The 57,305-nt window shown below is 50.7% G+C and overlaps 1 protein-coding gene and 2 long non-coding RNA genes across 3 annotated transcripts; 1 reads left to right on the forward strand and 2 right to left on the reverse strand.

Moving 5' to 3' along the window:
- The first annotated feature begins 14,984 nt into the window (after positions 1 to 14,984).
- Positions 14,985 to 16,316, forward strand: LOC129204999 (uncharacterized). The gene is made up of 2 exons (XR_008576560.1): positions 14,985 to 15,097; positions 15,847 to 16,316. It is a non-coding gene; the product is annotated as an uncharacterized LOC129204999 (long non-coding RNA).
- Positions 16,317 to 33,397: 17,081 nt separating this feature from the next.
- On the reverse strand, positions 33,398 to 35,642 carry LOC129204908 (uncharacterized). Its single transcript, XR_008576531.1, has 3 exons — positions 35,570 to 35,642; positions 35,230 to 35,295; positions 33,398 to 34,016 (listed from the first exon to the last, which is right to left on the reverse strand). It is a non-coding gene; the product is annotated as an uncharacterized LOC129204908 (long non-coding RNA).
- Positions 35,643 to 42,803: 7,161 nt separating this feature from the next.
- Positions 42,804 to 45,101, reverse strand: IRF2BP2 (interferon regulatory factor 2 binding protein 2). The gene is made up of 2 exons (XM_054822172.1): positions 43,931 to 45,101; positions 42,804 to 43,659 (listed from the first exon to the last, which is right to left on the reverse strand). Exons 1-2 carry the CDS (start codon positions 44,958 to 44,960, stop codon positions 42,944 to 42,946), a joined length of 1,746 nt encoding a protein of 581 aa, XP_054678147.1. The 5' UTR covers positions 44,961 to 45,101; the 3' UTR covers positions 42,804 to 42,943.
- Between the last annotated feature and the right edge of the window lie 12,204 nt (positions 45,102 to 57,305).

A 57,305-nucleotide genomic window follows, 5' to 3' on the forward strand; every position in this document is an offset into this window, starting at 1 on the left:
GTGCAACGAACACACATCGCTGTCTGGCTCTGGCCCCCGTGAGCAGCAGGCTCTGGGGAAGCCGGGGTGCAGACCAGGCGGCTGAGCAATGTTTATCTCCGTGTGGGATGCAGGTGTCATGGGGCTCAGGGGAAAGCCAGTTCTCCCGGCATCCTGAGACAGCGAAGGGCAAGGTTACTCATCCCGAGGGCTGCCTGCCGCCGGCCTCAGCCTGGCAGTGGGTGCCCCACGTTGTCCCACTGAGCTGAGTCACTGGTCGCCTGTCTGCCGAGGGTAAAGCTGGCCATGCCGGTCGGAGAGCAGCCGGGTGGCAACCACAAGGACAAACAGGCACGGGGCTTAGGCAGGAGCGTCGGTCCCCTTCATAAATGTTCATATATGGGTGCATGCAAAAGCTCAACCTGAAGGGCTTGGTATTTTCCTCACTGCTAACGCAGGTTGCCAAATCAGGGTGCTCGGGAAGCCCTCTCCTGCCCTGCAGCGCTGGCCTAGCTGCAGGCAGGGACCTCCTGCCTCTGCTTGGACCCCAGCAAGCCCTTCCCTCCCCCGCGCTGCCTGCCTGCCCATTTCAGGCATACGGACACCTTCTGCAGCCCAAGGAAACAGCTCTCCCTGCGGCGCTGCGCAGGAGGCAAATTCCACCGCTGGGGTCAAATTCCTCAAGCAAGGAATCTGGAAGTGCTTCAGTACTCGATAAAGACGGCAAAATAACAGCGCTCGTGCTCCTCTCGTCAGAACTGAGTTTTCACCGGCAGAGCTGCTTTCTGATCCTGAGGTCTCGGTCAGTGGATTGCGTGAAATGCGCACGACAGCGATAAATTATCGTGAACGCTTAGTAATGCTCCCTACACCAAAATTAAGTTACTCACAAAGTGATTTCTTAGAATGACTTCTTTGCTTGCTCTTCCCAAACTATTAAATTACAAGCCTGTGATTAATTACTACAGCAACTGCACAGCAAACTTAAAACTGTCACCTAAGAACAAAAGGTCCTTGAGATAGGGGATTTTTTTACTTTCAGCTGAAAGGGCACATGCTCAAATTTGGTCAAATGTACCTTACTCGCATTTTAATTCTTCAAGTTGAAAATAGCAGCTGGCTGCATGGGGAAGCAGAAAGGTGAAAATGTCATTGGATAAAACCTCTGACTATTTCTCACAACTGGCACTAACAAATGGTTTCCGGAAGCTAGAGGTCACTGCGCACACAGTCCTACAGCTTTCAGGCATTAACCTGAAGTTATTGCATGTAACTGGAATTCCTAAAGCAAGGTCAGATAGTTTATCCCAAATGTTAGCAAATTCCAACAACTAATCTAACACAGACGCTTTCATTCCCTCCAGTGGGATGCTTCGGAGGCAAAGGAGGAGTGGTTTTGAATGGGGCTGCTGCTTCCTCAATGCATACAAACAGCAATCACGCTGCAGATGGAATTTTTGCTTCACCCAGATCTGACTGTAACTGCTGTGACCCTCCCTCAAAAGGTATTAAGCCTGATCTACATAGGTATATCATTTTTTAATGTGTAGGGCAGCGGGAGACTCTAGCTACTCTGTCACCTAAGTGTTTTTGGAAGAGGAAAAAGAGCTATTCAGCATTAAAGATTCAGGAATGTCTGTTGACATATTAAGGAAACAACCTCGGGGGACAGCTGACACAGCTCCAAGAAGCATTACCAAGGGAACAGTGACGCAAATGTCTTCCATTTTTACAGGCTGGCAGCTCGCCAGGTTCCCTCGCCTGATGGCTGATGTAATGCTAATCCCTATCTGGGTTAGTGCTCAGATATCAACCACAGCAGCTCACTCTGCTGCAATCAATATAGCACACTTTTTATAGAAGAGCGTATAAAAAAAATTCTGCTCTAATCTACTAGGAATATGTACAGTAGAGTAATAGCAGGGGAAATCTAATGGCTAGCCTGGAGCTCACCCAGCATGTGCTTTTGCAAGCGTGCACGTGTGTGCGCAGGCTTGTACACAAACCCATCTACACCTCGAATAATGGCAAGTCCAGGCGAGGGCCACACATTGAGAAAGGGCTGGCTGTTCATCACGTACAAGAAGAGCCTTCCAACTCCTTTATTAAGTGATGTACCAGCAGAAGAAAGCAAGCAAAATGGGACTGGAAAATAAAATGAGCTATCAGTTATAGCATGGAATAAAGTGGGGTTTATGTAATAATTAAGACATTTTGTACTTCTGTGAGTACCGGAGGGCTCTGTGGGGAGGAACCAAGCCTCACAGCAGCTCTACAGGGTAGACAGCACCGAGGCAGATGAAGGACTCAGAGCGAGTCACTAGCAGTCAAAACCCGTCAGCCCCACAGCCAGCGTGTCAGTTCCTTCGTAGCGGACACCAACACCAGCACCTTAAGACAAGAAACAAGCAGGAGAAGAATCCAGGAATCCTGAATTACAATGTAATTATCTGAGTAGTAATTTGGCTTGCTCATAAGAGAGGAACTTTGAATTCCTGAGTAACCTCCAGTGACTATAGTCCTGGCTTTACACCTTCTACCACGGAAAGCCCTTCCAGTGTTTAACTGCACGCTAAAGCCCCTCAGGAGCACTGGCTTGCTATGAACTGAGAGTGCAGCTTCCTGGATCACCACCCTACCTCCTGTAAGCGATAACCCCCCCCACCAGTTTATTTCCCAGGATACTGGTGTCATAACTGCTCAAGTTTCTAAGTGTGTTCTTGCCCCAGATAAAATTTTGAGATAAACTTTGTGGGTAACAAAGCAGATGAATTCCAGCCTGTATCCAGCACCTAGCATGATGAGGACCTATGCAGGTCCATACATTGTTTCCTTCTATTCCTCCTTTATCAGATAAAATTTAAGGGGAATTTTAGGAAAATGGTACTTTAAAATACAAGCTGATATTCCAGTAATATTAGTCCTTGGGTTAACTCCTGGCAGATGTGAGAAGAATATTAACCGCGTCAGTCAGGGTTTCCAGAGGGGGTCAGCTTCGCAGAACAGCCTGAGAGCTGGGTAAATTTTGGGAAAATCCAGTTACGCGGCCTGTGGAGATTAAAAAGGCAACAGTCTCAGCCACATCTTTTCCCAGGCCATGCTCGAGGCAATCTTTCCACAGCAGCCGGTGTTGATTGGACTGGGTAACTGCCCCTGGCACCAAAAATGAAGGGAATCAGCGTCCGTCCCCGTGAGCCCATACCTACTCAAGCAGCCAGATGGCATAAAGCTCCCCTGAGATGCTCACCAGCCCCCAGCTGCAACCTCACACATCTGTCAGGCGTTTCCTTGCATTTCTGCCTCCCTTTCGCCAGGAGCTGCCATGGCACGATGCTGTTTCTGGCCAGCCCTCCCTCCTCTGCTCTTCACTGCCTGCCAGCTGGGTCCTGGCCAGAGCAGCAGTAGCTGTGGCAGGGCTGCCTGTGGGAGCCATGGGGGGGCTGTGGTCTGCGGGGAGGGCTGGCGGAAGAGCTCAAGGAACTAAAGAGGGAAGGCAAGATTGGGGCAGGAGGTACCAAAAAGGGCAGGGCAGGTGTGGGGAGAGGAAAGCAGGGAGAGGACAGCATTTGGCCTCATAACTTCTGCCTTGATTCATATGAGTTCGGTTCCCAGAAGCCATGGCCCCCTCCATCCACCCGTCCCGCTGTGGCACACGCTGCTGCCTGGCCCAGCATTGGCTCCTCTGCCTTCAGTTTTCAGAAAGAATACACTTTAAGTGAATGCACACTTGGCACGATGGCCTCACAATACAGACCAATTGAGAGCATTAATATAATTATACTACCCCCTCTCTGATTTGTGAAGAGGTAAAGTGTTATATGACCAAAGAGCCTCCCTTCTCCAACACAGGATTTAGCTGGTTTTGCTCACATGAAAGTAATGGAGGAGAAAGTATATTTCCCTTTCAAAATAAGAAAGAGGCAAATAGCTTAAGTGAAGATAGATTTTAGCACACCATATACATGTCGGTGCTCCAGACATGCCCTCCCTTTGCAGCACATACACACGTAACAGGGAGGGAACCGAAGGCACAATCCTCCTCGGCGGCAGTCATAGATGACCTCATGGAATTACAATGCAATCCCAATGTGAAAGGAAAATACAAGTCCTTCCTATGCAATCCATAGGACGTTCGCACAATTTTTAACATGTGTTTATATTTCCTTAATATTTAATGAAATGCTTAATATTAAAAAAAAATGTTCTAAAAATGTTGATGTAATTACAGTTTGTTGTGCTTGAATTCTGAATGGAGAACAGTCCCCATTATTTTTCCCACATGCTCTTACTACGTTATATTAAAAACATATTCTACTGTCAGACGCGTTGTGTGCTTTCTAAACACTTCGCACAGTTGGAAACATTCACGTTTAGCAAAAATCCTACCACCATCAACTGCAATGTGGAGAACGTCCTTTGCAGCAAATGGTCTGCGCTCTGATCACGGGCGGTGATCACCAGGGGTCGTGTACGAAGGGCCCGGCCAAAGGGACCTATTCTGCAGCTGCATGCAGCTCAGCTGGGCTCCTCAGGGCCCAGCACTGCTGAGTGGAGGGCTCTCCTCTGCAGAGGACACAAAACTCGAGTGAGAAGACTCCAGACAAGTTAATACTCTGGTCTAGGTGGAGTTTGTATTCTTGTATTTTAAAACACAAGCGTCAGTGCCCTGCAAGGTTCTTTGCCTTCCCAGCCTCTCTCACACTTACGGTGTGGTCCAGTAATCTCTGATAATCCAATTAATGTGACTCAGGCGTTATCACACAATCTTTCTTACTCTAATCACACTACTTCATTGCCATACTCCTAGAATTAGTCAGAGAACTCCAAAAATATCCTCTTAGTTTTTTGTTTTAAAATGTTCGTGCAAGGCTGAAGTTAGTAATCTCTAGTGATTGATTAGTAAAACTAGGTGGTTTTCAGGGCAAAATCCTTAGACGAAATTCACAGGAGTGAGAAAATGTCAGCTTTTCATTCTCCGAGCAAACATGCTCCTCTGTTTTCGGTGCAAGAGTCATCCTTACCCAGGCCACTTCATGCAGCAGCTGGGGATTTCCACTTTTTTCCTACGCATAAACAAAATAAATCTGGGGTGTGGATCAGTCTCTGTTTCCAAACCCTCTGATTCCCTTCCAAAGCAAAGGCCCCATCAGGTGCAAAATAGACTCCACTTCCCAACTGGAATACTATGTGCGCTACGTGCAGAACCGGAGTCAGTGGGTAGATGGATGGATTCATGCCCGTTCCATATTAATGGAAGGGTCAGAAAGAAAACATTAGCAATCAAGAGCATTTTATAGACCTTCCTTTTACGATGCATCATTCTACACCGCATAAATATACATTGGCAGCTTGCGAGAGATACAAGCCAGTTCTTAGGCTTTAATGCCCGATGGCATCTTGATGTGACAACAGCATGGTTCAACAACATGCAGGAAATACTGTTGATGGAAATAGGCATTTAGCAAAGAAAAACAAGCTTTCCTTTGCCTGAGGAACGCTGAAATGGGACCATTCTTTCCTGAGTTCATGGGAATACATTTCCTTTTATTTGTGACAGCAACTGTGTGGCAATTGATGTTAGTTTTCCTCATGAATTTCATGTTATACTCTCTTTTCAATACATGGTTCCCTGTTCCAGACACACACTGGTCAGGGGGCAAGGCTGAGATCTGCGGATCCTGGCAGCAGCCCTGCAAAAAGCAGGACCTGTGCTCCCACTCAGGGGGTGTGAGCACGGTCTGTGCAGGCTGCCCGCTCCTTCGGCTCACGTCTTTCAGAGTAGGGCTGTATCCATCCCCACATGTTCTGCTGGACGGGCAACCAGGCTCCTCCAAATGTGTCATGTGAGGACCACAGAACACAAAAGCCCTGTTGCTAAAGCTAGTGAAGCATCTGCCTTAGCCCAGAGCACCGGGGTGTGGGTTTCTTTTCACACTCTTGCACAAGCATGAATTAGCTAGAGAGGAACTCGCCTGTTCTGTTACAAGAAGCTTCACACAAAAGTAGAAGAACACTAACCTTGGTCTTAACAGCAGCATCTGCCTCTGAAGGTGTATTTCTTACTGCAAAAACGCCCATCAAGGCAAGCATTTGGCCTTATGCCTTAAAATGAAGGCACGGCTTGCTGGAGAGCTGAGCAGAGACCTGGCCTGGTAAGCATTGCCCAACTTCATGTTTGAGGAAGCCAAAGAGAATGACACTTCTTTATCCTACCATTAGGCATTCGTGCTCCATCCGGCTGCGTGCGACTGCACCACTGAGCCTCTGGCCATCAGAGGAGCCGTGCTCAAATCTGAGTAGCTGAAATCACTCCACCCCTGGGTCATTCCAATATTCAATTATGTCTCTGTACTTAAGTGACACAATAGATATGGGAATTGAAAGCACAAAAACTCCTAACCTCTGATCCTGTCTTTGCAACAGAATTCCTCGGTGGCTTTAGGCAAGGTACTTAACATCTCCGCCTCGGTTTTCCCATTTGCAGAAGGGGGCTAATAATACTCAGCCACCTACTCCACAGGGGAGTCCTGAGTATTCATTACTTAATGTAAAGTGGCTAGAAGATGAAAACCTGCATGTAAGTGCCAAGCATTATTACAGTTACCCAGGTTTAGCTTCAATTTTTGAGACTTGCTTTCCTCTTTGAAATGAGGAAAAGTATTCCTTTTAGTCGACCAAGATTAGTGTTCTGCACTGCATTTCCTACAGAAGTGGGAAGGAGCCTTGGGAGTATGAGAGAAAAGGAGAAAAATGTGTCCCCTTGGATCCCAATCTACCTTTCACATCCTCTCAGGAAACTGTTTTGAAAGTGCCCGACACTTGGTGCAATATGCTGCAGTCACAAGGCAAAAATTTTACTCTTTCAAGAATGTTTTATGAGTCCCAGGAATAAATCATCTCTAGCAGGGATGGTTAAGCATAATGTTGAGAGTCTGTGATTTTCCCCAGAGGTAGAGAAATCATTCCAAGCTTTTCTTCAATTTGGTCATGAAACTATAACAAGAAAATACTGAGGCACATCGCTGGGATATGTACATTAAGACAAACCAAGGGGAGTGTTTTGATTGACCAAATTATTTCCTTTGATCTCAAATGAGTAAAATGTTTAATTTTAAGTGATGGTTCTGGTATGGCAAACTATTTTCATGGCAATGCGGTCAACATTATGCTTGGTCAGCATCTTTAAACAGGCCGGCATAACTGTGTTTGACAATATGACAGTGATGAAGAGCAGGGGAACTGGTCATCCTAACGTGAGTTGTGCTGAGACTACAATCTGCAATAAACGAGTGCAGCAAACAAAAGGACCAATTCAGTATTTGCAAATGCTAAGATTATTGGAAACAAAGGCAATAATTTTGTCACCCCAGGAAAAAAAAAAAAAAAAGGCTTTTTATGATTGTTCTGAAAAAGCCCCCTGCCATGAACTGCTGCCACTCCTAAGAATTCAGAGCATGCAGCTAATGCACATGGCTCTGTTTCCAGCTTCATTAATATGAGATTTTGGCACTGCAGGAGCACCTCCTTGTGCATATTGGATCTGGATCTGGCCTAAGCACACAATTATGTTTCTGTCGAATTAGTCAGAGCACACGATGTGGTATTTATGCCAGTTTTATGCTGACTGGAGGACAGACGTTACCTGATTTGGTACGGTGTCTGCCAGAATTTGTCAAACGTATCTGAATCAACATAGTAAGTTTGTGCTTGTTCAGTGCTTGGCAGCGAATGGCTGTGATGTCTTGGTCCAGCACAGGGCACTTTTTATGCCAGATTTTCTATCCCGTGGAACCGTGGTTTAAGATGTACAGTGCAGTTATATGCCTTGCTTATATTAACTAATCTTCCCTGCCCCTCTACTGTAAAGTGTTGTTTAATTCCCACATGCATAACAGGGATTATATAATTCCAGAGAAAAGGCTCTCCTTTGATGTTTACTCCAGGGCTTCAGGTTTCTTAGCAATGCAGTAATTGCCACGTCCATCTGCCTCCTGAATGTAAAATGTTTATGTCTCACTTCAATGAGTAAATAAAAGGCACCAAGTTAATATGAGCAAAGTATGGAAAGAAAAGGAGTGTCAGATCAGAAGAGAAATCTACTATCCACTCCTGCTTTTCTGACTTCCCGTTGAGTAGGATGTAGAGCCAAGCCACCCTGCACTCTGAGTTGCTCCACTTTCAACAAATATTGGTCAAATCCTGCAGGAGCAGAGCCAGCTTTGGGACTTCGCGACGTGCTGGCAAGAGGATTCTGCTGGGATCCTCCCTTCTTCATCATCCCTCCCAAGCAGAACAGAGTCATTTGCAGCAAAGTGGGTGGGGAGGGTTCAGAAATCTTGGAGCCCCAACAGCTTGCCCAGGCAACATAGAGGCCAGCCACATGTACACTGGGGATGTCAGCATCTCAACTATTTTCTAGAAACAATTCCCTCTGAAGGCAGCAGTCCTTCAGACAAAGCCTTGTGACACATCCGGGTGATTTTTAGGCTGTTTTCTCTTCCTTTTCTTCTAATTATTTAGTCATGGAACCCAGAATAATCAGCCATAAGTGGTCAAAAGAGCTACAGAAACAAAATGCCTCTTGGGACATTGCAACACAATACTGAACTAGTAAAAAGAAACTTCATTGACCTAAGAGCAGTGTGAGTCTCTTTGTTTCACCTGCTTTCTCCCATGTCTCTATCCTATTTTTCCTCCTTCCACCTCTGTTTTTTGCTGTCTTCTCCACATCATTCTCTCCTGTCTTGGTTTGCATTCCCTCTTCTAAAAATACTTTTCTTCTCTTGCTCATTATGTCACTCCTTTTCACGGTGGTTTTACCTACTTCTCTCCTTTTTTCCCTGGTCACTCCGATTCATTTCTGGCCCCCATCCTCCTCAGTTTCTTTGCTCCTGCTGGTCAGTTCTCCCTTGCTCTTCTCTCCACCTCAGTTCTCCCTGTCCAATTTTTTTTTTCCTCTTCTTGAATCTTTGCCTCCCTGAGGAAATTAAGTTCTCTCACCCCGAGTCTTACACCTTCATATTCCACACTCTTGCAGTCCTTCCCTTCCTTACGCTGTGGGTTATTCTCATTCCCTCGCACCTCACTGCCCTGCAAACCCTCTGTATCCGTACCCAGCAAGATGTCTTTCACAAGCTGGAGATGTCACTACAGCCACAGGAGCCACAGGCATGGGAGCGATGTTTACAGAGACAGACTGGGCTGCAAAGAAGCTGTGCCTGTGCACAAGTTAACTCATGGGGAGGCTATTAGTTGGGCTTATCAAAGGGTGGGTCAGCAGACAGGAAAATCCCAAGCTTATCTCTTTCTCCTTTTGGACAGCTATGCTTGTTTTGTCACTGTTACTAATCCTCTCCCACTTTCCCAAAGAGTGTTGTCGGTGCTGCGCAGGCGAAGGGCTGCTGGTTGCCTCTTCCCTTGTCCCTCTTGGAGGTGGGGACGGTTGCTGTGGTCGAAGGCATGCGGCAGCAGAGCCAGATCCCCTCTTCCATTTATGCTGGTATGCAGCTTGGAGACAAATCAGCTCTTTGGATGAGATGTTCTTTCCTGTGGCTGGAAGTTGCATGAGAAGTTCACCGCAGAGGACAGCTGAGCCACCAGGCAGCAGCCAGCCAGCGCCTGGCATGGTGCTTTCACGGGCTTTACCTGGGTAGTTCCCTGCCGTGCTGCGAGCCGATCCACAGGCAGGACAGCCACACACAACCCCAGTGCTGGAGCTATACGGTCACCAGCCGTATAGAAATTGTGCAGAATGTGTTTTTAAGTTCCTATGATGAATCCCCTCTGCTCATGGCCAGCCTCCGCACCGAATGCTCTCTTCACAGAGAAAAAGTCTAGGAACTAGCCCGACTAACTCCTTCCCAAGGGCACCATCAGTAAGTCAACAAAGTTGCAGTATAAATGCATGTGTCCCATTGTTAGGGGTGGGAGAGCCAAAACTGACGGGGGTTTGTCAGGAACACCCACGAAGATCCCTTGACACAGAGCAACCAAGTTTAAAGCCCCAACGGCCAGTGCCTTGCAACAGCAGGAGCCAAGCACGGTCAAGCAACAGATGAACATTTGCTTTTCTGCTTCATATCCTTCCCAGTCCTTTCCTTAAGAAACGTGGAGGATTAATAATTTTGGATGCAGAGCCTGAGTTCACACAAACGCGTTTGAAACCAGCAAACAATACCCCCATTAAACGCACGGAGAAGCTCAGAGACTGGAACAACTCACCTCCAAGAGCTTCACCCAAGCCCCACAGGAAGGCTATGGTGGAGCCAGAAATAGAGCCCAGACCTCCTGACTCCGAGCCCTGGGCCCTAACAAAAACATCAGCTTCCCTCCACCATCCCTCTCTTCATACACTACATTGACCAGACTGGAAAAGGCATTCAAAATAAATAAAACCCGCTTCTTGCGCCAAGTTTTAAAAAACATTTTCTTGTCATGGCTGGTTGTTTTTCTCCCGCTAGACGTTAGGCAGTCTCCACCGAGTGAGACAGCTCTCCTTTCTTCTCCAGGAAACACAGTTGTCTCCCACATGTTGCACTCAATGTAGCTCAAACAAATGTTTTAGGAAATTCCCCCTAATTCGGTGAAATTGTTAGCTTGGCAGTGGCGTGCTGGAAACAGGACTGAAAGATTGCCTTGGACCTTTTTTTTATTTTTCCTTTTTAAAGTGTACAGGAGAGCTCAGGCTTCAGACGAGCTGCTGAGGAAGACAGAAACTCATGTTACATATAAAGGATTTGGCAGGCCCGAACACAGAAATTTCCAGAAGTGTTTGCGTGGCAACAGCTCTGTGCCAATCCACATTTTTCAGCTATTCTGGCCGGATGCCCGGCCGACAAGAAAGTCTTGTATCTCCACGCAGTTCACTGGCTTCCCTGAGGAGTTTCCATACTGCATGGCAACGTTGGATAATCTCATTTGCGCGCCAGAAAAACTCCTGCTACTTACGCTGTTACTAAATACCAGATGTGCTTAATAAAGAGTAAGTGGAGCCAAACCTAGGGTAATCACATAACCTATCATTAACATTTTCTAAAAACAAAAAAATGCCATTGGAACAGCAGATTACTGTTTTGCTTTGTTTGCTTTACGCCCTGTTACGGGAACCCCTGGGGTGCTGGGAAGGGAGCGCGGCAGGAGCAGACAGCTCTGGCACGGCCGATGACATTGTTTACAATCACACCCCTGCACATCTGAAACATGTGTGAGAAAGTAAAGGCTAAGCAGATTTCCTCTGCGCCGGAGAGGGAGGGGAGGATTGCAGCAGGAAGTCTACGCCACCGAGAAAGTGCTGGAGTCGTGTTTCCTCATCACAGGGAGGTGGATGGGCAGGGGGGGATGCAGCAGCCGCGGCGTGAATTTGGTCCTTCACGACGTGCACATCCCCAGGTCCCCAGCCCGGGAGGATGCGGGAGTGGGACTCGTTCCTTGAAATTTAACGATGGCCCAAATCCTCTGAGCCCATTTAAAACATGTTTTTGTGTGAGTCAGGGGGCCAGTCACTGCGCAAAATGTGTGTGCACATTTATTATGGATTTAAATGGATGTTGCACATGTGCATATCTGATGCTGACCAGACCCTTGAGGGAAACAGCAAAGTCACGGTGATGGCGGGTGAATTCTGCTGCGACAGGCTGTTAGGAGAAGGAGGGAGACAAACACACCGTGACGTTTGCAGACCCTGCGCACCCCTCGCAGCGGAGACCTGGTGCAGCTCAGCCCAGAGTCCCGAGAGCTGTGAGCCATCTGGGGCGCAAGGGGGGCATCTCTCCCCGAAACAAGATGTGGGTGAGAAAGCTGGTTTCTCCCACAGCTGTTTCTGTGGTCGACAGGAAGGAATGGAGTTAAAGGACTAGAAAAAGAGGTTTTGTCTTTATTTTAGTGTCCACTGCTACCCAGATGGAAGAGAAGCCCGGCAAACACATGCTGATCGAGTCCTCCCAAAGATGGCCATCCCTCACAGGTCTGCTCGCTCTGGCTTGGCGGAAACCAAGGCAAGGGCATGGGAGCAGGGACAAGTCCAGACCTTGCTTGTTGTGTACATGAAGGCGGGGAGCAGTGAGTCACCCTCATCAACGGTGCCATTGCTCTAGTCCCTCAAGCAAAACTCTGATCCGTGTCAGTGGGAGTCGCAGCTATGCAAAGCTGGGATATCTGATGCCAGGAGTGCCAAGGGCACGGGGTGAGGAGGTCACAGCGAGTGTCAGCCTGCCACAGCCCAGCAGCAGGAAGGCAGCCACCCCCCAGGGCTCACAAGGCTCCCAATGTGACTGAACCCCAGCGTTTTCCAAAGGCTGGCTGCTGCCCGCAAGAAGAGAAAGACCAGGGAAACACAGCGGTCTTGATGCTGCAAGCCCGGTGCTCATGCCCTCCCCGCTCAGCCCCATTTATTGTACCCACCGTGGAAGGTTGGGTCCAGACTCTGCTTCACCTCACAAATTCAGCAGCGTCGGTCTTAAAGGCTGTGCAAAGTGACAGCAAGTAGCACTGCCGCCCGTGTTGTCCCCGGGCCAAACAGACGGTGCAATGCTGCACTCCCGCACGGGAGCCAGCTGCACAGCAGGAGCGATGGAGCAGCTGGTCCTGCCTGAGCCAGGCTTTTGCCTGATGTAAGTATTGCCGGGCTGGCCCCTAGCCACAGGCTTAGGGCAGCAGATGACTCGGCACCAAAACAGCCGTGTGCCCCCCACCTATCCTGCCTGCAATGCAGTCCTGGAGAGCTAGGCTTGCTGCTGCTGCCTCCGCTCAGAGGTTGGGCTGAGGAGGACATGGATAGCCTGTTGCATGTGACGCTCTAGGTCACTTGGGTTCTGCCCCACATCTCCCTGTTCCAGCTCAATCCTTCTCCCTGTCCCACAGCTGGAGTGGCTCTGGCTGCTCAGCCTTCGGCTGGCAAGACTCAGTGTTGCCTGTGCTGCTGAGAAGCCCTGAGGAGGCTATAACCATCCTCCAGTGTGCTGCTCTTGTTGCCACCATAAAGTCCTGGGCACTCCTGGAGGGCTGAGGGAGCGGTGTGTGACCTGGCAGCCGGAGCAGGAAACAAGAAGCCTCCTCCACCCACAGCGCAAGCACGGAGTGACCGGTTTTCCCAAACTAAAAACCTGGGACAGCAGCAAATTAGCCCACAGCTAGCTTGCTCCCTCCCTCGGTGTGCCCACTCCCTGTCAGCCAGAAGATTAGGTATCAGTGGAGCTGCTGGTTTGGGGAAGCCTCACCCCACCAGCTGTGGGCGGTGTGTCAGAAAGCCAGGAGAAAATTAGGTAGTGGCTGCCTAACGCTGCATCACCGTTTCCGCTTCAGGCTTTAAGGATCTTCAGGAAACGGCAGAGAGGAACACCTAATGAGCTGCATAGAGGCGCTCCTTCCTTTCCCTCACTGCTGCCCAGGACTCCAGGCCCCCTGCCCATCCCACCCTGCCAGACACCTCGGGTCAGCTGCCTCCCTCTTGGCCTCCTCCCAGGAGGATGAGGGGATGCTCGGGCAAGACCCGTTGACTGCAAGGGTCCAGGCACCTAGACACCAGATCTGCCCCTTCCTCACAGCACTGCATAGGCCATTCACTTCAGTTTGTAGGTGAACAAACAAAAAGATGTTTTCCTACAGCCGGTTCCAGGAGTCCAGCAACTGTACTGCTCTTTGGAGTTTGGTTTGTTTGTTGTGTTTTGAAGGGAAACCCATCAGATGGGCCTGAAAATGGACACCTAACCCCATCCCCAGTTGGCAGCAGGAAGGAGAGGCTCCTGCCAAGCAATCACAAGGCACTCCACAAACAGCTTGCTTCAGCTCCCTGCAGGGAACGAAGTCCATTGCCATTAGGAGACTTCAGTCCCCAAAGAGAAGATTCTTCCCCTGACTCTGGTTCCCATAGGTCAAACTCATGAAGGACCAAGCCCTGCTGCTCAAGATTTTGGTGAAGGCCTTATTTCTTGGATTTAGAGCCTCTCTTTTCTGAAAGGCAAGTCTTTTTATCCTATATTGTTGACATATTGACTGTCGCTGTGACGTCTTCTTTGCCATGCTTCATGTCCACTGATGTCACTCCAGAGACACAAGGTCCCATGAGCCCAACAGGGCTGGCCCGTGGGACAAGCCTGACCCATTTGGCAGAAAGGCAAATTTAATACAGAGATCACTGCTCTTGAGCCTCATGGTGGATCTGGATGCTTGTGGGGTTTCTCTGTTCTGCTATGGCCATGTGCAGGGGCCAGGCAGAGTTGGATCTGCACTTGGCAAGGCATTGTACAGATCTGAACCACAGGTCAGTCCTTGACCTGAAGAGCTGTCTCTAGAGACACATGGCTATAAAAGGGATTGAACAAGGAAGAAGAGGGGACATAAAAATGAGTTTGCAAATACCACCATGGTGCTATGATCAATGTGAAAAGAGATGAGGTTTGAGGTCTTTGCAGGAAAGAGCTAAGGAAGAGGCAGGAGAAGGGCAAGGGCAGGAAAGAGCAGGGAGGGCAGATGAGATGAGGCTGAAAGGACGGGGAAGAGGAAAGGGAAGGCATCCCTTCCCATCCAGGTCCCACTATACTTTCTTCTGTTCCCCAGCATCCAAGAGATTGGGGAAGGGGCACAAAATGGTTCCTTACATGTGCAGTAAAGATGCAGGGGATGACTCTGCTTCATCACTTCAGTTCTTACACTGGCAAGCCTAAGCTGACTCTGTCTTTTCCCATGTCACGGGACTGTCGTATCTGTTCAAACAACTTCTGCTAGCTTCCATCAATCAGAGCCAAAGTTGGACAAGTGGGCAAGACAATGTCAGGGAACAACTACAACCTAATGCACACAGAAAAGTTCTGCTAGAGCTCTCCAACACATTGACGGGTTTTATCTTATCTGTTGCCAGGAGGGACAAAGAGCTAGAGGGACAGTGAAGGTCAGTCAGGCACTTAGGAGAGCTCAGAACAAGGGAATAACTGATTATGCTGAAGGACATCACATTTGCAATTAAGGCTGAGTTCCAAAAGTATAGGGAAAATAAGCTGTTTCTCTTCCCCAGCCCAGCATAAGGAAGGCTCCCCACTGGCCACACCAACAACCATGTGGAAGTGTCATTCCCCTTCTTGAGTCCACACCGTGTCCTGAATGAGGGAGGATGAGCAATAAGCCTGTAAGTATTTACAAGGAAAAGGCTTAGCACAAAGTGCTTCTGGGCACGGCTCTGTTGCCAGTAAAAAGCATGATGAAAAGCATACTTTCTTTGATGAAGCCTCATTCGAGTGGTTTATGGGTAAAGGTGAATCTAGTATATATCATATTTGTCTGATGGCAAACAGAGCCCACTTGTGAAATCCATCTGACTAGATGTTCTAAGAAAATCTTCATGAAACATCTGCGAGCTTTCAATCATTCCATTGTTGTCAGCTTTTCAGCTGGAAATTGTTCTGGATGCAAGGGAATGATGGGTCACTAATGGCTTATTTCTTATTAAATGCTTTGGGTTTAGGGACTTTGAGGATATGTAGATATTTTTCTCATTTGCAGCTTCACATGAAGCAAAATACTAGATGAAGGTAAATAACCAGAGCAGCTTGCCTTTTGCTTGAGTAGTAAAGACCCAGGTTACTGTTGTGTTAAGAAAATATGTGAAAATATGTGAAAATATGTGAAAATTGCTTTTGAGCCTCTAGAAGAGAATAGCTCTGTCACTGATCCAGGTTAACAGGCCTTAAGATGCAACTGCTGTGGGCCAAAGAGGAAGGTATGTGCTGCGGTTATGGCCTGGAGAGAGACTCAGTACATCTGGCTTAACCTCCCAACTCTGTCATTGACATCCTATCGTTTTATCTCTCTCTCTTGCTTCAGTGCAGCAATTCGAGAACACCAGAACTAATTGGTTGTTTGTGTTTTTGGAGTTAGATACTCTGCTGGATGTCCCTGAAAGCCTCTGGTCAAGAATGGCAAGTGTAAGATACCCCTCCTGCCAGCTTCAGCCCAGAGAGAGCGCTGTCATGCTCCAGGGAACTGGTGAGAAGATGCATCCACTGGACACCCTCTCCATCACTTCTGCTCGCAAGCAAAGCTTTGCAGGTTATCTCCTGGATTTCATTGGAGGGAAGAAAGAAAGTAATCACAGCTTTCCTGATTTAGTCCCCCCTCGGTGGGCTTTCCGCTGCTTAGGGCCACCTGCCGGTCTCCCCACTAGCCCAGCCCACTGTCAATTCAACCTTCTCTCACTTCATTTCCTCAGCTGTTAAATGATGCTGAAGTCACGGTCAGGACTTTAGCCACAATGAAACAGGGGAGTGCTACACTGAAATGAGAACCTCCATGGAAACATCTCCCGAAATAATGAAAAGTGTGAAATAAAACTGGCTTAGGTGTTTGAACGCTGCGTCTGCGTGTTACATAGCTGTGATGTTGGCTTTCAGTCAGTGGTAGGGAGTTCGCCAGTGCAAGCTAGGCTAGGCCAGGTCCAGCCCCCCGCCATGACAACTCCCACCACTCCAGGCGCTGGTTAAAGCACTGCGCCCCTGCTTAAATGCCAGGCACCGTCCTGTCTTTTCCCTTGCATGCACAACCTTTAAGACATCCAGGAACAAGTTAGGAGAACCCACAGCCATTGCTGTCACCCCCGGGCCCATGGCTCAGCCACACATGCCACACTACACTCATGGCGGCTGAGGGCTGATCATAGTGGGGATTTTGGGGGTGAAACATTAAAAAGCTGCTTCACAGGCTCAGCTGGGGTTTGCCGTGGCTGGCTCTGCTCCCCCTGCCACCCGCCCTGCCTGCAGCTAGGGCCGTGCTGCTGCGACTCCCCGGGATGGCCACCAGTGCCGGGAGTGACAACGGGCACAAGTCCTCGCCCGGCCATGTCCCTTCAGAGTCCTGCCGGGGGGTTGAGGAGCCTCATCCTCCTGTCCCATCAGTGGGGCTCCCCCTCCCTTCCCCACGTCTGTGCTGCGGTCTCTCAGCTATAACACTGCTGCACAAAATGGTGTCCGGACACCAGCGAGACGAGCTCCTTGCAGCTTGCCAGAATATTAACAGTGAGGGGCAATTCTGCAAGATTTGGCCCAGGCATACGCAGTCGTCCTTAGTAACCACATGGCTATGGCTGAAGCCCAAATAGAGAGCAGAGCATCTGCCAACGAGCAAGCTGGTGGAGGCACGGCAGGAGACCACCCCAGCCCTCGGTGTTTAACATGCAAAGGATCATGACCTTGGGGGAAAGGAAGAAGTGATTTTCTGGTATTACTGAGAGGAACGGAGGGAGACGGCTATTGGGATCTCCCAGTATGCCACAGAAAATGCATTACATGACGAGGAAGGAATCCAGGTTTCCTAATTCCCAGTCCCACAGCAGCCATCGTACTGGTTCCTGCCCAGTACGGGCCATCAGGATTCATTCAGCATTTTGAAACGGCAGCCAGCTATTTATGGCTGCTGTCTATATTACTCCAAAGAGCAGCATCTTTATTTTACAAACTCAGTCCAAGTTTCCTTGAGTACCCCGCTGACACAGGGTGAATTTCTGAGAGTAATCTTTCCTCCTTTTTCCCAGAACAGTGAACATCTGGGACTACTGAGATATCATCTTGTGGTATCGGCTGACTTTTTTCTTTAACGAGTTTCTGTGTAACAACTTCATGATGTTTTTCCTGGGAGGACAACTGTCTCATCTAAAACCTTGTCTCACATATTCCTTTATAGGAGGATGTTTTATGCTAAAGCTCTTGAAAGAATTTCCTTTCGTGCTCTGTCCCCACCTTTCTCTGTTTAATTCCTCCCAAATGTCTCTCTGATGCTTAACCTGCAGGTCGCCCTATTCACCAAAAACAAAGCAAAACGCTGGTTTGAATAAGCTCAGGATACATGGATGTCATTTCTGAACATTAGCAGGCCACATGATACTACCAACTTTATTTGATCCCATTTGCTGGAGCAGCCTGGATTTCTCAGGAGCAGGTTTTTTTTAATCCTAGTTCATTATTGTTCAAAGCCATCAAGCAAATGGCCGTGGAGCGGAAGCTTGAATGGGCTTGTTTAATAAACAGGCAAAGTCATTCATCTGCAGCATAGCAGCTCTGCAGCAAGGCCACGTCTTCCCCCTCCTGCTTCTTACTGGGTCTACGCCGGTAGCGGTTACGTTAAACCCTGGTAGGGAAATGCTAGGGAGGGTAAATCTTTGGCCTCACGCTAACTGCTTTTGCCTGCTGCAAGAAATCCTTGCTGAAACAAATGGTCTGATTGTTTCTGTGGGTCAGTCACCTATTTTAAATTTATTTCTCACATCTCACTTGGCACTGCTGAGGACGCTGGCCCCACGGCAGGCTGTGTTCTTTATCTGAGCGAGTGACGGCCAAAGCAACAACCCACTCAGGCCCCAAGCTGTAGCCTTGGGATCTGTCGATGATACATTTGCAGCTCCCTACAGGTCTTATCATCGCTGCCATGGAGAGCAGAGATAGGCTGTGAAACCATGGCACCTGCCGGGTTTGGAAAACTAGCCCTAAGCTCTCAGGCTGGGCACGTCCCTGCGAGCTAGGACTTGCACTGAGCATCTTTACCCCCCTGACTCACCCCACGTTTGATTTAAGGATCAGACCCTCAGCTGGCGTGAACTGCTGCATGGAAATTCAGTGGAGCCCTGTCAGGTAGCGCCAGCTGAAGCTCTGGTACCTGAATCCATTTTTTCTACTTAAAACTTGCTATTTTTCCATGACCTTTGGTTTCGCAGCAATGCCAGAAAAGTGCCCCGGCTGCATTTCTGCTAGGAAAGCATCAATGTAAGATTTTGTCGCTGGATGGTCACACCAAAGACGTGTTCGAGACAGGTAACTGTTAGTATCTGTCACGGTGCCATTTCTGCGCCGAGCAAAGCACGTGGGAGCCCTCCCTATCCTCCCTGCTCCCTGCCTGCTAAAACCTGACTGAAACTCATTACATACCAGGAATACCAGCATCCCCACAAAGCCTGTGCTGCGGAGGAGGAGGCTCTCCCTCGCTCCCTTTTTTTCTAGGTCTTTGGCAGAGCCCCAGGACTTCGGGGGGGGGGGGAGCGGAGGGGGGCTTGGGAGGGCAGCGACTTCCCGAGCATACCCACGGCCTCATCTCGATCTGCGGTACTGCCTGCTCATTTCCACTTCACAGATGCTGCTGAGCTCTGCCACCGAGAGACAAATCCCAGAAGGGGAAGGGAGCGTGGTGGGGAGGAAAGAGATGAAAGCAGAAGAAAGCCGCATTTATTAAGCTGTTTTTCTTTCAGTGAAAAGAAGCATTTATCAGTGATTTCATATATCATGTGAGATGTGGCTCCCTGCCAATTTCTAAGGATGCAAACAAGCCACTGACATCATACACTAAATATAGAGCAGCTCCTGCTTTAGGTGAATAAATAATGCAGATGCAAAAGCCCAGGTCTTTAGTTACACATTCATTACCATCCGTCTGTCAGGTTCTCATCATCAGGAGAACAACGTCTGACTCCAGCAAGGAGTGACAGGTGAAGAATGCAAAACAACTGCAGACAATAGGTGATTAAGCAGAATTTCCTTGTTCTCTGTTTTTTTCTTACAGCTACATTTCATTTCGGCAGTAATCCACAGTGCAGCTTTTCCAGTGCAGCTCAGCTGCCTCCCTCCCTCCTTTTCCCTTCAAGCCAAGCTGGAGCGACAAGCCTGGGTGGGGAGAGCCTGAACAATGAACACAGCCAAAATGTGGAAACTTCCCTAGGTGCTTAGCGGGGGAAAAAAACAGAAGAAAGAAAAAGGAAAAAAAAAAAAAAAAGCTCTGATCAGACTGTGCGAGCAATAAAGCAGCAGCATCCCACTATGAAACAGAAGTTTTCCGTGCCCTGTCAGAGAGAGGTTTTAATTAGGGTCTCCCAATGCTAATTGCTCTTGATTCCTCTAGTGCTTTTATTTTAACAACTGCACAAGCAAACCTGTAGCTGGCTCCACAGCATACTATTTTAGCTCTCAGAAAGCACCCCAAGAAGGATTAGGCTTGATAATAAAACCCAATCGATACTTTCCCTCTTCTTCTCCTTCAGATCAAAGGCACTGAGCAGGAGGAAGGATCCGAACCCATCCTTACTGGGGGAGAACGGAGACAGGAGAGCAGGAAACAAGAAGACAATGCGCCATCAAAGCTGCCGCAAGGTGTTGGATCAATGACAACATCTGCATGAGGGTCTGGGCTACAATGGAAGCTGTTACCATGGGAACGGGTGAAAAAGCATCAGGCGGGAGGGAGCAGGCAATGATGAAAGGTGGGAAAGTGGGAGAGAGTATTTTTAGATCGCTTAGGAGAAACACTACACAATGACATCATCCTATCTCATTATTTGCACCCATGCTGTATAACCCATTGTGGCGTCTGCCCCAGGCTGTTAAATGGGAAAATGTTATTATGGATGTGAATTATAAATGCTGTGGTGAAACTTGAGCTCAGGAGTTATTAGACATCACTATTCTGTAATAAAGGAGAGCATTTAATACACTGTGCTGTACAGATTCACTGTACGGTGCAAGAAGCATTGTGTCTAGGATTTTAATATTAACAAAAAGTAATTATGAGTCATCCTTTTATTGTTATTAAGAAGCAGAGTGCGAATAATTTTACACATTTGGTATCTCACACATCAACAAGCCTTTTGCATGGGAGAAACACGGCCTAATTTTCCAGAGTGCTGCGTGCCGACATGCTCTGAGTGAATGTGGTAGTAGTTGTAGGTGCTCAGCACTGCTAAAAATCCAGCCATCTGTGTCACACGTCAAAGAAGCTTCAGTAATCTCAAAAATATAAAGTGTACATTTCACTGCCCGCCAGACCCCTTTTACAGTTAAGGACCCAGTAGATACCCATGGCATCTGCCGAATATAGCCCTGATTGGGGCCAGGGGGAAATTCTGACTCTCAGACGCTGCTCCTGGCTGACAGAGGGAAAAGCCTCCAGCCTGGAGAGGTGAGACAAGCTGGGGCACGTCTGCCTTGTGCCGGGATGCAGGTGCCCAGAGCCCACCGCACCGGAGAGGCTGGAATCACTATTCCTGTCATGCTGCTGGCGGTGAAGTCGGAAGGATAAACCCAGAGGAACACGTTTCTTGTGACTGCGAAACTCTGAGCCTGCTCTCTGCTCTGGAATAACCATTGGTAAATGCTGCGCTCAGCCAGAGCGTGTCCAGAGCCACCGGAGCCTGTCACTGGAGATGTGCAGGGACTGAAATTCCCAACCCATGCTGATACCCATCAACACTGCCAAAATACCGCCGGGTGAGTGACAGGGCTTGCCCGAGCTTTTGCCCTGTGTGAAGCAAAGCACGTGGGTCCTCAGCCATTTGTTTTCGCACTTAGGACTAACCCCTGCGTCAGCGGGCGAGGACAGGAGGTGGGTAACTGGAGCAGTGCCGGGACCCAGTGCCAGGGGAGCCGGCACGGGGCAGGCAGCGGAGCACAGCCGGCTGCGAGGAGTGACCTAGCCTGATGTCATGTCATAGCGCTCCTCCTAGGTGAACTAAATACACCCTCCCTTGCCTGCCCCCCTTTCCTGCTCCCCGACACTGTGCTGCCCGTCCCAAGGGTGTGAGCGGGCACGGGGTGGGCCAGGAGCAGCGTCGGGAGGCTGGGGACGTGCAGCCGCATGCACTGCCTCCCCTGCCCCACCATAAAGGGCACTGGTGTGCAGGCGGCCAACTGGGGAAACAGAGCAAGAAATAGCACACAGACCATGGCGGGTGAGCAGAAATACAAGCGAGCCAGAGAGTTACCAGCTGGCTGTAAGCAGAGGTTGCTTAAAGCAAGGACAGCAGGTAGCCGTACCTCGAGTGCTGTGTTCAGTTTTGTGCCCCTCAGTACAAGAAGGACACTGAGGTGCTGGAGCGTGTCCAGAGAAGGGCAACGAAGCTGGTGAAGGGTGTAGAGCACAAGGCTTATGAGGAGCGGCTGAGGGAACTGGGGTTGTTTAGCCTGGAGAAAAGGAGGCTGAGGGGAGACCTTATCACTCTCTGCAACTACCTGAAAGAAGGGTGTAGCCTGGTGGGCGTTGGTCTCTTCTCCCAAGTAACAAGGGATAGGGCAAGAGGAAGTGGCCCCACGTTGCAACAGGGGAGGTTTAGATTGGATGTTACAACAAATTTCTTCACTGAAAGGGTTGAAGGCATTGGAACAAGCTGCCCAGGGAAGCGGTTGAGTCACCATCCCTGGGATTTAAAACACATGTAGATGTGGTGCTTAGGGACATGGTTTAGTGGTGGACTTGGCAGTGCTAGGTTAACAGTTGGACTTGATGATCTTAAAGGTCTTTTCCAACCTAAATGATTCTATGATTCTATAAACCCCTGATTGTTTTTTTTTTTCACCATGCAATCACAATGTGCTACTCTTCTCTCTGTTCAAGCTCTTCTTCCTCACAGAAGATCTGACCTTTAAAATATATAAGAAATAGTGAAACATGCTGATGTGTGTGTGCTACTTCTGATCCATCTTTGCGGGGAGAAGATGAACATTACCTGACACAGTGTAGCTCAGACTGCCAAGGGTCCCATGGGGCATGTCTACGAAGCAGGACTAGAAAAGGTGAGTGAATTTAGCTGAGTCTGAAATAACAACACCTGAAGACATTTTCTTTCCTAGTCTAAATGCAGCCTTCTAGCTCCAACATCCCTGAGTCTCTTGTACTTAGATCTCCTGACTTAACTAGAACTTCCCTGAAACAGCAGCCTTTTTTATGATATCATTGGCTAACTTGACCTATTCTGCACATCAGTTTCATTCAGGTTAACCTCACCCCCCTTTCCTAGTTAAGCTAATGCCCAGCACAGTACTGACTAACTTCTGCTTTCTTCCTCACAGCTCTTTCTTGGTAATTCTTATATTATATTATTTTTGAGGAAGGACGTTAGGGTTCTACATCTTACAATATTAGTGTTGGATATAGATGAAACAATATTTCATACAGCTTATCATTTAATTTGTATTATATGTTAGCTTTGGCAGTGCAGGCATTGTAGTCATGCCAGTAAGAGAAACTTTGATCTGGCTGAGTGTAAAACTCAGCCAGGCTTGAAGTAGGGTTTCAGAAAATAATTTCAAATATTAAAAATCTGGCCCGTGCTTTTGGAGGTACAGGTGCTGTTGGTGCCCTAAATATCCCATTTTGTAAGAGGCGTGACCTCTCTGCAAAAATCAAGGACCATTTTAGGACAACATACAGCTCGGGACAAGGAGTGACTCTGGACACGTGTGGAATTCACCAGACACATTTTGGGCACTGCCCCAACCTGAATCACAGCAGTCGTGGACATGTACGGCTCGAGGGACCTCCAGAGATCATCCGGCTCCTCTTCCCCTCCCCTTCCCTCTCTTCCTGTGCGATATCCCCGACTGATATTTGTTTAACCTTTTTAAAATATCTTCGGTGACAGGGACAGCCCTCCGCCAGGGCTCACCTCTCCTGCGGGTTACAGCGTGTTTTTCCTTTAGCTCTAACTCAGGTCACTCTCACTGAGAAACAGATCACCTTCTTCTCTGCCTACCTGAAGAGTCGTTAGTCAATGGTAATCCTTACATATTTGACATGTCGCCACATCTGCCCTCATCCTCCACTCTTCCAGCCTGGACAAACCAGTTCTTTCAACCTTTCACTGTAAGCCACATCTTCCAGGCTACCACTGTGCCCCGCTCCCCCACATCGTCCCCGGAGCAGTGGGATGCCATCCTCCACCCAGCTCAGCCCTGAGGAGGGAGGAATGGTGATTTCCCCAGTCCCACATCTGACGTGACCACCGGCACCTCCTGGTCGGCCCCCTCCCCATCCCAGACCATTGGCCACTGCTGAGCCACTCGCCTCACCCTCCCCCGCTCTGCTGCTGCCAGCTTGGCCCTTCCCCACAGCATCGTTATCCGCTTGAGTCCTCCTTCTAAGTGTGTGCTGTGCACTCCCCCGTATTGAATTTCATTTTATTGATCTCAGACCATTTCTTCCATTTGTCAAGACTGCTTTGATTTCTAGCCCTCCAAAGTGCTTGCAAAGTGTGCTTCCCCACCTGGGGGTACCCACAGATTTCAAAGTGTGCTTTCTATCCCATTATCCTCCTCATTAATGATATAAGTAATAGCAGCACGATCCAGCGCAGTCTGCTTGCTTGCTGCTCTCCCTTCCCTGCCTCCAACCTCTCCCAATACCAGGGTGGTGAGCCGCCTTGCCCATGAGATGCGGCAGGGACATGGGCTTGCCACCATTGATAGCAGCCCGCTGAAGACAGGGGGTAAAGCTCATTGTCCCACACTCAGCAGGTTGCCGCCACCGCCGGTGGGCATCAGAGCCTTGTGTCTGATGTCGGCACACCTCTGTCCAAAGTTAAAAAACTGCTCCTGGGGGGAGGCTTTGAGCAACCTGGTCTAGTGGAGGGTGTCTCTGCTCATGGCAGGGAGGTTGGAACTAGATGATCTTCGAGGTGTCTTCCAACCCAAACCATTCTATGATTCTATGATTTTCCTGTGCGTGTGTGTGCATACATGGGGGTGTTGAACCTCAAGCCTGTAGCCAGAAGACAAGCTGGATGTGGTTTGGCTTGGCAAGACCGCTGAAGCTTGGACTACCAGAAACGTTTACTAAGCAAGTTTTTGCAGCTTCATCTCAGGCTTGCCAGGGACCCAGCTGAACAATTAAAGGAAATATCAGTTCAGTCGCAGGTTGCAGCACACTCGTAGCCCTGCCTTCAATGAATAAAATTAATCATTCTCACTGATTCTCTAATCAACCCAATCCTCAGAGGTGTAAATTATGCTGGCAGATGTATAATCAGGGAAGTTTTCCAAATTAACCTAAAAAAACCCCAAGAACCCACTGAGTCTCTCTGCATTGGCTGAGCTGAGCAAAGGTTGTCTAAAACAACTGCAACACAAAACTGGGTGGCAGCAACCATGCCTTGCGAAAGGCGATGGACAAACAACCACCCTGGAAGGGAGGGCTTCCATTCAAGGTGATGACGGGCCGTCCTGGGCCAGCCTTTCCCTGCTGCCCCTGCCCGGATGCTTGGAATGTGCCTCCAAGTACTTGTTTGCATGGAAAGCCCATCAGGATCTTACACCTCAGCAGGTGCAGGAGCACCTCAGGAAAGGTCCCAATCCCTTTGGCCAGCAGACCTGTAGAAACGAAATAAACCTCAGCACATGGCTAGGAATAAAACACAGAGGGTGAGGGTACGACCATCAACTGGTGTCACCCTCTGCTAAATGCACCCCCACCGGCAGCCTCAGTCTGGCGGTTGGATGGAGGAGGACATCAGCTTGACAGCTTCGACGTGGTTTTGTCTTCTCACTGCTTCTGTGGTGGGAAACACCAGTGCTCCTTGGAGAAGTGAAGGTGGCTGCTGCGTGCTAGCACCCAGCAGTCAGCCCGTGTGAAATGGTTATTCATCCACTGACCTGAGTCTGCAAAGGACGTTGGGCCACTTTAATTATTCTTCTCAGAGATGTGGATTGAAGTAATGCTACTGGTGCGTACTGAGTAACGAAAAAGAGGAGATGTCAGAATCGAAGAGTAGTATTTTAAACGCATCATTGGAGTCTTTAGAGGAAAGCAGTGAAGCAAACCAGCAAAACTTGAGTTACAAGTGTATTGCCTGCGCGACCTGGGGCCACAAAAAGAGTTCGGATGGGGCCCAGCCTGCTGCTTTATGTGCCCACTGTTTTATTATGTAAAATAAAAATAAAATGGATTCCAGCAAATAATGGTAAATATTTGATGATGTAATTATGCCTTATTAATGCAATGTTCTTTCTTTTGCAAATTAAATTTTCACAGGAATTCATCACCCATTTCATTTTTATTATTTAGGCCATGAGTATGTCACAGTTGTTTGTTAAGTACTTTCATAACCATTTGATTAATATTAAATGTTTAAAATAAAAACTCCATTTATATTTTAGTTATAATGGCCCTACGAAAATATTATGAATATGAGTCGGTATTTATGGCCCACATTAGTTCTTAGTACTACTTTTGATATTTTTATTGCTGTACGGGACATGCACAGTTCATTACATATGAAAAATAGTTTAATTTTCAGGAGCTTTGTAACGATCCGTAAACCAGAGAGTTTTCCTCGCTGTGCTGCTCGAGCGCTCTCCACCCTCCTGCTCCCACCACTTTTATCCTGAAGAAGGCAGACCTGAGGTTGGGACAAAGCTACTCAACCTGTGTGCCTGGAAAAGGAGATCTCTTAAAAGGCATGAATGCAGGAGTTACCAGCTTTGAAAATCCTGACAATGCAGCTCCTGTCCACCCAAATGGAGAGATCTGGACCACGACTGGGCAGGAACTGGGCAGAGCGTTAACTACCAAGAGCTATCTCACGGCTCTGTAAGGCATGCCTGTTGAATGTGGTAATAAACTGACCCCCGTATGTTTGACAATTACCTGCTACAGAAAAGCTCCCTGTGGCCACGGCAGCGGGCGGCTACAGCCAGCACCCTACTGCTGTGGGTTTCAGGCTCTGAAGATGCCTGGGAGGAGCCGGCTCCCCTGCGGCACCGGGAGCAACATTAGGTTTTCTGCTCCAGTATCTCAGGCAATTTCAAGTGCTTCAGGTTTGTTTGGCTGGTTGGTTTGGTTTTGGTTTTGTTTGGTTTTTTTTCTTTTTAGTACTGCAGAGAAGTGCTTTGGCTTCTATTAAAAAAAAAAAACACAAACCCCTCCTGAGCACTCCCCCTGCTCTCTGCCAAAACCACTGTGAAGCAAGCAATCCCATGCAACGTCTTCAGATGGATCAAAACCACCACAGTCATTACTGTGCGTGTGTAGGATGTCACTTATAAACCAGGTAGCTACGAAGGCCTTACTTTTGCTATGTCAGCTTGGTGCTCTGTCAGCTTTGACACCATCCTTACAGACTTTAAATGTCACTGTATCTCCTACCAGCTGCAGGCAGCGTGCACAGAGCATCTTCCTCCCAGCTCCAGTTATGCTGGATTTCACTGGCATGCTTGCACGTCGCCTGTAGGAAGAAAATTGGATCCCAGGATTTGCTAAACACCCTAATGACAGCAGGAGACACGGGGCTGCAGATGGCAGCACGCGTACCCACCACCACTTCCATTGCTGGAAAATGGCGGGTCCCAGCTCTCTCGGGACGACAGGGCACAGCTAGGCTTTCCTCACCCAGCTCCCTCTTAGCGACTTGGAAGAAGCATGCCTACTTCCAGCTTCGCTGGGCTTTCATGAGACATGGCGGACTTCTGCCACACACCTCGTGCTCATTTAAAGTGGTGCGAAGTGAATACAAAACCTGCCCTGTCTGTCCTGCTGGCTTCCTATCTGCCTTGCCTTGCCACGCCTGACTAGTCGAGGCGAATTGCTGCGATGTCTGGTCCATAAAGCAGCAGTACGGTCCTCACCTGTGAGCAAGCAGCTAATGGTGTTGGACTTTAGCAAGTTAAACAGTCCTTGTAAATATTCTCCGCTCCAAGCCTGCTCCTCCGTTTCTGAAACACTGCCAGGCAGCCGTCCTACCTCTGTGGCAGGTAACGTCCCCTGCCATTTGGAGTTTGCTTGGCAGAGCGAGCAGACACAGCCAGCAACAAAAGGCTTGTATTCTCCTCCGTGGATGCTGAAGTGACATTTCAAACAAGCAGAGAAAATGTTCCTGAAGGTATAGAGATTTAAGTACCAGAGGTAAAAGCCGCTGCCTCCCCCTGCACCGCCAGGACTTGCTCTCAAGAGCCCATCTTGATTCTCATTTCGGTTCCCCAGGCTCCAGCAATGTATGAGACATGGCTTTCCACTGAACTGAAACCTCTCATTTCAGGTGATGTTTAGCAAAATATTTTCTTCCTAAGGGTTGTTCAGGAACTTTTTGGGCTGTGAGAGGACAGGCAGAGTGTGCACAGGCCTGCACATGCTGTTTTCACCCCTTCTCTCTCTCAAACATGTGCACACGCGTGCTGCCTCCACCCGTGAAGACCTCTGGAGAAGCACAGGCTGTGTGTGACCGTGACCTTTTCATTGCAGCCCACTGTGGGCTGCTAGGTCTGAAGAAGCAAATCCAGACCTCAGCGTACAGAGGCGGGGGAGCCAGGACTCCATTTCTAAGTGCTGCTGAAACCCCTGCTGAGGGTGGGGGTCCTCTCTGCTGTCAGAACAGGCTGTGCTTTGTCTCCTTCCAATGCTGCCATCTCAGAAAGCAGGAGGGGAGCAGCGCCAGGCCCCTCCGTGGGGGGCTGGTGGGTGCACCCAGGCTGGCAGGGCAGGGGCACCTGGAGTGGGGTTTGTGCTCTTCGGCCCCCCACACAGCCCTCCGCTCACTGGGCTGCCGCTTTCCATGAAGTGCAAAGCACGCCGTGCTTCTCAGCCACCTTTGTAAAATAGGAAAAGGTGTCAAAGCGGGAGGCTTGATTAATTTGGTTTGAAGGGAACAGCTGCCATGCAAAATAGATGGCTGTTTGGCCCCTGGGTCCCACCTTGCACCTCTGCTAACTTGAAGGGGAGATGATCTTCCTCCATTCAGAAACTGTGTTTCCCTTTGGCTGTTGGGCTTCAGGATCTTTGAAAAGAACTAGAGATCTGCTATGGAAACCAGCAGCCAGAGCCTGGGACAACAACTGAATGATACTGTTAAAAATGAACTAAAAAATGTAGTAGCTTCTTACAGACTAGGAGAAAAGCATTATAAGCTAGGGCTAGACTGTGCACAGGAGCCACTGTACAATGGCAAGGAGCAGCGGGGTGAAGCCCATCAAGCCCGTTGCCGCGTGTCATTCCCAAAGTGCAGATCCCGGCCGTGGAGGGCTCTGAAGCAGCCAGGGCCATCGAGCAGCCTCCTGCGAGCTGTTTGTTTCTGGAAACTGAGATACTTCAGCTTCCAAATCATGACAGGAGAAGGTGCTTTACTTAGGGTTGAAATTGGAGCCAAAATCTATTCCTGGCAATGACTTGAAGGTCACGCACCAACAAAGAGTTCCTACCCCATCGGTATGTGCTATTAGACAGATGCTGCTGTTGCTCTTTCTCTGACAGTGACAGATTTTAGGCTTAGCATGCCACCCTTTCATGGGTGTGTTTGTTTTCTCCTCCAGTCTGCATTGCTCTCCTAATCCTTGCCCCCAACTCAAGTTTCACCCGCTTGTGCCCTCCCCAAAGGGATGCAATGAGGCACAGAGAGTGCAAGTCTTTACAGTAACAGCAAACTCCTTCCTGCCTGCAGACTTGACCAGCAATGAGATGGCAATGCAACTTTGCAAGCGTGCCCTGCATATCCTCTGGTCTTGGTATCCCCTGAGGTGAGCGGCGCAGTTCACGCACAGCCCGTGCACCCGTCGCAGGAGGCTGGGGACAGCCCAGGGGACTCAAAAGTGGAAGCTGGTCAGCAGCCCCCTGATCTGTATCCATGGAGACATGTCCCCCCACCATCCTGTCCCAGCTGGTGGGACGCAGCACCACGCACTAACCCCTGGGGTGGCTGTGGGGAGCACAGCCCTGGTTTGCAGCACTAAGGGTCTGGCTCCCCCCCTTGGGTACACAGCAGAGGTCTTTTACATGGCAAACACCTTGGTCTTTACACTCTCTGGAGGGGTTCAGGCTCCCACAACACAGAGGTAGTTTATTACCAAATCTGGCCATTCCCCCTTGTTCTTCTCTGGAGTAATATACCCACCATATAGAATAGAGGGGAACAAGGCTCCCAAAAGGGCTGCCCTGCTCACCCACCACCACTGCTGTGGTGCCTCTCCATCTCAAGAGGGTGATTTTTTTAAGGCAACTCTCCGCGGGTGTTTGGCATATAAGGAGACATCAGTAAGAAACGCAGCAAGCTGAGGGTTATGAATGGTGGCCATGGGATGGGCAAGTCAATCAGAGATAAATTGGGAGTGAGGAAAGAGGACCCTGATGCACTACTGATCCCCACAGAGAGAGATGGATTAGAGCAAACAGTTGCCTGTATTTATAACCTTCCCAACACCCTGCTGCGCCCAAAGGAGAGGAGAGAGGAAGGATCACAAGACCCTCGCTGGCTAGGGCTTGGGAAAGGAAGTCTCTGAAATGTGAACGCTGGACATCCCCCCCCGGGGCTGAGATTTTCCATGGTGTCACTCCTGCTGTCACTTGCGGGGGGAGCGCTCTGGTGAGCCGATCCTCGCTCCCCAGCCTGCAGGAGAGCTTTTTGGGAGGCCAGAGAGCCAACATGAAGGGAGGCAGGGAGAGGTCTGCTCCTCTGGTCCCTGCCCCTCACCCCTGCCGCCTCCAAGGGCTGACGGAGCTAATTGATTTATTACGAGTGCAGTCCTTTTCAGTGTGGGTCTGTGTTTATGTTTACTTTTAGGAGCTAGAGATGGTACAGATGGCTAATTTGTTTGTTCGGTATTGTTCTTTCTAGCTGCCTAGAGCTGTTTTTGTACTCCTGTATTTGTCATGGTTACTGCATACTCAAAATCTCAAGTGCCTCTTTTCCTATATGGTGGAAAGCTTACTGAGTATCAGCTGAAAAATCACGACTGTTTAGAAGGATTCTCTCTTCCGCCTCTTTGTCCAGCACTACCCCCCATTGCCTTTGTTTAGGTAGGGAGCCCTGGGAGGCAGAAAGCCAGCTCCAGCACAGAGGTTTCCCAGAACACTCAGAAAACACAGACAATGGGCTTTCCCCTGGCTCTGAGAGCCCCCAAAATGGGTCACCTCCCCTGCAGGTTAGGGAGGAACACGGGCACGGACAACTAGTGCTGCTGGCAAGAGAAATGGTGGTGCTGGGGAGGGAAGCAGCCACATTTGATCACACAGCATAGCTGCCCGGTTGCTGCTGGTGGGAAGAGCAAGCCTGCTGATTAGCATTCCCAAGAACACAATTAGGAGACAAGGCTATTTTCAGCAGCGTCCCCTCTCATGGCTTGTAAAGACACAAGCGCAAAGAAGCCTGGAGTAGGCGCTTCCTCCACCGCAGGCACTGGATGGCTTATATTAGCACAATGCTCCAAATCCCCTGTAAGTCCTCCCAGAAAGGGAGAGTAAATATAGTTTGTCAAACAGTTATCTTTAGCATACTGTCTCGTCTGCCAGCATGGATCTTTCTGCATGACCTCTTGCTAAGTCAGGGCAATTTCTCCTCATTTGCTTACGCCTGCCTGCTACACCATGCCCGAAGGGGGGCCAGGGCTCCCTGGGGCCAGGGGGAGAGACCGCTTCCACCCACCCTCCACCACTGACCAGCCTCTGTACGGACACAGCTGGGTTATTGACCTTTAGGCCCAGTTTTTCCCATCTGTTTTAAAAGGCAAAAAATATGAGATGGAAGTTCACACAGAAGGATGGTGAAGGGAAAGAAAAGGCAATCCAGCTCTGCTGGGGAACCCCTCTGAGTCCACCCCTCTGCACCACGTCGTCTGTAATGATGGGACGGTGGTGGGAGCAGAGACATAGGGAGGTTTTGCAGTGAGCTGAAGCCAGCCCTGCATCACGCTGCTGCTTAGACAGGCAGTCTTTCCCTCCCTCAGTCTCACTTGGCCACCGCTTCCCTTGTGCACACTCACGCGCACACTCACGTGCACACGCACAGTGCCCCCCCAGAGGGTCGCCTCTGCCCTGCCAGCTGCACAAGCAGCAGCATGAGCACAAGTAGGAGGGCAGGCAGGTCCCCACCTTTGGGGTTCGCTCAGCCTGGGATGGCTGTGGCCGGCTCATGGGCCATGCTTGGGGTGCTGGCAGGGCTGGGACGCTGCAAGGCGGTGAGTAAACCCTTCTGAGCCGAGAAGGGGAGGTGTGGGAGAAGGGGCTTTGCACACCAGCAGGGACCTCATCTGCTAGATGAAGAGCATCCTTTCTTTTAACAAAAACATGAGCAAAGGACTAGAGTTGACTGCAGTTTTGGTTGCCCACCAGCTGCCCTGCGACCTGGGGCACTGCAGCAGGCCAGGACCTGCAGCCTCTGCCCCCGCGGGAGGGAGAGACCTCCCTGGGGGGTGCTGCCCCACCACAAGAAGCAGCTACCTGGACAGCTTGATAGCTCCCAGCAGCCAAAAAAGGCCCAACCTGTGTCAGGTCATGGCTATACCGGCAAGTGAGAGGCAGAGCTCGCTTTCCCCGGGGTAAGCTGGAGCCATACGAACGCAGCGAGAGGGCAGGCAGCTCCAGCATGCTGCGTCCGTGGGAGCGCTGGGTTTCACAGCAGGTCTCTGGTGCCCATCATGCGGGTAGTGACGTGTCTCCACACCAAAATCTGCACGTCAGAACCACTAATTTTCAAACAAATAATTTCCTTTTTTTTTTTTTTTGGTTTTTAATCTCAGTGGAGTCTCATCCCTTCAGGAAACTGCCACAGGTGACTGGTGTAACACAAAGCTCAGAGACTCCGATGTAATGAAAAGGGGGAGATTAGAGAGTTAATGGCCCCAGCTGCTACCATAAGCTTTACCGTCCCTGGCTGCACTCTGTTTGAGAGGCATCATGTTGCAGCTCCTTCCCTGTGCCGCTCCCCGGCATGGTTGGGGAACTCTCCAGAATAAGAACAACACGGTTTCCATGCCGTCTGCCAGAGCGAGAAACCCAGCCATGCTCTTTCATCAGGAGGTCCTCTGCTTCCTCCTGCACTGCCAAGCAGAGCTCTTCCGAACTCACAGAGGCTGGATCCTCATCTCCACTGCACTGCCGTAAATCCACAGCAGCTCCTGCACGGCCAGGGTGTACACGGGGGAACGAAGAGCGGGGTCAGGCCCGGCGAGGTGCTGCTCATCCCGCAGGAGCTGAAGAGGGACCAGCTGTCCCGCGGGGAGGCTGTGCTCAGCAGAAATGGCAATTGCACAGGGCGTTGCTCGGCCCTCCTTTCTCCGGCGAGGCCTTTTCCAGGGATGACGAGATGCCTTCTGCTGCTCTCCTGGTTCAAGCGACGCCACCCCGTCTGCAATTCTCCCCTTCCCGGTGCACGCCGAAATGCTCTGCCTCGGCTCTGTGCAACCTTTAGGTGCTTTCACCACCTCTCCCTGGTGGGAAAATGAGATGAAGAAGATCCACCACAAGGCTCCTTCATTCAGCACAGCTCAACTGCAGCCAGCCCTGTCTTGGTGGCCAGCCTTATTCCTGACGGGTTTCCCCACAGTCGTGATATGCGAATGTTTCCTGAGGTGCAAATGCACACGTGCAGCACAGACATGCAGCAGCCACAAAATCACTTGGGGAGCATATCCAGTGATTCAAATGAAGCTCACTGCTTCAGCTCAGTTCTCAGGCTTATTCTTTTCATTTCCTCAACTTTGAAGCAGTTCCTGACTTTACCACACCTTCCACAGGCCTGACCCAGTTACGCTTGCCATGATTCCCAGCTCCGCCAGCTCCCCGTCAGGCTCAGGGGTGATGGACTGCATCCCACTACCGGAGTCCAGCCACCCCCCCCAACCCCCATCCTGGCACGATTTGCATCCCAGGACTCATAAAACTCTTTTCCATTAGGACACGGCTAAGGAGACAGCGACAGTAATAAATGGCTTCAAGAAGCTCTCCCAGCCCTTCTTATTTATTATAAACCAGTGAGATGCCAGTACCAATGAGTAAAGTATTAAAATACACGTGAGATTCTGCTTGGAAACATTATTTTTTTCTCTTGGTATTCATGAATGAGGATTGTATTTCCCAGGTAAATTCTCTTGAAACAAATCATTACAATCCCTTACACATACATTTCTAAATGTAGTTCAAATGTAAATTTTCCAGCAACATTTCCTCTTCGTTTTTGAAAAGGCCAATCAAGCTTGCAGTGACAACAACAACAACAAAACCCCTTCACTTTACTTCAAGGCCCAAGCAAATATTATGTAGAAAATGCAGACTGGTGGGTCAGTAACAGCTCAAGTCCTTCACTCCCACAGCTCTGCACTTTCTTTCTGGTTATTCTGAAAAGTAGCCAGGAGATGCCCTGTGTGGAGCCAGGAGCCCTGCAACGCTGATGACAGGAACCAGCATTTTATTTCACTGGTTGGCCACTCCCCGCCCATCTCCTTCCCAATTTGCCTAAAGACATGCTTGTGAGAAAGTTCAGGACGTAGCAACTTTGCTCTGCTCAGGCCCAGATTGCTCCTTCGCCTTATCTGCACACACCAACTGCCCTGAAAGAACCAACATTTCTTCTGAATTATTTATAGTATATGGAAATGATAATAACATAGAAATCTGCTATGATTTAATTAATTATGAATAAGTAATAACATAATGCTAGCAATACATTTAACTGAAAAACCTATTTATAATGAAATGATTTCTTATAAATAATTAGAGCAAAACTGTGTGTTGTAACTCATCATTTACATTTAAGGCCTGATTCTTCCTGCACTTCTGGTGAGACTTTACCCACAGGGATGCTCCCGTGGAGCTGGGGAAGTCAATGACAGAGTTGTTGGCAGGATGGGATCCAGTTCAGGATTAGAAGGCGAAGGGATTGCAAAAGAAAAAGATCGCTTTTTCTGGTTTGTTTTTTAAGCCGACTAAGGGCCAGCAATTCAATCTCTAAAAGATGAGCTTTGCTTTTTGCCTTGAGAGCAAATTCACCTTATTTTGCCTTCCTTAAGCCCATTTTAAAAGCGACTGAAACCCAGATGACACTAGCTGTATTTCACGTGTATTGCTTACTGTTTGCTCTGCACCCAGTTAGGCTAAACTGCTCTTGCCCAACTCTGTACAGTCGCTCCCGGCAACATGGACCTTAATAGTTGTGGGTACCACAGCAAAACACAAAGTTTGGTTACTGAGATGTGATGAGAGGAGGGGTACCTGAAGGAGTGTGCCATGTGCCATCTGAGCAAGAGGGATTAAATTCAGACTGCCATCACCAGCCTGGGCTTTAGCTCAAAGGAGTGATGAGCAATTTAGATCAGCTAGCTTCCAGCTCCCACAGTCAACAGGAAGAAGCAGGGATGGATGGCACCTAATTTAGCCTTTTTCTTTTTTTTAAGTAGAGACTCTCACTGCAGTCCTTTATCTCCACTTTGAAACCAGACTGGTTTTTAACTCTGGCCAGTTGCAAACTGCTTCATGGAAGCAATACTGGATTTTGCCTGTCAGCAGTAAAAAGAAGGGATGCTTCATTACTGTCACCTTCTTGAAAAGGAACAAAATTAAATAGGAACAGATCTTACAGTCCTGCTTTCACCGACCTACATCAGTTTTGCTTAGGAGAGGACCTCAAGGCAAGGTGGAAAACACACATTTCACCCAGACACCCAGCCTGGCTCCACCTTCAACAAGCTCACATGCACCCAGTACCCCTCTTTGCCTTTTGCCTTTCACATCCGAAAGAAGCCTGTGCTGGAGTGGAACCGGTACCTCTTCCTAGGGATTAAACACTGCTTCGGCTTTCTGAGGGGCTTGTGTGAAGTTCCCATGCAGGAGCTGAAAACGTGTAATAAAATTAGGCTCAGTAAAGGAAGAGAAAGCCCTCTGCCAACAAAAGTAGCCACACGCATAGTGTTTGGCGGGCCAAATGTAGCCCGTGAGACGGTAGCTGACCCGCCTTGGTCACCATCAGTATGAAACGGGCAGTGCCACAGCACCTCTTTGATGCTGATCAGGAAGAGCTTAAACAAGCCCTGGGGTCGCATCCAGTGCGAAGGGCGAACACGGCCAAAACCCAGCCCTCTCCAACAGCCCCTTCCCCTGCAGGTACCTCTGAAGGTGCTCCCCAAGGAAAGCGCTGCCGGCAGCAGGGGTGCAGGGACAAGGACGAGGGGAGGCTGGCAGGGCAGGTAACCCTGTCCCTGTGCAGCCAGAGAGCAGCTAAAAAGGGAGCCCGGAAGCTTGCCTACGCAAACCAGATTTATTGGTGTTGCTCCAGCACTTCGTGGACTGTTATCCATCAAAAGCAGCACTGAAATTGGCACTCTTCGCAGAAAAGGAAGGGATCCACCCCAAAACACTAAATGTCAGGAAACTTTTGTGACACAGGATGAAGAAACACATGCTGCTGCTGCAGTTCAAAATGTTCCTGCTTGGAAGATAACTGGGAAGCAGCATGGTCGGGCCTGGCTGCTGGTCCGTAAGTTCCACCAGCGCCAGGACCACACAAAACCTGCAGAGCCCTTGCTGTGAGTCCTCCCCGAGGGGTGGCCGGAGGCCAAATGACTAACTACCCACCGCTGTTCCCAGAAAGTCTCGCTACCTGGAAAACCTCACTGTTAAGAGGCGGACATCAGGAAATAACCCAATTGTGGAGGAGAGGAGCAGAAGTCAGACCTCCACCTTCGCAAGTTAATTTTAATATGATCAGAAAAAGAGGTCTGGGCAAAGACCCATGGTAACCCAAAGCAGCAGAACCAGTGAGGTGAATTAACCATCTGGATTATAAAAATATTAATAAGGGGTATAAAGTAGTCAGTTCGCTTGCGGGCACAGGTTATTTGTCCCTCCAAAGAAAAGCAGAGGGCTTACACAAATAGAAGGGTTTTCACAATATGAAAGTAATCATCAAAATAGCCATTAAAAAGCACAGCTAAAAAATGTTGCTTCATGCTGTTTATCATCGTTTGTTTCCTCCAGGAAAGCCAGAAGGTGCAGCTTAGATGTATAAGCAGAAATTTTGAACTAATTAGAGTCTCTGGAATGACAAGTTAAAGCCCCAGCAGGGCCCATCCAGCCTCCTTCTTCCCAGGTGCAGGGAAGCTGATACCCAGCACCACTACTGCATGAAGTGTTTTGTTGCCCAGAGTTGATAAAGATAGCACAGTACTTTCTGCAAGGAAAAAAATGCCTACCTTCTGTAATTTCTGAAGGGCGGGTTGCCCTAACTGTATTCTTATAGGGAAAATGGATTGACCCCTATTCAATCACCACCACGAAATTGTAGGGAAGTTAGTGTTGAGGGGTTTTTTTAATTATTACAGTGCAAATAGGTCTGAAAGTGCGATGGAAAAAGTGGTGCTTCTGCTGGTTTGGCTTCATTGCAATGCATGAAGTAGGATCTGCAAAGGTATGAGTCAGTGTGCGGGAGCTGATTTATTTCCTGATTTTTGTGAAGTGAAAGAAAGGTGATATTCAGCATCACCTTCCCCTGCTCCCATTCAAGTCTTTTCTACAGTACCCTCCTTTCCGAGGTTTCTATCAGCTGAGGAATAATGCATCTTAAAAGAGAAAATTATTTGTTCCTAGTGCTTAACAGGAGCTGAATTAAGTAAGACAAAAAATAAAAAGAGTTGTAAATAGTCTGGACAAAATTAAATGTCTTGTTCCGTTATGCAGTTGTTGCCTAACATCTGTAAGTTGTCTTACTACCAGACAGTTGGAGAATATGAGACTCCTATAAAAAAGGATTGGAAAAAACCTGGATTTCTGGTGAAAAAAAGAAAATTAAGGGCCTCTAGCTGAAAAAAAAATTGGGCCTCCTTCAGCTCATGAAGATGCAAAAGAAGGAAAACAAAACAAAAAACCCAACCAAACCACAGGAGGGAGAAGGGGAAAGTCCAGCTTGCTTTCTTGTGCCCGTGGCCGAGTGGGTGGCAGGGTGAGCCCCAGCCCCAGCCCACCGCCTGCCTGCCCACTTCCCAGCTGCCAAACAGCCGCTCCGGCCCGGCAGTCGGGAACGGGAGGAGTTGTTTCCCGCTGCAAGGAAGTGACCTGGTGAACCAATAACCCCTTTCATCTCTGTTTACTCATCTTCTGTTTGTTTTTAAATGGTTGCCAGAAAAAAAAAAAAGCAAAAAAAAAAGCAAAAAAAAGCATGAGGCATCTCTAGGGCGGGGGGGGGGAAGGAGGATAAGTGTTTTGTAGTGGAAAAGGGTAAAAGAAAATGCAAACTTGGGATTTTTGCAGGGAACAGTGAATGCCCTCCTTCCCAGAGGCAGCGGCTGGGGTCTCCCTGAAAACTGGAGGCTCCCCAGGGTTTCCCAGGGAAGTCACAGCTCTCCCCGAGGAGGGCACCCTGCTGCTCTGCTGCCTTGCAGCAAGTCCCTGGGCAGGGTGCCCCAGGGTGGGATGGGGACACCTCAGGGCTGGGGACCACGAGGGCAAGCGGTGGCAGGTTGGGGCAGGCAGAGGGGGACCCTGAGGCAGGGGCTCGGCCGGGCACTGTGCAGGCTGTGTGGAGGTGGGAGCTAAGGAGCAGGGGTGCTTCTTGCGGTGTTTGCTGAGTCAAAGGTGATGGGATGAAGAAACACCTATTACAGCGGGAAGCTTTCATGAACTTTTCCTGGCTTGTGCATGAGTTTATTTTATAGGGTGCTTCCACTTGATGCAACATCTCGGGTTTTAGCACATACTCTGCTATACCAATCTCTACAAAACTGTCTCGAGTGGCAGAAAGGTGACTGGTTTAGAAAAATAACTGCAGAGCTATCACCCCATTTTCAGTGCACCTATGCCAGCCAAGCAAGACAGACATATGGACGCTAACATTGCACTTAGAAGATTTCTATGGGAGATGTCAGCGTTTCTTCTTTCCCAGAAGGGAGGCTTCAGGAGGGCTCAGCCTTTCAGGGAGCTCAGCGATTCAAATTTGAACCCTGCACTTAGTGCTCAAAGCCCAGGGCTTGCTCTGGAGGCTGCCCGAAGGCAGTGAAAGAGTTACCTCCGGAGCGGCAGCCCGGGGGAGCCCGGGGTGATGAAGTGGCTAAGCAGGCACTCCATTCATCTGCTGCGGCACTGCCTGACCTTGGGCCATGGCAGAGGAAAGGCGTCCTGCTCCTGGGAACAAAGGGCGAGGGAAGGAGGGTGACTCAGGAGTCCTGCTGCCCTGCATGGGACCGGGGAGGGCAGCTGGGCCCTCTGCAGCGCCCGCCGCACAAAGTGAATCCATGCATTGCCCAGGCCCGCCTTGTGGTTTAACAGGGGGGAAAAGTTTTCTTAGTTTTTTTTTTGTTGTTGTTTTTTCCTTGCCTTATTATGTCTGGGAGCACAGACTTGAAGGTGTAGTTTATACTGGACTGGACTGAACAAACAGGAGTCCACTTTGGGAAAGGGTTTTTCTTTTTAAATTATTTTTCAAAAGCCGCAGCTGGAGCTACCGAAATGCGAATACGGGAGGAGGAGAAATATGAAATGCTGAGGGCTGAGCCTTTTTAAGCGGAATTATTGGACGCCTCCCGCCTGTAGCCCTGTTGTGGCAAAGCACGCGCTGTAGCAGTAGGAGTCAGGGCTACAAGCGTCTCGATTTACGACGAGCTCAGCTACTCCTAGTGCCATTAATTGCCACACCGTCCAACATTTCCTCCTCCCACCTGAGCAGAGGCTGTGTTCGTGCAGGGACTGCAGCTCTGCCATAACCCCCTGGACAACACACGGGGTGTCCCATGCCGCTTTGAGGGTGAATTAGACATGGGGAGCGGGTGCAACTGGCAGGGCAGGTGCCACCCTGCAGGCGAGTCATCACCCCAGGAGGGCAAGCGGGTGGCTGGGTGTCCCCGGAGCAGCATCCCATCCCATCCCGTCCCATCCCGTCCCACCAAGAGCGGCCGCCCCACCAGCAGGATGGATGAGCAGGGCTTGGCCCGGGCGCAGAAGGAAAGGATCCAGGGGCTCTGTTGACATAACAAGCCACTAGAGAGCACTCTCAAATGTATTTATACCCTTTGCCTAAGTGCTAGTTCATAAAAACACGCGGTTGCCATGGCCTGGTTTACAGCACATCTAAAAAGAGAGCTCCCAAACATGCCAGGTTTTCTGAGGCCACCGCAAAAGTGGTCAAAGCCTTCCTTGTGCGGCGCCTTTCCCACCCCCGGGACCCGGGCGCAGGGCAGCACCCGCCGGCTCCGTGCACCCCTTCTTGCCCTGCACTGCTGCCTGTTTACAAGTAAGTGTCAGAAACAGCATTAAAAAAAAAAAATGTAAAAAAATTGCACTTGGGCAACTATAGCTTTCTTGAGTTTTCTTTTCTTTATACACAAAAAAGTACAAGAAGTATTTAAAGCTCCTAGTTTCCTTACGTGTAGTGCCCCCCCCCAAAAAATAATGTAAAACCAGCAACAGGTTAATTCAGCAGCTATCAACAAAAGCACCATGCAGGTGAACTGCCAGGAAAAAATATCTTTGGAAAAAAAAGTGATGGAAGTGGGTTTGAAAAAAATAATAATAATCACACATTCTTCAGTAAAACACTTTTAATACTACACAAATTACAGTATCACCTTTTAAAAAGTTTAAAAAGGAATATTAACAGTAGCACTGTTGTAGCTAAAGCACTTCAAAATAATTTAAAAAAAAAAGAAAAAAAGAAAAAAGCTTGTAGCCCATGAAGTAGTAAACTGGTATTAAGGGAGAATCCACCAGAGTGTTATTGTAACTCAGTAAAGCAACAAAAAGGAAAAAAGCAACAGTGAACGTGAGAAAAATGAGCTATGTATGAACACCCTCAGATTTTAACTTTTTTCCTTTTTTTTTTTTTGTTTCCTTTTGCAGTTCTGAAGTTTTGTGGTGCAGATTAGACTTGGCCAGGGTCTGGGGGGGCTGAGCATCACCCGAGGGAGTGTAGCCACCACGAGCCGTTTCTTTTCCAGCTACGCTGTTCCCAGGCCACCGCCTGGCATTGCCAGCCTGGGAGTCTCCATCCTCTCCAGGGTCCCAGAGCTGGGGCAGCAGGGCGGCCGGCAGGGAGGAGGAGGGAGGTGCGCTTCCTTCAGGCGCATGGCCCGGGATCCGGCCTCTCTGCCCAGTCACACCAACGTCCCTCTGCCCCAAAACAAGGGTACGCTTTGTCAGGAGCAGGTGTCCCCCTCGGCAGGCTCATAGCTGGGCCACCTGATAACACAAAAGGGGGGGCCTTTTTAGGAAGGCTTTGGGGTTTCAGTTTTGCTTTTTTTTAAGAGTAGGGATACCACCCTAATCAAAAACATGAGCTTCCTCCCACGTGAGGTATTATGCCAAGCAACTTTGAAGAACTTGTTACCATCTATCAGCTCAAAATCCATTTTTTTTAATAAAGTGCCTAAATACACATTTACACAGATCATAGTGGTTCCAAAGAATCCTTTACAGTTGTTTTTTTATATATAGGTATATATATAGGTGTATATATATATAATGTGCGTTTTCTTCAAATTGGCTAAATGTGTTTACATAAGACACCAATCTTGACTATAGGTATAAGTCTTAAAGCGTAATATTGACTCAATGAATTTGTTTATCATGCAAGTCTTATCTAATATTACATTGACCTGTAATATGGAACACAATGTAGTGGGTGTGCTCATTAAACACTTCATAAAAAATTACTGTGCATGTGCAGTTCTGATCTTCAAATACTAATAATGACCATTTCTTTAAAAAAAAAAAAAAAAGTAGTCTTCCAAAAAAGATCTACTCTGCATTAAATTGCAGTCTGAACATTATCACAATAAGAACAGTTGACTAAAAAGCACCCAAAATTCTTCAAATTATAGTCGGCTGAACAGATTTTTCCTCCTCCTCTTCCGATACTGAAAGTGTTTATTAGCCCGTCCCCAGGAAGGGACGACCTCGCCACCCTTTTGCTCAGAAACAACCGCTTATAACCGAGTTATAAACACCTCAAAAGAAGGGCTCGTGCAGCTGCAGCGTTGCCAACGAACTATAAACAGCACAAAAACATCACTATAAGACTCGAACTATTTCTAGTAACCAATGATTTATTGATTTTAGAAGTCTGCTTGGTGATGCAGAAGCGTGATCAAAAGAAGTGGCTTTACAAAAGAGTTCTCCAAAGTAGCTTAAAAGGCAGGGCCAGGGCCATTATGAGCAGCCCTAATTGCTTTCATTTCAACCAGTTTATATTTTCATTTTCAAAGAATAGCAGTAGGTTTGTTTCAAGCACACGTAATAAGGAAATTACAGGTTTCCTCCACCCACATTTGGGCTGTCACTGATATGCCCGCGGGCAATCTGGCAGAGCCTCAGTCACCGCTGTCACTGTACCACACCGTACCTGCCACTACTTGGAAATACCGTGTTGGCGATAGTAACAATAGCAACAGCACTAGAGGTGACTGATAAGCAAACTCAAAGTCCACCTGCGCTATCTGAAAATTAAAGTAAATTTTTTTAAAAAATAACAATAATCAGTCTCTCCCCCACCTCCCCAGCTTTGTCCAAAGACACAAAAGCCCCAGAAGTGACGCTGAAGACCTTCAGAGATGGCAGTGCTACATTGGCGCCTTTGACAATCGTATAATTAAGGTCGTTATCAAAATTCCACGTTATGGTATGTAATTGGTAAATAAATGCAGTTTTGTAATCTTACAACTGATCACGTGAACTGTGGTCAACTTTGCCTTAAAAAAAAAAAAAAAAAACCAACCGCCAAACCAAAACCAAACAAACCCAGAAATCCCTAACTCGACAGCGCCTCTCGGACACCTCTCCACATCCTATGCTGAAGGAGAAACGCAGAGGAATTTGGGACTGGATCTGGCGGATCTGCCATCGCAACCCGAGCCACGCGTTTCTGGGAGAAAGCCCTCCTGCTCCCTAAGCTCGCCTGGCTGGCGGGATGGTGAAGGGCATCCCCGCCTCGGCTAGCCACTCTTCTCCCCAACCGCCTCAGACCAAGCCTGCATGCGACCAGCTCTACAGGACAGGGGCCAGGAATAAGGAATCACAGACAGTAAGGCAATCTTTACAATGTCAGAAAGTGTATTTGGCATTTAAAAAAAAAAAAAAAAAAAGAAAAAAAAAGAAACAAGTGCATACAAATAGAGCTAGAAGCATTTCTTGTTTGCCAAGTGCTCTCTAAAAAAAGCAGCGCAAGTCACAGCCTACATTGAACAGTAACTGTCACCAGGGAAGCACAACAAATAGTTGCTATAACAAAAGGGAAAAAAGAAAAAAGAAAAAAAAAACAAAACAAAACAAAAAGAAGAATTAGAAGAAATGCCTTTATAATAAGTACATACCTTTTGTCTTCAAAAAATATAGAAACACAATGTATTCAAAAAAATCAAAATTATACAGCCATGTTTATGAAGTCTACATTTCCCTTGTCTTGGAGATATATATATATTTATATATATATATTTATAGATATATACAGAATTCGAGCAGTTCGAGTTCAAGGTGACGTCGGGCGGCGAGAGTGGGCAAGTCACGAGTCCCTCTCCTTTTTCACTTTCACATCTCCGGCCAGGATGGTGGCGATCTCCCCTTGCATGAAGGCCCAGGGGACGTTGGAGCCGACCAGGGGGCACTTCTCCCCGCTGGGACAATACACCTCCCCGCTGGCTCCCTGCTGCTTGATGCTCTGCCGGGAGCAGGGGAAGCAGAACTTGTGGGAGGGGACGGAGGGGCACTGCACGAAGTGGGTGTCTTCCAGGCGCTCGTGGCAGAGGGTACAACACAACGGGACGCTGGCGGCGAGGGACGAGTCCGGCAGGCTGGCGGGGTGGACGGGCTCCAGCCCGCCCGCCGCGTTGGCCCCCTGGCCCGGCACCTCCCTGCCGGGGCCCAGCCTTCTTTGGTTCATGGCGGAGGGCGAGGGGGGGCTGCTGCTGTTCCTCCGCGTGGTGGAGTGGACCTGGTTGGCGTCTTTGGAGGCGTGGTTGCCCCCGGCATTGTCCGCCACCAAAATGAGGGCGGCCATGGGGGACTGGCCGTTCTGGGCCGCCTCGGGCGGCGTGGTCCGGTTGGAGTGGGGCGAGGCGGTGGGCGGCGGGGGCGACATGAAGGGGGTGGCCGTCAGCGGCAGCTTCATCCCTTCCGACGAGGTGGGCAGCCACGGCTGCGCCTCGCCGTTGATCTTCGGGGGTCCCGCCTCGCCCTCCGGCTCGGGGGAAGGCTTCCTCTTCCGGGCGGCCCGGGCCCCTGCAGAAGCGGAGGGGAGGAGGAGGGTGAGAAGGCAACGCAGTCGCAACGCACCCCCGAGCATGGGGGTCACCGCCGTGCAATCGCAGAAACGGGTGGCCGCGGCCACCCAGGCCGTCGGGCCGCCGTCTCGGGCGCCCGAAGCCGCCCGGGATCCTCAGCCCCGCATCCCGGGAGAGACACCCCCACCTCCCCCGGCCCTGCCCTGCCCTCCCCTCCGCTGCCCAGCCCTGCCCGCCGCCCCCCGGCCCGCCGGTCCCAGCCGCCTCACCTGGCTTGGCCACGGCGCCGTTGGTCTCGTAGCCCATCAGCCTTCCGCCCGCCATGCCCGGCTCCTTCTTGAACTTGCTGTCGAAGGGGGGCACGGCGTGGCCGCCGTGCTGGTGCAGGGCCAGCAACGTGTCCCGCACCGTCTTGGGCTTGGCCAGCCACTCCTGCTCGCCGCCCGCTCGGCCCTTGCCCTCGGCGCCCAGCTCCGCCGCCGCCGCCGCCGGCAGGCTCTCGGCCGAGCCCCGCTTCTCCTTGGCGCCGCCGTCGTGCTCCCCCGCCGCGCTGCCGCCGCCGCTCGAGGAGGAGGAGGAGACGGAGCCGGGGCGCTTGTGCCCCAGCTCGCCGGGCTGCCCCGCCGCCTGTCCCGCCGCTTGCGCCGCCGCCGTCGGCTGCTGGGGGACGGGCACGGCCATCGGGGCGGGCGCGGCGGAGATGGCGGCCAGCGAGGCGGCGGCGGCGGCGGCGGCGCGGCTGCCCAGGCCGCCGATGGCGGCGGGGAGCCCGGCGCCGTTCACCAGCGGCACCAGGGTGGGGGGCACGGCGTGCGTCCGCCGCGGGTTGGGGCTCTGCCGGTTGAGCTCGGGCGGGTCCTCGGGCTTGGGGAAGCCGTTGGGCACCAGGATGCCGTTGACCTGCCGGCCGCTGCCGTACTCGGCGCCCAGGCGGGGCGGCGGCCGCTCGGCCGCCAGCGGGTAGCGCTCCAGGGGCTGCGGCGGGGGCCGCGCCGCCGCCTCCGCCGCCGCGGGGTGGCCGAGCTGCTGCTGCTGCGCCAGGAGCTCCTTGGCGGAGAGCGGCGGCTGCTTGGCGTGGGGCGGCGGCGGGGCCCGGCCCTCGGGGAAGCAGCCGTGCGCCCGCTTCAGCTGCCGCGCCGTGTCGATGACGAACTCCACGCGGTCGGCGCCCTCGTAGTTGACGCAGCCCCGGCAGACGGGCTCGGTGAAGTCCCAGATCATGGCCCAGGGCATGCGGGGCAGGTCGCACAGGTAGCACGACTGCCTGCGGGAAGCAGCCGCCACCGCCGCCGACGACATGTCCCGGCCCCGGGGCAGCGGCGAGCGCCCCCCGCTCCGGCTCCGGCCGCCGCCTCCTCCGCCCCTCGCCACCGGAGTCCCGACGGGGAGGCTCGGGCGCCGCGGCCGCAGCGGGACCGTCCGCCGGGCCCCCTCCCCCTCGCCTTCCTCTTCCGTGCGCTGAAGCGGGGCGCGGCGGGCGCCCCGGCAGGCAGAGCCGCTGCGGGGGACGCCGCTCCCCTCGCCGTCTCCGCCGGCGGCGCTCACAGGGCGGCGGGGACGCGCATCTCCGCGGCGCGGCTGGCGCAGGGCTGCGGCCGCTGCCGCCCGCACGGCTCCCCCGCTCGTTGGCTACTACGGGGCGGCGCGGGGCGGCGGGGGCCGGCGCGGCGCGGCGGGGCGGGCGGGGCGGGGACTGCCGCGGGGGCCGGGGCCGGGGCTTGGGCTGGCGGCGGCGCCGTGCCGTGCCGGGCTCCAGCCGCCACCGCCGCCTCTGCGCGCCGCCGCCTCGATTCTTCGACAGTGCCGGCCGCGCCTGCGCGATGGGCGCCCCCGCCCCGCCGCCGCCGCGATCCCGGCCCCGGCCCCTGCCCGCGCCACCGGCACCGGGGGTTCCTCCTGCCGCCGGGGGGCCGCCGCTCCCCCGCCCCGTCTCGTCCTCGGGGGGGGGGGGGCTGTGGGAGCGGAGAGGTGCCAGGCGAGGGGCGGGGGTGCGCTGCGGCTCCCTCCTTCTTTTCTGTTATTATTTTTATTATTGTTTTCATTAGTTTCCTGCGCCGCCGAGGGGTTTTGCCGAACCCCGCCACCCGTGGACGCAGAGATGCGCGGGGGACCCCCCGCAGTGCGGGGCTCGGTATGTCCCCCCCACCCACTCGGCCGGTGACCTTGGGCACAGCGCGGCGCCCCGGGCGCGCCCCGCGGCTGCGGGCTCCCCCCCGCGGGGCCGGTCAGCACCACCTCCGGCCAGGGCCGGCGCCCTCCCGCGCCGCTGCCCGGCTTTGTTCTCCCCGCCGGGGCAGGAGGCACCATTATAAATAAATAAAACGATTGTTTTTTTTTTTTTTACTGTTGTCATTGTGCACAGGAAATAGGACGTTCTAGATTTCCTGTCCTTTTCAACCACAAACCAGCGGTTCTGTAATGCAGATTAGCAAATTTCACAGACTAAGCAAACGCCGTCTCCTCCCCAAAAAAGCAAAACCTGCAGACACGTTTCCCAGTCCCCCTTCCACGCTGCGAATCACTCATCCGCCGCTCGCATCTACCCCAAAACACGGCAGGGGCAAGGGACGGAGGAAAAGGGGGTGTTTGCTCTTTCCGTTTGCCACGGGAGGTGAAGCAACCCCTCACCGGGCGCATCCCGGCACGTACTGCCGGCTGCACGCGTGTGTCTGGGCAGGGTAAACACTGCGGACGCTGCTCCCCCCGACGCCCGTACTCGGGCCGCCCTTCCCACGGCGTTATGTAGGTTACGGGGGAGGGAGGGAGGGAAGGAGGGAAGGAGGGCGGGAGGCGGGGGCCGGCCGGGGCCGGGGAAGCTCTGACGTCCGCAGCCGCCGGCGGGAGGTGCCTCCCCGCGGCTGGCAGTCGACCGACGGCGGGGCCGGGGCGCTGCGGGGCCGGGGGCGCTGCCGCCGGGCCGGCCCCGCACGAAGTGCCGCCTCCTCGCGGCTGCTCCTCGGCCCGGCGCGGGGGTTAGGCGAGGATCGGGGGCAGAGGCCGCCCCCCCGCTCCCCCCCAGCGCCGCCCGCCGAGGCCGTGGGCTGGGTGGCTCGGCCGCCTGTGCGCCCCGCGGCGGAGTGGTGGTGGTGGCGGTGGTGGTGGGGAAGGCCTTGCCTCGCCCTGCCCCGCCCTCCCCGTCGTCCCGGGGCTGGCTCCTAGCGCCGGCCCCCGTGCCAGGTTGGGTGACTTTGCAACTGCACGCCCGGCTGGGCGTCCTGGAGGCGCCGGGCTGTTGTTAACAAGCAAAACAAAAACCCACCCCGGCCCCCGACCCAGCCCCGCACGTCCGGGCGGAGGCCACGGCTGGTGCCGCGGGAGCTCGGGTTTCCTCGACCCTTCACGGCTCGTACCTGCCCTGAAGCAGCCGGCCGGGGCAGGGGGCAGGAGGAAGGGGAAGGGGACAGCATCGGGTGCTGCGCGGCCCAGACGTGCTCCCGGGGAGCGAAGGGTTAACATCGGCTAGCTTTTACAGAGCAGCCCTCCTTTCACATTGCATCAAAGTCCTTTAAAGCTGTTTCTCTTCCCCCCTCCCCTCCCTGGCTGGAAAGACGCTTTATCCATGCATGCTAAGTAAACAGATCTTTGTTTTCGTCTTCCACCCACTGCCCTCTTTCTCCAGCCCGAAGCTGGAGCCTCGCCAAGCCGGCTGCAGCGATTGCTGCCTCCACGCAGGGACACACACTCACACACGGGGAGGGGGGGAAGAAGCCGGGTTTCTCGGGTGAGGCAATGCGCCTGCAATTGGCAGGGACAAGGCAGGAATTGTAATTGCACTTCATCATGTGATAGCTTATGAAAGAGGAAGTTTGGATGTTTTAGTCACGTACTCCTTTGCCCTCTTGCTTTAGCCTCCAGGTTCTCCGAAGGAAAAAATTACATATATTTATGTATACTGGTGGAAAGCCAAGAAACTGTGTGTTTGCACATTTCAGATCATGAGCGGAGCTGGAGTGCTGAGTGAGGCTGCAGGGGAAGAAGAAAGCAAAGCTTTCAGCTGTGGCAGGCTTTTAACTGCAGGACAGAAAATGTGATCCGTATTTATTTTCCTTTATTTCTAATGAAAACTAGCTGCTTGGAAAAGTCGAGATGAGTGGTATTCTGGTTTCGCAGCATTTCATATTTGCTGCCTTTGAATTAATTCTGGTGGAAAAGGCAAAAAACCCACGTTACCAAGCTCAGTGTCAAAAAGCTGATAAAAAAAATAGTGGCAGTGCTACATAGGAAATGTGGTTTATCTATCAAATCACCAAAAAAAGTCCTCAAAGCTGCTGACTGTTACAGCAGTAACTGCACAGGAATTGAACAGATAATGTGTTGTTCCTTTTTTTTTTTTTTGAAACAGAAACCATCCTTTTGCGCCCGATCTCTGCAAAACACCCCTTGCTATGACACGCCAACGCTATAGATAGGAACAGCAAGCGCTGGAGGACACCTGATGGGGCCATGCAGGGCCAGGGCAGTGCCTGGCCAAGGAACACCATGGTGGCATGGATAGAGGCCCAGCCTTTGCCTTGTCCTGGTTGTGCCCAATGCTATGGTTGAGGGAAGGAAGGAAGGAAGGAAGAGGAGAGGTCAGAGCAGGGCAGCTCTTTAAGATGAACTCTGTCTGCCACCCCCACAACAATGCCATGGCGAGCCCCTTTGTATTTTGGCATTTTTCACTGGGCCACACTGAGGTCTCGCTGTGTTTCTCTGCTCTTCTGTCCCTGCAGGGTCCCGTTTCCCTTCCCGCCTTTCCTCCGCACCAGTGGCAGAGATCGCACGTGGCCCCTTGCCCCAGAGCTGTTCCCCCAGCCTGCACTTCACCCATGTACCCATCCTCCACTTGCTCCCCTGTGCCCTCGGCATTCCCCTTTCCCTCCCGACCGAGGGCTGACCCACATCCTTCACCCCACTGTTTCGTCCATGGGTCTTATTTCCATCCTTCTGTTGGGGCAGAGGTCCTGCAGGGCAGCAGCAAAATGACCAGAGCCAAGATGGGAAGGGTCATTATGCTGGAGGGTGCTACCATCTCTCCTTCTTTGATCCATAATGAATTATGGAGGCTGGTCTCCCAGAGCTGAGAGGAGTAAGGCTGGGAATAGTCCTTGACGTTTGGGATTTGGTCAGATGCAGGTGATTTTGGGGCCAAGGAGCCCACCGAAGCAGTGCAATCATGGCCGAAAGCAAGGCCTGCCAGCTCAACCTGCAGAAACCTGACAGCAGATTACACCCTCTGCCAGTGCGTGGCTGGGAGTTCAGGCATTACATATTTGTTGTAATGTTTGTAGAATCTCTGCTGAGAGGAGAGTTCAGGTAGGAACAGAGGGGCCTTGCCTCCACTCCGAGGTGCCTTCGGTTTTATGGCATCTTTGCTGTTTTCATTCCTGCTGGAGATGGCAGGTTGCTCCAGAGGATTTTCCAGAAAACTGAATGAACCCCAGGTTCAGTGGGCTTCTTGTTGAGGCAAGGATTATGTGATTTTTGCCCCTAAAGCAACTGCTGATCTTGCTTGTAGACAGCTGCTGATGTTTGCCTACAGGAGTGAGCTACTGGTAGCCATTTTAGAAACACTGAAACTTTTGATTTTCATTTAAAATGATTCATCATTTTGAAAGTGAATCCCCACACACACATATTTTAGGTATGGGTTTTGAGATGTACAATTCAAACAGCAGTTCAGGTGATGTCCTGCTTTCATGTTGATGCTGGTCCCAAAGCCAGCCTTGCGGCACACTAGAAAGAGGAAAATCTTAGAAAAAAAGAAAACTCCCCATCCAACAGTGTTTTATTTAGTGCCATAGGAAAAAAAAAAAAGATACTGATGCAAACAAGAGTATCATCAGGCGCAGCCTGTTGACATAAATAGGCTTTGGACAGGCTCATGGTAAGCCACTGATCCTGCAGATGTTTACAACCACATATAACTTTATTCACAGGAGCATCACTATGAATGTAAAGCTTACGTGCTAGCAGGACGAGAGCACGCTTCCCTGAGAGCTGCTGATGAGCGGCGTGCTGACGGCTGCCCTGCTCTGCGGGCTGGAGCTGACTGCTGATGGCAGGAGCTGACGGAGGCACTGGCGGAAAATTCTCCGCGGAGGCCGGAGGGAGGTCATCGCATTAGCTGCCTGCGAGGCAGGACGTGCCAGAGGATTGGGAGGGACTCGAGCAGCTACTCCGCGTCTGCCTTTTGCCATACATGGGGGCCTTTTGTTAACTCCTTGAAGACAGCTGTGTTCAACGCCGCTGTTTGGTGTTAACTTCTGAAGAGCTGTGAGACACCACCTAAGCAAAGCCTGCGTGGAAAAGGAAGCAGCAGCACATGCTGGTGTGCCATTAGTTCACGGATGTCTCCCAAAATATGGAGATGCTATGTACGCTGCTATTCTGCTATGATTTTTTTCTCTAGAAAGTTTGGGCAGGGCTAGTTACCAGGGAGTCGGCAGTGTGAGCAAGAGCCTGGGAGCTACAACTTCTGCTCCATTGGTGGGCTCTACCCTAAGTGGTTTGGAGCAAAAATTGCACCCTTTCTTTAAAAAAGGAAACAATTCTGTTTTTAACTGAGCAGTTGACTTTACGCCCTCTTTTCAAGTAGCAGTAGAAAAAAAAAGCAGCGAGGAAAAGATCATGGAAATACTTGAGAAATTCAGAGGTTACTACCCTCCGAAGAGAAATAAAAACTTCAGAGAGATACTTCCAGATGCCAGAAGAAAGGGCAATTGATGTGGAAAAGCTTCCGCCCCTTATCCCCAGGCTGGGTAAATAGGCATGTCGGGTTATCCCATTTACACCCCGCCTTGGTGCTCTGCATTGCGAGCCACAGTCAGCAATTGTCTGTGGCCATGGGCGAGGGGGGCAGGAATGTGGCGGCCGGGGGCTTCCCAGAGCGCAGGCAGAGCGGCCGGCGGCCGGGTGACCCCTTCCCAAAATAAACAGGAAGCCCAGGAAGCCGTGACCCCTCTGCGACACTGCGCCGGCTCCACTCCCTGCCTTCTGTGTGGGAATCGACAGGCTTCCAAGTACCCTCCAAAAATTGGACAGGGGTGAGGACTTCACAGGAAACATTACAAAATAAGAGCAGAAACAGATTGTCTGTTGAAAAAATTACAGAGGGCTTTAAAACGCCTTCTATTTAATCCCCCGGATAGTCGTATTCCTTGTCTGCGCCTCATCCCCCTGAGCCCACGTCGATGCAGGGCGCAGAGCACTGGCTAGCTGCAAAGAAGGGGCAGAGCTTCCCGTGCTGCATGCACTGAAGAGCAGGTGGCCCGAGCAAAGCCAGAAGAGGAGCCTCAGGGGGCTGCACCAAGGGGTTTCTCAGTTGGGCTGGGTAGTTCGGGCTGGCAAACGCTTTCTCCCTGTTTGGGGGAGTTGGTGGCGAGGTCCTCACATGAAATAAAATTCAAAACTGAGGCCCAGACCTTCTCGAAACCTGGGCCAGAGCTATTAAAGCTGTTTCCAGCGTGGGAGTTCCTGCATTACCAAAACGTCTCCCCGAAGCAGCAAACTGGCGCTCGCTGACTGCTCCAGCTGGCAAGTCACCTCCCGGGCCTGCCAGAAGAACCGGCCGTCCCTAAAGGTCTCCCTGCCTTGGCAGCCGCCGGCCCTACAATTTGGGGCAGGACAGGGCCACCGCTGGCGGGGGAGGCAGCCCAGCTGAAGGTAGTCTTTGCTGCTGCTGACCTCAAGGTTTCCTGCCAGCGCCGGCAGTTTTGCAATCCCGCTTTTCTGCTCACCCGGCGGTTGCCTCGTCCTTCCTGCGGGGCGTGGGTGCCTGGGGGGGCTGCAGCCTCTGGGGGGGCAGGTGCTGATGGGTTTGACCTCCACACAGGCTGGCTACTTCAAAGAGACTTGAAGGGGAGATGGATTCCCTCTCCGATTACCAAGCAATTGCTGGGGTTTTACAGTAACCAAACGCTGGCGCCCACCTAGCTGGGTAGGAAGACAGACCGCGCTGGTGCCCATCCTGCCCGTGCTCCCCTATCCCCCCACCTCAGGGGGGCTGCTCTTTGGGGGAAACACTACGACGTACAGAGTGATGTGCAGCTGCTACAGGAGAGTCTCTTGAACAGACCACTCTTCCTTCAGGAGGAATTTCGGGCATCGGCACGCAAAGGCTGCGAGCCAGTGCGTTAGGCTGCAGCACTGGTTTGCTCCGGGCGCGTTGAGATACGGTTGGGGTGCCCACATTTCTGTTAGTCATTGCAGATGTATTATTTCAATTTTACAACACAATAGGAATTAACAGAGGTGTGCCCAAATCTGAGAAAACACAAAATGCAAATGAAATTTGTTTCTGGCCGCCCTGGCACTGCCTTCTCATTGCTCTCCCTTTCTCTCCTCCTGATGCCCAGGCAGTGCCCTTCCTCTGCAGGGAGCCCCTCAGGGAGCACTCTGGGCAGTCAGAGTGGGGGGAAATGCTCTTCTCTGTGCTTCAGCCCCTAGCCTTACCTTTTTAGCTCACTGCTGTCTAATATGCTAAGTAAAACAAGTAAAAGAGGGTATTTTTATCTTGTACATTCTGTCATATGCATAGTATACTACTGTGTAGCAATGCTGAGGAGCAATACGTACAAGTTTAGGCATTAATGATGCATTTGTAAACTTAAACAGTAGAGCTGTATTGCATTGCCTCATCCTGTCCACTTGCACTTTCAGGCAACAAAATCACGCACATCCCTTTTCCAGGCACCTACATCCCTCCTGATCATGCTGAGCTCCAGAAAGAGATGCCTGCTAGGAAGTACAGTTGAGTTCATATTTGATAAAAAGACCATCAGCAACACTAATAACCAGTAGACCTGCGCTGGAACCGGCAATTAAACTCAGTCTCCTCCTCCAAATTGCAGTCATTAAAGGAACTTGCCAAAGGCTGGGACTTGTGTATCACTTAGTCTCCCAAGTGGGACTGGATGAGGGACTGAGGACCAGTCATCTTCGTAATGGGACCTGCCGAGGTCCTTGCATCACGCCCAAGGAATGGCTGTGCCGGTGAGCTCGCTGGGGAGGCTGCAGAGGCTGTTTGCACAGCCGCCACTTGCTGCTGATTCAGGGGTCTCGTATGTGTGTTTGGAAGGTGCCAGACAGGCGTCCCTCAACAACCCTCTCCCTAAGACGTCTCACCACAGTGTCATCATGATCCGGAGCACCAAGCAGCTGCCTTTTTGCCTCCTGGTCTGCTTGGAGAGTCAGCTGGCAGCTGGCATGGACACCGGTGCCATTTTGTGTCGGATCCCATGGCACACCATGGCAGCTTGCTGAGGCATGACCAGACATGTCCGTGCCTTCTTAACCCCCCCCGAGGGAGCAATGACAGGGAAAAACCACACCAGCGTAGACTTCAGCCTGGGCTAGTCACCTAGTGCTGACCAGAGCCCCTCCGGTTGTCTCCCTGGCCGCGGTGGAGATGTGGCCCAAGAGTCAGATCAAAGTCCTCTGCTTCACTTCATGTCTGCCCTGTGCAGCCTCAGAGCTGAATAACTTCTGGATATCACAGATCTGGGTTGGGTTTCAATGGTGGATCCAGAGGCAAGAGGACGATCACCTTCACCATCCAGTTTCCCTCCGTCAGTTACTATTATTGCTAACTGCCGTTCCACACACATAGTAATTAAGTGGAAAAAACACAGACCAAATGAAAAAGGGTATGAGCCTCTCAAAAACATCTCTGTGCTAGCTGCAGCCTGACTCAGCCTTCAATTAACATTCTTAACTTAAAATAGTTTTGTTATACAGCTTTTGTTAAATCTTACATAATACCAGGCCAAATCACCGCCCCAGAGCGCCACGCTGAAGAGAGGAGCTTGGCCCTGGTCTCCTGGGCACCATCTCATCCCGTATTTGGTCCAGATGGCCTTGGACATGGGTGAGCTACCAGAGGAGAGTGTGCAGTACACCTGCGGATCTGCCTTGGTGGGCACATTGAGCTGGCGCTGCCACCAGAAGAAGTGGTCCTGCTCTCCCCCACCCCAGCTGCTCGGTTCTGCCCGGCGCTGCCCTCTGGAGCAAACCTGGCAGTGCCGACAGCCGCTGCGCAGCTAAACCTGCCCCCGTGCCCCCATCCCACTGCTCCGGGGGTGCTCCTGGGGCAAAAGGCAGCGGGTCAGGATGGGCGGCCAGGGAGGATCTCGGCAGCAGCATTGATTTGCGGCTGCCACGGGAGATCCTCATGCTGCACCTGCACCCATCCCATCACCCTCCACCAGCTGTGCCACCCCTCCCCGACATGGGGACATGGGGCCAGTCTGGAGATGGGTCTGATTTCCTACCAGGGCCTGAGGAGCTTGAGAGCTAGGGTCCATCTCCTGCCGAGTGAGATGGCAACCCTGCCTCTGTCACCGATAACGATAACGTGGGGAAACCTCTGCACACGGCTCCTCCTCTTCACTGCAGAGGGATGTCCTTATGGCTCAGCAGTGCTATAAAAGTGTTTAACTACCAGAGGGATTTTTTCTTTGTTGTTCTTACTGGGCCTGGCATTTAACTGGTGCAAAACATGCTCTCTGTGTGTGTGTGTTTATGTACATGCCCGCAGAATATAAAATGAGGTTTTATATTAAAATCTGGAAAATTTGCAACAGGGTGGCATTTGACCATGAGTAGCACCAGTTAATGTGAGGTCAGGAGGCTATGCAGCTGACAGGTCATCACCACCTCATCCAGAGGACCATCATGTCTGCTTGGCTTTGCTCAGAATCCCAGCATGACCCAGTGCCAGTGCTGAAGGAGGGTCACTCCTGCCGGTGCCCCCCTCCACCGAGGAGCTGGGAAAACTCCTAGGGATGACAGAAAAGTCACATAATGGGCTCAGCTCCTCTTCTGCTGGGAGAGCCTGCGGTGGCACACAACCTGGAAAGAAGTAGGTTAATGCAAGCGAGGTTCTTTCGTCTGAATTTTGTTTTATACCGAGAGTTATGTGTTTTGGCAGACTTTTTGATGAATAGGTCAGCAGGGTGTGGAAATGTATTCTAAAGCTTTCTGCATCCTTGCACATGCTTCTAGTTGCCGGGGGGTTTGCCTACTGCTTCACTTGGAAAGGTTTAAAAGAAAATGCAAATTATAAGCAAAGGGCAGAGATAGGTTTTTGTAAATACAGTTGGCACAGATTTTAGCCATTCCCTTGTCATTTGTGAAACAATAGAAAGAACCCCCACTCAACCGTATACAGTATGAAAATACCAGTTTCTCTGTTTACAAATGGTAAGAAAACCCATCGCAACCTGCACCTCCAGGTAGTCTATATAAATATCCATAAAACTGTCTTTGCCTCAGAATGGGTACAGGGCAAGCATGGGAAGAATCTGGACTTTTTCACATCTTCTTCCAAAACTAGCGTTGGTAACAAAAAGGTATTGTTTCATGTACTTCAAAAAGAGACGAATGTTTCTGCACACTAGGCTTTCAGAATCAAACTTCTACACCTGAAATATGAGAAAAATCATGTGAGCAAAAGACTATGAAACTCTCTTCAGATGTAACCAGATACACCGTCTGACATACTGGAATACTTAAAATCCCCTTTAACTAACGGCATGTCAAGACATGCCTGCTTCGGACACTGTTAAGACATCCAGCCCCCATATTTTACATACCCTCTTAATTACATTCATATGTTTGGTTTCATATTTGACCTCTCTGTTGCAACAGAGTGCCAAGTAAAGCACTCCTCCTCTTAGGTCTGATACAGGAATTAAGCTGGAGAGTGCAGGGGATTCATGATCATTGTGTCCCTCATACACACACTAGAGTGACATGCACCAATAGGCAGTACAACAAAATAAAAACATTTTTAAAATCTCCAGTGCAAATGTACACTTTTTAATTTAAAGTATGATCTGGGCTCTTTCTCTTTGCCTTGTTTTTTGGAGCACTTTGGTGTTCACACCTCTAATGCTTCCTCCATAATCTGGCAGCTCACCAGCCACCAGGTTTCAGCTTCTCTTTGTTAGGAAGAAAAGACTATTTAGACAAAAAAAAAAAGAAGCATCATTCCAGAGTGATAAACTGACTCATCTCAGTTGTTAGGACTTTTGTCACTGAATCCAGTAGGCTCAGGTTCCCGACGCAGCGGGAATGGCTCTACGTGAAACCCGGGGCTGCACAAGGCAGTGGAAACACTGGTCAGAGGACACCAGCTGCACAGAGAAATTCACTGTTTTCTTCCCTCCCCTAAATTCTCTAAGAAGCTAAAGCCAAAAATCACATTGCTGTCAGCAAGAACAGTATTGGGCCCTTTATAGATATAGATATAAAACCAGATAAATGTGATTATCTGGTGCTAAGCGCACGCACTTTAAAAGCACGTTATCAATGAGAAAAAGATCTGAAGGCACAGTGATTCCTAAACGGTGGCCTTTGGACCACTACTGTTGTTTTGGGGAAGGAAACAGCAACGGCGACAGAAAAAGCGAAGTGGCTGGCAGCCTGCACAAGGGTGGATTTCGCTCCCGGCCCTTTCTCAGGCGAGACGCACGAGTTTTTCCCAAGCGCAGTCTGCAAGGCTGGATCACAGCCCCTCAGCCTTCAGCACATCGGGATTTCCAGATTCAAGACAATGTGTCTGGGATTTTTTGGGTGAGCTGCACCTCCTGGATGTTTTACTTGGACAGTCGGGTTTAAATACCACGCTGCTCTGCTCTCCTTTAGCACTGTTATTACAGCCTTGTTTGTGAAGCAGGAAGAGTAATCCTCATGTAAAAATAATAGCATTGCAGACCTTAACAGCAGATGGTGTTATTAAATACCTGGGCAAAGTCTAAGGTCATCATGCTCTAACAATTAACAAGATACATTGTCTATCACTTAATAGGTAACCTCCTAGTGTGGGATGTTTGCAAGGCCGAGCAGAGTGGCAAGTGGTATCTTGTCCAAGCCCAGATAACTCTTCCAGTTAAACAAATATTTGGCAACCATTCTCTTGCCTAAATTTGTTGCTACCAACACATCAGATAGAAATAATATGATTCCATTTAATCTCCCAAACAATCCCTTCTTTAACCAACTACATTAGGTTGTAACTAGATGGCAACCATTTGAGCGCTTATTGATAGTTGGCTGGCATATAGGTCAATTTATAAGAGCCCAGAGAGGCAAATCCTCAGGCAACGTAAATCATCGTGAGTCTGCCGCAAGGTACGTCTCTGAACGGCTCCGGCAAGGTGCCGTGCGTGTGAGGTGTGCTCGCCAGCCAGCTCTTGTTGTCCACAGAGATCTTCAGCCATGGAGCAAGTTTCTTCTTACTCACAGGACTGCTCTCCTAGGGAAAGTACGCATTTATCTGCATTGATAAAGTTTAAATTGAACCTCGATAATACGTGGCAGAGCTGTCCTCATTGCACGATCTAATAAAATTTTCAGGCAGAGCTCCCTCTAAGGATTAATTTTATATCGTAACAACTGCACTTTATCAATGTTTCCCTTGATACGTGCCTAGGCTTCCCTGAACTTTACCTCTCAGCTGATGAGGTGACTGTTTCCCTTCTTTAATGGCACTCCCGGGTGTGAGAGCAACTTTGTGTATCTGCTCATTTACCCGTTTTTTCCTCAGTTGTTTCCTCCCTGCCAGTACCTCTTAAAGATTTTGCCCGGGCCAGCTGCCCAGACCACCCTATACTGAAGAGCCACCACCTTTCCAGCGAGCCCGGTTATATTTTTGCCTGAGCA

The sequence above is a fragment of the Grus americana genome, chromosome 3, assembly GCF_028858705.1.
Source record: "Grus americana isolate bGruAme1 chromosome 3, bGruAme1.mat, whole genome shotgun sequence".
NCBI lineage: Eukaryota > Metazoa > Chordata > Aves > Gruiformes > Gruidae > Grus > Grus americana.

Excerpts from the sequence above, each read along its gene's own strand:
- IRF2BP2 (XM_054822172.1), bottom strand. The coding sequence starts at position 44,960 with ATGTCGTCGGCGGCGGTGGCGGCTGCTTCCCGCAGGCAGTCGTGCTAC. Across the intron at positions 43,660-43,930 it reads CGGCGCCGTGGCCAAGCCAG|GGGCCCGGGCCGCCCGGAAG; the intron begins GTGAGGCGGCTG and ends CCGCTTCTGCAG.